This window comes from Lethenteron reissneri, chromosome 35 (genome assembly GCF_015708825.2).
Source record: "Lethenteron reissneri isolate LAM-NWPU_2019-01 chromosome 35, ASM1570882v1, whole genome shotgun sequence".
Taxonomy (NCBI): domain Eukaryota; kingdom Metazoa; phylum Chordata; class Hyperoartia; order Petromyzontiformes; family Petromyzontidae; genus Lethenteron; species Lethenteron reissneri.
Window position 1 is genome coordinate 11,519,512 of NC_083813.1, and position 72,089 is coordinate 11,591,600.

Genomic DNA, 72,089 nt, shown 5'->3' on the forward strand with positions numbered 1-72,089 from the left:
AACACCACGCCCGGCCGCCTTTGTCTCCCTAGTGGTGATGTTTACACGCCACACCAAGTACTCATTTGAGGCTGAGCCGACCTTAGTAGAGGCCCAACACTCGTTCAGATAATCGTCACTGGTATTGGCCATGAGCGGGATTCGAACTCGGGTCGCCAGGTTCGTAGCGCAGCGCACTAACCGCTACGTTACCGCTCCCCCGACAAGCACACCCAGATATACAAACACTCTCTCCAGAGTCTCCACCGCCTCCCAGCGTGCTGCATCATAGAGTCCTGCATGCATCGATCGAACGATTGAATGATTTCATGTATCGATCATCCCCACCAACACCACCCTGTTAGCGGCACCACGTCTCGCGAGTAGCGCCTTCGATCAACACCGCTCCTGATCTCTACGTTTATATATTTAAGTCTTACGTGCATTTAGTCAGGAGATTGAGCTCACGGGGTCCCACGTGGTGGCGCTTTGTCTGTAATGCGGCAAGCAGGGAGACCTCGCGGCAAGGATCGCCTGAGGTAGTTCGTGAGATGTCAACTACCTCGCCTGGTGCGCAGGTAGTCATGTGTTCGATCCCGTCCCTGACGCCTGTATATTTGGATTTTGCGTGTCTCTCTCCGGGTCCTCCGGTTTTTCCCTCCGCATGTAGAATCCGCATGCCTATGTGACTGCTATAAATGTCCACGTGAAAAGGCACTTCGTTTAGCTATCATTTTTAAGAGCCAGGCCATTTTCGAACGAGAGCTTTATAGCTCGGTGGGCCTCACTTGGTAAAATAATAAATAGTTTTGTTTCGTTTATAGAGAGTGAGCGGATCCCAATCGGCAGTTAAAATATCCAAGATAGGTTGGGGGGTAATCTCAGCGGATCATCCTTCTGGGGGGGGGGCGATAAAGTGAGTACCTCTGTGGGGACATTCACCCATAGCTTGCCTTATAGAGAGACTCACACCCACATCCTTCCTCGCCGCCATACGAGTGCGGAGTTCTCGTCGCTGGCTCAGGGCTGTTACATGGGGATGTGAGGAGCCCAACAGCGCTGCTTTGAGTTCCAAATCGCCGTGACGTAATGCAGGATTGGGCTCACCGGGAAGGTGACATCGCCGTCAAAGTACGATGGAACGCAGCGGAACAAAGTGGTGAGTCCGCGGGGGAAAATCCGAGGATGTTTTTTTTAAAAGCCCTGGCTGATGTTGATGGTAAAAAAGCAACTGCTGACCATTTACCGCTCGTCGGATGAATAAAAAATTGTACGAAGAAGGTTAAATGGATTTAAGGTCAATTTCCCGTCGTTGCTTGAGTGGAGATCGGATTCAATTTTTGCTCGTAATTTTTCTTTTTTTTGGCAGAGACGTTTACGCGGCGGAAATTATTCCAATTGAGAAGTGGATTTGGAGATCTGTTTTCACTTCCATCCGGATATCCATGACATCGCTCGCTCTAGAAGACAATAATTATTTGTTCAGCCGGTGAGGTCTCAGCATTGAGCTTAGCAACTCTGTTACGAAGGCGGTCACAGCCCAGGACGGTCGCCAGCGGTGGCAGTTACTGGATATTGCAGTTACATAGAGTTTAATAGAGAGCCATAGAATAACATAGAGATCCATGGAGTTGCATAGAGAGCCACAGAGTTACACGGATATCCATAGAGTTACACAGATATGCGTAGAGTTACGTGTAAACACCACAGCGTTACACAGAGATTCATAGAGTTACACAGATATTCATAGATTTACACAGAGATTCATAGAGTTACACAGATATTCATAGAATTACACAGAGATTCATAGAGTTGCACAGAGATTCATAGAGTTACACAGACATTCATAGAGCTACACAGAGATTCATAGAGTTACACAGAGATTCATAGAGCTACACAGAGATTCATAGAGTTACACAGAGATTCATAGAGCTACACAGAGATTCATAGAGTTACACAGAGATTCATAGAGCTACACAGAGATTCATAGAGTTACACAGAGATTCATAGAGCTACACAGAGATTCATAGAGCTACACAGATATGTATAGAGTTACACAGAGATTCATAGAGCTACACAGACATTCATAGAGTTACACAGAGATTCATAGAGCTACACAGACATTCATAGAGTTACACGGGGAAACCGCCCCGGGCCCCGCACCCCGTCACGATGTCAGATAGTTTGAAGGTGTCGCGGTGTGGGGGCACACACAGTTAGATTTTCCCCAAGGTCCCCCCCCCCCCCCCCGACTATGGACAGCAGTGGATTGACCATCCAGCATGCAGATTGCTGCTGCTGATGGCGTTATATTCAATAAAGCCTCAAACACAACACACCGGTCGCGAGACTCGCGTGGCCTTGGCAATAACTCACGGAGCCTTGTTAACACGAGGCCGCGCGTGAGGACACGCGACCGCTCAAGTTCAAAGGGCGATGCGGCCATGCGACGGCCGCTCCATAATTCAACGCCTCGACATCATCAAAGTGCTCCTACGGTAGTTCCCCCTGCCCCCCCCTGCCCCCCCGTGATTAATATTCGGTCGCAAAGCGGTTCCCTCGCACCGTCAGTTTCGAATGTTGTTTTTTTCGCTGTCGCTTTGGCCAAACATTGGTGAAGATCCATCATTGATGAGAATGCGTGTGTGCGCACTTGTGCGTGCGCGTGTTGAACTTCTGTAGCTAACCGTGCTCTATAGGTAACTTTTTCGCACCGTACGTAGCCGAACGTAATCATCGGAAGTGCCGGGGAAGGACAATAAACTAAACAGATAAACATCGACACTATGGGGACCTCATTTGCCAGTAAAAATATGATAATTGGTTCTTTACCCTTCTATCTGGCAACAAAACTGACACCTTTTTGCAAGGAGTCATGTTTGCATAGACCGCAATACCTGCAGTCATAAATACAAACAAAAGACATAACTCTGATAATGTGCACTGTCCTTGAAGTATGGGTACCCATATGGGTACCCATATGGGTACCCATATGGGTACCCATATGAGACTAGGCTCGAAGGAAAGCTGTCTCGGGTGTGGACCAATGGGTACCCATATGAGACTAGGCTCGAAGGAAAGCTGTCTCGGGTGTGGACCAATCAACTTCAAGGACAGTGCACATTATCAGAGTTATGTCTTTTGTTTGTATTTATGACTGCAGGTATTGCGGTCTATGCAAACATGACTCCTTGCAAAAAGGTGTCAGTTTTGTTGCCAGATAGAAGGGTAAAGAACCAATTATCAGATAAACATCGGTTCTAAAAATATGAGTTTTCAATTTCGATGATGTAAAAGTGCACAGTTTCAGTGGCTTCCTAATATCGGAAGGAAAGAGCGTTCCAGACGGCCTCAGGAGCGCATCTGAAAGCGCGGATAGCCAAGAGCCGTTGCGAGTGGCCCGGTTACCGAAACCGGCACTGGAGTTGTCTCCACGAAGAGAAGACCTACGACCAGATGGTGGGATCTTTTGAGAGGACACATCTATGCGTTTCTGTGCGAGCCTATGGGTCTCTGGGTCTAGAGGTATCAGCGTGAGTCTCTGCGAGTCAAGATGTAAGTGAGATTCTGTGCGAGTCGGTGTGTCTCTGTGTGAGTCTATGGGTCTAGGGGTCTCAGTGTGAGTCTCTGCGAGGCAATATGTAAGTGAGATTCTGTGTGAGTACGTGTGTCTCTGTGTGAGTCTATGAGTCTCTATGCGAGCCTCTGCCTTTCTCTCTCTATCTGCGTGTACAGGTCCCCGTGAGTATGCAGGCCCCGTGAGTATACACACAGTACCGCATGTATCAATGTGAGTCTTTGTCTGAACCTAACCCTCTTTAGACATCGAGTAGCATCGGATGTTAGCTGTGGCCGGGAATCGAACTCGGGTGTGACTGGGTTTTTTTTTACAGACGACAGCGCATTGTGTGGCTCGCCAACCACTGCGCCATCCGCCGCGCGACCAATTCATGAAGTGAGTGAACGCAATTCGTTACACAGCGAAATGCAAGTTTACAACAACAACCACCACCAAAAAAAATATTCACCAAAAAAAAATATTTTCCTAAAAAAATCCTTCTGGGTGACTGACAATCGTCGAGTCAGCGAGCGGCCCAATTCACACAATCACCGGGGTTTTGCCTCCCTTCACCCCCAGCTACTCCATCCCCCCCCCCCCCCGTTACTCTCCCCCCCTCCCGGCCTATTAATTGTGTCGCTACTTCATCCTCTTGGCTCGCGCTGCCGCGCGCTGAAACCGGCAGAACGTTGGCGGAAGCACGACTCGAGTTGCCGTCGGAGCGGTGAGAGGAGCGCGTGGAGAGGGGATGGAGAGGAGTGGGAGGTAGTGGGGGGGGGGGTCATTGGGGGGGTGGGGGGTATAGCGAGAGGGGGAGGGGGGTCAGAAGGCGGATGAGAAACTTCCCAAGGGGGGGAGGGAAGGCCGGTCTCTACATTTCAAGCCTTTTAAATAATGGCCCCATTCTATAGATTTTCTTTATTTAATGCCAGTAAAATACCAATTTTCGGGATCTCAAGGAGGGGCGGGGGTGGGGGCAGGTTAGGGCCCCCGTCGCTGCACCCGCCCCCTACGTTTGGATGAAGAGTAGTAGTTGCAACTACGCCCGGCCGCCTTTGTATCTCCCAGTGATGGCGTTGATCATATCCGAGACAGAAAATATTGTTTTCTTAATGGGAGCCGATTCGGTGGTTGTTTCATCATCACGGCTACCATCAGCAGCATTGCTCAATCCACTGCTGGATGAAGGAGGGCCTCTCCACCCCCATCCCCCCGTGCCGTGGGGGGTGTTTCGAGCATTTTGCACCAAGACGCTCTGCCCAGTGAGTGTTGTTAAAGGCTGGGCACGCAGCAGACCACAACAAACTAATTTGTGTAGAGGCGTCACGATGGCGAGATGTTAACTCCGTCGCCTGGTATACAGGAGGTCGTGGGTTCGATCCCGACCCAGACGCCTGCTGCTGCATATTTCGAGTTTGCGTGTCTCGCTCTCTCCGCGGTCGAGTGGATTTTTTTCTACGGGGCCTCCGGTTTTTCCTCTCCACATTTAAAATCAACATCACGCGTTTAGGGTATTTGGGTTGCTATAGGTTTCCACGTGACGATGAGCCACTTGGTTGAGCTATCGTTTGTGAAAGCCAGATCGCTTCTGAAAATAGCTCAGTGAGCCTTACCTGGTCAATACAAAACAATTTTAAAGTAATAAAATTAAACCCGTTGCTTGCTGTGAACCTCGTCCGTAGCAGCGCACGTCTCTCATCACGACGCAGGCTCTACGCCTGCTGAGATTCCGAGATCTGCCGAACGAGATCGGGCGGAGCGGCGCGTGAATCGGTGCTCTATGGCATTGATTTTGGCCCCACAGTAAAATCGTAGAGAATCAGAAATCGTTCTCTTGGTTTTTTTTTTTTCTGGAAGAATCCATTGAGCTTTGAAGCTCGTTTTCGCGAATGTGCAGGACTGTTTAACACATGTTATATTTCAAAGCTCTTTCTCCGGCTGGCTGGGACCGAGAGATGGACATATCCAAAGCACGCGTGCGTTGCTAATAATTTATATCCATATATAAATTAAACATTTTCCATTAACACTTCACAAGCACATGACGAAGGACCATTACTCGCAACGTGCCATGTTACATATTTATTTCCTATTAAAGCCACGATGTTATTGACACGTATGTTGAATTTTGATGTTGTTATTTGTGCTTCTGAACCACTGCTGCCAACGCAGCAGCATCACCAAAACCATGAGTTGCATTGTAACAGACGCGGGACATCCCCACGCTTTACCTCGCCACCAACAGCAACAACACTCCCGTTCGACTTTTAAACTTCACTCGCCACAACAACAACAACAACAACTACAAAGTCGCCAAGGGTGGTTGATAAAGACATCGGTAGACCGATTGCCTCGCCCCGGGAGAGTGACGCAGACTCACGGCACAACAGCGGGCGATTGTAAGTCTGAGTATTTGGGGTATTTAAATTCTCTGTGCGTGTAATTCCTACAGCGCGTGGCCCGCTGCTTAGATTTGGCAAGCGTGGCTTACCCCCTGGGGCAATTTCGGTTGAATCCCCAACAACGGCCTGATCTCTCTTGACGGAATCTATTTCCCAGATTTGAAATGATTTACTTCCAAGGAAAGCACTCCACCCCTCCCCCCCTTCATCCTACTCTCCCCCCACCACTCAACCACGCACCCAGCCTTCATCCCCCTCCGCCCAATCCACGAACAAATATTTCCAATTATTTACTGACAAGAGATGGCCACCCCGTTCCGCCTACAATCTACGCCCACCTCACCAAATCACTGTCACCCCCCCCCCCTTCATCCTCCGTCTCCCTCCCCTTCATCCTCCGCCCCTCCCCCATCATCCCCCACACCCTCCCCATTATCCTCCACCCCCTTACCCATCATCCCGACTCCCTCCCCATCATCCCCCACCCTCTCCCCATCATCCCACGCCTCCCTCCCCTTCATACCCAAGCCCCCTTTCTTTTTAAAACCCAAGCCCCCCCCCTTCACTCCCCCCCCCCCCCATCCTCCCCCTACCGAGCCGCAGCTGTTTTTAAGGTAATGGGACGTCACTGTGGTAAATAATTAATTAAACACCACTCTTATTAATTACCTAACCGCGTTCCTCCATCGCGACGTCTCGACCGAACCTTGCGGTGACCCGGCAACTCTCCTCCGATTGCCTTCGTTGACGTTGAGGCTGCTCTGCAGAAGGCTCATTGCCCGAACCGTCACTCAACTATGCATTCATAGGCTAAGCAAATCATGTTGCTAAAGCTGCTGCTGGTGATACTGCTGCGTTGGCAGTGGTGGACTTACACACACCAAATCTTAACACATTCGTCAACAATACTGTGGCCTAATAAGAACAAAAAATGTATCATAGGCGACGGTTCATGTAATGCCCCTTCTTCATGGCACATAATAGAGGCATTTTGTTTACGTGCTGTTAAGAAGGGACATTGCCCGAAACGTCGCCTATATATTGTTCCTATTACAGCCATACACACGCAGTGTTATTGACGAGTTCGCCAAAAAAACACTTGCCCCCACATCATATGCAGGTTATACGGGGAACATTTACCTTTGTCTTTGAATATAAGTAACACACTCAATAAACAGACGATATATCTACTTTACTAAAATTAATAAAAGTAAAATTAAAATTAAAATCACGACGTTTCGGAGGCAACACAAGCTTCCGTCTTCAGGTGGAACCGTCACAGTACGGTGGAACCGTCAGAGCACGATTGCTGTATCAAGTTACTTGATACAGCAATCGTGCTGTGATGGTTCCACCTGAAGACGGAAGCTTGTGTTGCCTCCGAAACGTCGTCATTTTTTTATTTTTATTTTACTTTTGTAAATTTTAATTTTATTTTTTAACTACGTGACTTTACCGAAAAAACCTAAGAGTATCAACTAAGGCTGCTGAACTGTCATCAAAATTCTGGCCATTGCCTGCATTCCACCAATCAATTGCTGTTAAAAATTGCGCACTCCCAGAAGGCCTCGTGACTGACGGCACGCGTAGAAGAAAAAATATATTTAAAACGTTGCTTTTCATTATTATTTATATTTAATGTGGACGAACAGCCGTGCGAAGGGAGGGAGGGTGGGGGTGTCTATGGTCCGGCTCGTTATATTTTGCCTTCTCGCTTAATGGACTGGCTTGGAAGCTTATTGCGGAACGTGTGCGCACCTTATTCGACTGCCAAAGGCTCCAAAAGTCACCCCCGTTAATTGACAACGCGAAGTTCCCTCCCCGCGGGCTCGGAGTCTAACTGACTGAGAACGCCAAAGCCTTTGTTGAGTCCTTCCTTAACAAGCGCCGGCACCACGTGGATGCTCGGGGAAAAAACTAAATCGATAGCCCTCGCCAGACACGGTGGGGGGGGGGGGGGGGTGTGGAAACACAATGTATGGCTGTATGTCTGTTGAACTTCTGTCGCACCGTACGTAGCCAACTGTGTTAATCGGAGGTGCGGGTGAAGGACAACAAACAATGGGCCTCTGTGTGAGTCTATAGGTCTCCGTGCGAGTCGTATTCATGTTGAACTTCATTCGCACCGTACGTGCCCAACTGTGCTAAACGGAGGTGCGGTCGATGGACAACAAACTAAACACAAAAACGCCATTCTAAATAAATCAGTTTGTCAATGTAGATGATGTAAAAGTGCACAGCTCCAGTGGCTTCCGTATATCGGGAGGGAAGAACGTTCCAGACGGCCGCAGAAGCGCAACCGAAAGTGCCGCGTTACGCGGTGACCTCCGACTTTGTTGGACGGCCGAGCCAAAAGCCGCTAATGCTGCTGCTACTGCTGCGAGGATGACGACTTGACCTCGCGATCCAGTCTCGCAGATGAGTCCCGTTTGCGGGTATAGGGTAGAGAGCAAATGCAGTTCCCTTCCATTGCGGCGATAAGCGCTGTTAAGCGAGCATCTGTTCAAGGTCGGAAGGGCGCACGAGGTGACGGTGTGGCCAAGAAGACCGGGGCCTTTGCGTCGCCCGTGACGGGTGTTCAAAACAATGGACCGAGATTGTTTTGTTTGTTCAGGGCTGAGTCAACCTAAGGGTGACCCGTCCCCGGACCGGTTAAGCTATCACTGATGTCAGCTGTGGATGTGACAACGAACTCGGGTTCGTTGGGTTTGTAGCCCGCTGTGTTAAAAACAACTGTGTCACCGCTCCCCGCACACTTACACGCACCGTACGTAGCCAACCGTGCTAATTGGAGGTGCGGGGGAGAGATGAATGTAAGATGCACTGCCCGTGCTCCCCACTGCGCCAATGTTCTGTATTTTAGTTGTACAGCGTTCCGCTCGTAGTTGCGGGCGTCCCTCCTCCACCCTCCATTATTTCCAACTGCCCAGTAGCGTCCATCATGAGCCTCCTGATCATGACACCGCTGGCTCCAGTCATCGGTAAGTTAAATCAGCTCCGTCTCTTCTCTAGCCCGTGCCGCGCCCGTTAAGCCCCCCTCTATCCGGCCAAACAAAAGCGGCTTGGGCATGCGGTGGCTGGACATGCGGTGGCTGGGCTTGCGGTAGCTGGGCATGTGGTGGCTGGGCATGCGTGCTACATGACCCAGCCAACACTTCGTTGCGTGCCAGGGGAGCTCACTGATGGGATTTTGTCCAAATATTCCAATGATCTATGAGCTCTCCACACAATCCAATCTGGATAGACCGTTTAAAAAAATAAAATTTACCTAGGCCTATATGCATATGTAACACAAAGTCTAAAATATCCTCCGTATAGCCTGAACAGACCGTTGGGGCAAGTGCTGTTCGCGAGCACCTGTGAAGGGCGGCACGGCACACGAGGGGGGTGGGTAGCCAACACCACGCCCCACCGCCTTTGTCTCCCGAGTGGCGATGTTTACACATCGTACCAGCTACTCATTTCAGGCTGAGTCGACCTATGGGAAGCTCAGGACCGTTTTCAGATAATAGTCACTGGTGTTTGGCCATGAGCGGGAATCGAACTCGGGTCGCCGTGTTCGTAGCGCGGCGCGCTAACCACTACACTACCGCTCCCCACACCACAAGAGACACGCACACACACGAACCTCTCACCCCACCACTCGCACACACGTCCAATTGCCCCCCGGGCAACATTCGCTGTCTATGAATCCACCATGCCCCTCCCCCCACCTTGTTTAAAACACGAAGCAGGCATTGCCCGCCAGGCATCCCTGTAGATCGCCCCTCACGGAGATTTAATCCAGGATCAGAGGGTGCCGGAGGGGGTAGAGCAAGAGAGTTAGTTCTACCGCTGATGGGGGGTGTGGACACGGATTGGTCCAATGGGACCCCTACTCCCTGTCTTGCGATCATGTTTAAAATTACAGCGGCACGGGTGAGGGGGGTGGTGGTTCTGTGGGACACGCACGAGGGCCACGGGGGGAGGGGGGAGGATTTGCGGGGGGGGGGGGGTAGCGACGCTCACCACAACCAGCGGAGTGCCAAGCGAATAAAACGCAACTTGGCACAGCGGGGCGCATAGGAGGTGTATCTGCCAATCATCGCAGTCAGTCAACCTCTAACAACCTCTGTGTCTGTCGCGTGGCCTCCTGCAAACAATACTCCTTAAACTTGACGTACCTTCAAGGTGCACCTAGCCTGGCACCAGGGCTGTGGTTACGTTAAAATCCACTTCGTTGCGAATGACGGTTTTTGTTGTTGTTGTTGGTGAACCTGTCAAAAAATCACCGTGTTTCTTAATGGTAGTGGGCAGAGTAACTGCTTTCACTGCGGGCAAAGGTGAGTACGCATTATTATTAAACTAAACTATGTCTTCAATTTCGATTTAAAGCTTTCGTGACTGCAGGGATTCATCTTCTTGGTTCTTTCGGTAAAGTCACGTAGAATGGAAATAATAAAATTATAAAAATTAAACATTATAAAATAATTATGTTTTATTTTTATTATTTCCATTCTACGTGACTTTACCGAAAGAACCAAGAAGATAAAAAATTCTTATTTACCAGCTAAGGCCCATTGAGCTGTGTAGCTGTTTTTCAGCAGCAACCTGGCCACAGATGAGAGCTCAACAAAGCGGCTGATCACGTGCAAATCTAGAGCAGCCAAATACTCTAAACGCGTGTTGATTCTAAATTGTGGAGGGAATAACCGATCGACCTGGAGATAAAAAAAATTCCACGCAACCACAGAGAGAGAGACACGCAAACTCCAAATATACAGGCGTTAGTCGGGCTCGAACAGACGACCTTGCTTTCTAGATTTTAAGTTTTCGTGACTGCAAGGATCCATACTCTTGGTTCTTTCGGTAAAGTCACGTAGGTTCATGAACCACCTCTACGGGGAGGGATTCCACGTATCTGTTATAGCTTTTAACAGACAACGGGACACACCTGATGATGATTGCTTGTGTTGCAATCGAAACGTCGTGATTTAATTAATTATTTGTCATCTTTTATTTATATTTTCTTTAACTACGTGAATTTACCGAAAGAACCAAGAGTATAGACGACCTTGCTGTTTCCTAGGCGAGGTAGTTAACATCTCACCACCGTGGAGCCACTTCGTTGAGCCATCTTTTGTGGCCAGGTCATGATTTAATGTTTAATAATTGTCGCGTTATTAATGGATGATAATATTTTACTTTTAGAAGGCGCGTTTCATCCGTGCGTGCCGTTTATGAAGTGCAAACAAAAAACGGAACCTGCAGGGTGAACTGCCAGAACCAGGTGGGGTGTGTGTGTGTGTAGGTCTTCTGGGCCACGGTCATTCCCTCCCTTCTCTACGCTTGCGAAACGTGGACCCCCCTAATGGAGCATCTTCGCCGGTTGGAAACATTTAGGCTGGCCTGCCTACGATCCATCCTGGGTTTAACCAGGCTGGATTGTGTGAGGAGCTCACAAGTCCTTGAAAGATCTGGGCAAAGTCCCATCAGTGAGTTCCTCCGGCAGGCAAGGCTGCGTTGGCTGGGTCATGTAGCCCGCATGCCTAAACAGCTTTTGTTCGGCCGGATCGAGGGGGCTAAACGGGCGCGGCACGGGCTAGAGAAGAGATGGAGTGATGTGGTACAGGAGGACGTGGAGCTGAGTGGACTTGACGATGACTGGTACCAGCGGTGTCAAGATCGGCCTCAGTGGAGGAGGCTCGTGAAGGACGCTACTGGGCAGTTGGAGGCAGTCGCCCTCCAACAACAACGGAGGGCGGAGGAGCGACGCTCACAACAACGAGCGGAGCGCCGGGTGGATAAAGCACAGCAAGTTGGTACAGTAGGGGGCACAGGTGGTGCATCAGCCAGTCATCTCGGTCATCTCGGTCAGTCGACCCGTGGCACCTGGGTCTGCCCCGTGACCTCCTGCCAGCGGGCGTTCGACACTTCACGTGGCCTCAAGGTGCACTTGGCCTGGCACAAGCGTCGTGGTGACGTCACCGCCACTTAGTGGCGAATGGCGGTTGTTGTTGTTGTATGTATGTGTGAGTCTATGTGTGTTGTGGGAGGTGCTCGCTAACAGCACTTGCCCCTATAGTCTGTTAAGGCTATACGGGGGATCTTTGTCTTTGTGTGGGGGGGGGGGGGGTAATATAGTGGTTAGCGCTATGCTGCGCTAAGAACCTGGCGACCCGGGTTAGATTCCCGCTCACGGCCAACAACACCAGCGACGATTATCTGAACCGGTCCTGGGCCTCCCCTAGGTCGACTCAGCCTTAAATGAGTACCTGGTGCGATGTGTAAACATCGCCACTGGGGAGACAAAGGCGGCAGGGGCGTGGTATTGGTCACCCACCCCCTCGTGTACCGTGCCGGCCTTCATAGATGCTCGTTAGCAGCACTTGCCTCAAAAGTTCTGTCACAGGCTATGCGGGGGATCTCTGTTATTTTGATATTTTGCATGCATGTTGAAATTCTAACCGTGCTCATCGAAGGTGCGGGCGGAAGGACGACCAACTCACCGCATGCATTGGGCAATGAAAGCTCATTTTCGATGGGGACTTGCGATGGGAGTCCGTGGGTCCCTTTCCAATTCGACGCGGCTGTATTCGTCCATTGATTGGCACGTGCCGTGCGCGCGCGTACCTTTGGCGACAATTCCTTTATTCGCCCTAATCCTTGCAACAACAAAAAAACCGGAGGCTCCCTTAACGGCCTGTCTTTGGCGGCTTGCGGCAGTTGTTATTGTTATGGATGCATACCTTGCAATGCGGTCTAACGCCCAGAGATAAATCACCGCGTGACCTGACCGACCCCTAACAACAACGACCGCCACCCCTCCCCCACTCACCCCACAATGCACACCTCCCCCACCCCTAGACCCACCCTCCACCCGCTCCCACAAACCCCACCCCCTGACACACACCCTCCAATAAAACCAATATCACCCCTGCCACACCGGGGGGTGGAGAGCAAGGAGAGGAGAGACACGTGTCCAGAGAGAGAGGGAGGGGGAGGGGAGGGGGAGGAGGGGTGGGGGCATATGCAAGGGAGGTGAGGGAGGGAGTGGAAGGGTAAGAACGGAGGATGGAGAGAGTATAGGTGAGGGAGGGCAGGTAAGAGAGGGGGGTGAAGGGTAGGGAATGGAGGGAGGTGAGAGAGAGAGAGGGAGGGGAGCACGGGAGGGAGTGGAGTCAAGTGGAGTCGAGGGAAGAAGACGAATGGGGTGGGGGGGGATCAGCGCATAGAGGGATGAGCGGTGTGGATTAGATTACAGCTGGCTATCCGTGTATCCATTGTGAATGTTTAACTTTGTCTGCGATGAAAGGGACGGTCCACTCGCAGAGATGGAGCGACGGAATGAGGTCGCGTGAATGCAACGGCTTGGGCGGGCCTTCATCCAGCAGCGGATTGACCATGACCTATGCTATATTCGCAAACTGTAGCAAGACTAGCGCAGAGAGCCGTAGATTAGCGTAGACTCACATAGAGACCCACAGACTCACACAAAGATTACAGGAGGTGACCCAGAGTGTGAGTGGCCGTGTGGTGACGAATTCTAGATTTGAAGTTTTCGTGACTGCAAGGATTCATACTCTTTGTTTTTTTCGGTAAAGTCACGTAGGAAAAAAATTGAAATAATTAAAATCACGACGTTTCGGGCGCAACACAAGCGTCCTTCTTCAGGTGGGGACAACTTAGCGAAAGCACAACCGCTTAAGTGTGTCTCAGAGGTGTCTGTGACGAGTAATTATATAGTCGCGGGGTGAGGGGGGAGGGGGAGGGGTGGACAAGGCCAAAAGGAATAAGAAAGAGAAAATAATCGATAATTGCTCGCCAGATTCCGTATGCAAATGTCGTGAGTCTAAAGAATCGATTTTAAATCGATGCGTCGTCTCTTGACACATGCTTTGTATGTGTGTACGTTCAACTTCCTTCGCGCCGTACGAAGTCAACCACGCTCATCGGAGATGCCGGATGAACAAACTAAAACACACAAAAATCAGTTCTAAAGAAATTAGTTTCAAATCTAGACAATTTAAAAGTTCATAGCTCAAGTGGCTTCCTAATATCGGAAGGAATAGCGCGTTATTGTCACGAATCTTAATCAGCCTCGAGCGAGCGACGCGAGGACACGTGGTGATGAGGCCAGGGAAGGAATGGGGTAGTGGGGTGGAGTGGGGTTATGAGAGTAGAGGGAGGTGGTGGGGAGGGGGTGGGTTGGCTTGGGAGATGGTGAGTGGGGGGGGGGAAGTTGTGGCTGGGTGCAGTGCAGGGAAGTGTGAGCAATACGAGATGGAGCCAGGAGTGCAAATCGTAAGGCCAAACTGCACAATGATCAAGGCCAGGGCCATGTAATGAGGCGATGGCTATACAGGCACGGAGTGTCCCCGTGTCTCCGAGTTCCCTGCATCTCAATAGCACTGCCCCCCCCACCCCCGTTCCATTAATGTCCCGATGTCCATGTGATCCGTCTCCTTACGTCATCGGGTCTTTCTGTGTCCCCATGTCCCTGTGTCCTTGTGTCTCCCTTGTCTCAGTGTCACCAATGTCGCAATGAACGTCGCCTCGTGTACCCATCCCCCCCTCCCACCCCCAGCGTCCCTGTGTCTCCAAATCCATTGAGGGTGGACAAATGAGTTACGCTCTCGAACTCGCCTCTAGTGGCGTCGGCGAGAAATCGCAGAGCCGCAACCTGTACGGCTTGCACGGTATCATGCAAAGAGTATGCTGATACGAAAGGCAGAGAGGGTGATTGTGAATGCCCGCATGAATATTAATAAGCGTGGCTTTGTGACGTCACAAGCGCGTGGAGTCGGCGGCGTTGGGAGGGGAAATCGATTAATCGGTCCACCAAGAGAGGTTTAAAAAATAACGAGGCGGTTACGTCAGTTTGCGCGATTGAAACAAAACGGTAATTTTTAAAAATAATAATTCGTGCATGCCTCTGTTAATAAATTGCCACTAATTACATTTTCTGGCTGAGCTATAGAAACCTCGTGCTGGGCTATTTTTTGTTAATCACGAATGACACTTAATGATTTGCTTTCACCGATCTCCCCCAATCTTACGCCCCCCCCCCCCCCCGTTTCTATTAGGATCAACCCGATTCGCGGTACAGGACAACATTTAGTCGCTTCACATATCGCTGTAATTGTAACAGCCTTCTCCGGATTATAAGGCTATCCAGAAAGTAATACGCACCCCCCCCCACCCCAGCCCCCCATAAATACATAAATAGATAAATATATAAACCCGCGTGTCCGGCGTTAATAAACTTATACAAGTCTGGTCTGTCACACAAACACAGCTGCACAGATATCGGATTATAATACGCCCCCCCCCCCACCCCACATATTTTGCTTTCAAAATACATGGGAGGAGGAGCGTGGTTATTCTGACGTTAAGCGTGGGCCAATAGCGCCTTCAAAACAATACAAACGAGACGAGATCGACATTGACAAACGATACAACGCGAGACAGAAACATCGATCGCAACTCTAGATTTGAAGCTTTCGTGACTGCAAGGATTCATATTCTTAGATTTTTTAGGTAAAGTCACGTAGGTAAAAAATTAAAATTAATAAAAGTAAAATAAAAATAAAATTAAAAATAAAAATCACGACGTTTCGGAGGCAACACAAGCTTCCGTCTTCAGGTGGAACCATCACAGCACGATATTTACTTTTATTAATTTTAATTTTTTACCTACGTGACTTTACCGAAAAAACCTAAGAATATTGATCGCAACCCCACACCAATTGTCGAACACCAATGGACACCCGCATCGGCAAGTCGCCAGATCTCGTCAAATCTCGCAAGCCAAGCAGACCGGACTCTGGTTAGTGCGCGGATGCGTGCCCATCAGCGCCGTGCAGCTGTGGCGAACATGCTGCTGTCACATGGCCAGGTGATGACGACCGAGGATGACCCCCCCTCGTTCGATGCACGATAGGTTTTCTCTGGGCTCATGAATATATCGCGTGCTGCGTATCATCAAGCGTTTGCGTCCAACTGCTACTCATATTTCACATGCGGGACGAGGGGGGTTGGGGCTCGCCTATTAGCATCCAGCAGTTCACAAGCAATGCTTCAAGCGAGCCAGTCGGATCTGCTGCTGAGCTATCAACAAACTACTCTGGACTTCCCGGGACACTAAATGTCGAAACCGCGTCCAGAGGTTTTTTTTTTCTGTTGTTGCACCAAACGCTGCTGAAATTGCGCACTCCACAGAAAGTCGGCCGTTGCGGCTGACGGGATGTGTCATGTTTGTGTACGTTGAGTTACAGACACGCGAACGAATCCAATGGTGTGCTTCGTGATGTGTGTCGCTCGTGTCCTCTGCACTGAGCCGCTAACGACTACTTCGTGTCCAGTGCAGCAGTAGCTTCTGCATCGCCCCACCCGCCGTCGTCCCATCGCACAAGGTGGTGCGCTCGTCGCTGCGAACGCAAATCCCTTCGTCTTAATGAGACAACGGCAAACACCGTCAACAACTGCACGAAATAACAGCAGCAACAACAACAATAACACGACGACGACGACGAAGCCTCCGCGCAGCAGTAGCAGCAGCAGAGGCGCAATGGGAATACAATTAGGGCGAGATGGACACAACACACTCACACAGCCAGAGCCACGAGTGTGCCATGTGTCAGCCGCTGTGACACCGCCCGTCTCACTTGGCCCATAGTCGACTCGTGATTAATGCAACCATTAGTGCCTTCTCAGCTCCCCAGGGATAGCGGGCCCGGAGGGGTGGGGAGGGGGGGCGAGAAGGGGGCAAGCGAGGGGAGGGTCTGGGGGTGTGTGGAAAGCTGTTGAGGAAAGTGGAGTTGGGGGAGGTAGAACGCATCACCCCCCCCCACTCCCCCCCATAATCACCCCCCCCCCCACATCATAATCCCTCCCCCCACCCCCATCGGAAGCAACGTCTCTCTGTCGCGTCTTAATTGGACGCGCAGAAGCGAACAACTCAGACAATCCAATTAACGCGGCGAGGTCGTTAATTAATTAATTGCTCCACCGTCGCTGTCGTGTTTTTGCTGCTGTCGTTAAAGTCACCTCGCCGTGCTGCGAAGAGGAGACGGCTGACGGCGCCACGGGTTCGCGTGGCCCCATGCCCGCGGTGCGAGCGTCAACATCGCGGAACGGATCTTGTGTTGGACCAACGGGTACAATGCTACGACCGAAACGGCGCTAGGGAGGCCCTCGTCGCGCGGTGGAGAGATCGTGGTTGATTTTACGATGATGACGATGGTGGTGGGTTCAAGAGCTTATGCGATGATGCCAGCGTGTAGCAAGTAAGCGGGTGGCACAATACGAATGCAGGTCGATTCGGTGGTCGTCCATGGGGTTCGAGAGTCACGCGCGCGTCGAATGAGCAGCGTTGGCAGCTGGTTATGTTGACGATGCTGTTGCTGCAATCAGGGCCGGATCAAGGCGTGGGGGCTTTAGGGGCTGCAGCCAGGAAGCCTCCGCCAGCTGGAGGGCCTCCAGAGATGAAGTGAAAAGTTATTTCGGTTGTGAATGTTGAATTGTATTTGTTGTCAGCCTCGTAAAAATAAATGAAAATTTTCTTTAACTTTCTTTTCCTTTTGAAAATATTCCTGGGGGCCTCACAGGACCTGTAGTCCAGGGGCCTGCACAATCTTAATCCGGCCCTGGCTGCAGTCAACAACAACAACTCAACACGTTCCGCGTCAATGTATGTTGTCTACAACAACACGGTGTGCGTGGCCTTACAAGGCAAGATGTAATAGGCGACGTTTCGGGCAATGATCCCCACCCCCATCCCAACCCCCGCCTTCTTCCCGGCACACAAACAGAGGCTTGAGAGATAGGGTGAATAAGGGTGGAGACTTCACTCAACACCAAGTAGGGATCGAACCTAGGCCCTTCTTTGCTGTGAGACTCAAGCGTTGCCACTGGGCCACCCTGCCGCCCACTATCACCAGACAATACATCTCCCGTCCGTCAACATACAAACGAAACAAACATTATTTTCACACATCCCATCAGTCGCGCGGCATGAGTGCGCAATTTCAGCAGCATTGGTTCAGTACAAGACAACCAGTGTCTCATCATGAGGGTCGAGATTGCTGGAGCCGCGTGAAGAATAGAGCATATTCACGATGAGTTTTTTTTTTGGGGGGGGGGGGGTTAGAGATCGCGTAAATGCATTTGTGTCGTGCACCCACCTCCACCCGACACAGCCAATTAGTAAGGGTTATCACGTGAACAAAACGGGCCAATGCGTGACTACTTAAGCACTCCCGTTACGTTTGAGAGCAAGCGACTGCTTGGGGAGGCCTTCATCCAGCAGTGGATTGATCATGGCTGCTGCTCATGATGGTGATGATGAGGCCACTGCGAATTCGATGTTGAACCGGTGTGCTGTTCATTAGAGGCGCAAAGCAATGTATATCGCTGTGTGTCGGGTTAGGGGAAGGGAGTTGTTGAAAGGTGTGCGGGGAGGTGGTGATGGTGGTGGTTGGTTGTGGTAGTAGTGGTGCAGAGATAGTTGTGATGGTGGTGATGGTAATGGTAGTTGGTGGTGGTGGTGCTGATGGAAATGGTAGTTGGTGGTGGTGGTGATGATGGAAATGGTGCTTGGTGGTGGTGGTTGTGGTGGAGACAGTTATAATGCTTGTCGTGGGGGTGATGCTGATTGTGGTTCAGATAGATATATTGGACATCAATACAGTCCCCACACGCGCATGATGCATCTCACAGACAAAGTAAAAAACCCCCCGTATAGCCTTAACAGACTGTTGGGGCAAGTGCTGTTAGCGAGCACCTATGAAGGCCGAAACGGTGCACGAGGGGGGTGGGTGGCCAGCACCACGCCCGGCCGCATTTGTCTCCCCAGTGGCGATGTTTACACACCGCACCAGGCATTCATTCGAGGCCGAGTCGACCTACGTGTAATGCCCAGGACCGGTTCAGATAATCGTCACTGGCGTTCGCCACGAGTGGGAAACGAACTCTGGTCGGCGGGTTCGTAGCAGAGCGCGCTCACCGCTGCACCACCGCACCCCGATGGGCCTCACACTCGCAACACCACACACACACATACTCTCTGGCCAAACGATGAGATATTCACTAATTACCCAGGGTATTAGTGGCAACACGAATAACACCACCACCAACAACAACATCCCGAAGGGAATTCCTCGAGTCGCGCATGGTTTTAGTTACACGATGACTTTATTTGATTCGCACCTTCTTCTCTCTCTCTCTCTCTCTGAGTCTCACACACACACGCATCGCGGCATCGTCATCTTCGTCATCATCTCGAATTACGCCGTGAGAACACTGCAGACCACAACTTTTGCTTCGCGGTTCATCACGCCGCGCGAGTTTCCATGCATTTCTGCACCCTTCCCGTGGCAAGGGGGGGGGGGGGGTAGAGGGTAGGGGTTACGACAATTACCGCATTCTCCGGATATAATATAAGACTCTTCGGGGACACACAAAAAAAAAACGAGTCGCGTAAATTAATTTTGTAACGATCCCCCGCGAACAATGAGGGCACGTGGTGCGTATCTCCTGTTCACAAGCCCTGCAGAGCCAGTGGTGGAAATTCCACATTCCTATGGCTGGGCGAGAATAGCGGTGATGGGTCAGTCACTCAATAACACAACCGCTGTTTGGCTTCCCCCATATTAGTGGTACTTTATTTTATCCACCCAACCATCCAGGGTAATGATGGGCCGAGTCAACCCACAACCACTCTCTCAACCTTTATCGATTGCAAGCCGTTCGCTCGAGCAGCAGGTCCCACGTTGCCTGCCGGGAAGTAAGACGCACCCCAACAACTTGTGTCCGGTGTCAATAAAGTTATACAACTGTGATCTCACACACACACACACACGTGCCGGATTACGAGACGCACCAGCAGATTCTCCTTGAACAAAATAAGGAGAGGGGGTAACACCGCGTCTTATATTCCGGAGAACACGGCAGATGTATTTAATTACGTTTAATTGTAATTATGTCGAAGGGAGAGCCCGTTTCTCTGCAAGGGACAATGAAACAGCTGTCATCATGACCATGCTCTCTTCTCAAAATGCTCCTTGTGCTCGGAGCAGTACACCTGATCTGCTCTATACGTTTATAATATATATAGTGATGGTTTTATTTACATAGTTTTTTCTAGGATTTATATAATAGCATGGCGAAATAATGACATTAACAGGAGCACAACTCGGAACCTCCTGGTTACACCAGCCCACAGGGGATTATTGTGTCCGTCCGTCGTGCAGGGAGGGGCTGGGTGGGGAGGGAGGGGCTTGGTGGGGAGGGAGGGGCTGGGTGGGGAGGGGCTGGGTGGGGAGGGTGGGGCTGGGTGGAGAGGGGAGGGTGGGGAGGGGCTGGGTGGGGAGTGTGGGGCTGGGTGGGGAGGGGAGGGTGGGGAGGGGCTGGGTGGGGAGGGGCTGGGTGGGGAGGGGCTGGGTTGGGAGGGTGGGGCTGGGTGGGAGGTGGGAGGGGTTGGGCTGGGTGGAGAGGGGAGGGGCTGGTCACCCCGTTGTGCCCTTATAAAACTCAACGTTTCACCTACTCACGCCGGCTTGTGCCCGCCCTCACAGTCGGGCATATTTGCGGAATACACCACGCTGCCGTTGACCCTGGCCATTGACCGAGCAACCCAACGTTCCTATCAGCTCCCTCCGCAGCAGGAATGTGTTACATGAGCAGCGGTCAGCCTCCTGTATTCGTCAAACCCACTTCTTCTGTATCGCCATCTATCATCTTCATTATTATTACTACAGTATTATGAATAGACGTCTTCCGAACGTCTCCTTCAGCCGTTTCACTTCAACTCAATGTTCATTTGTGACACGGGGAATTCCGCGTAGCCAGTTACCCAGCGACTCACTACGACAATGAAGTTACCGATGGGGTGGGTGGTGGACAGGAGCCACAGCCGGGAAACTCGAGGCGTAGATTTTTTTTTCCGCAATTATTATTTAAATCGTAATTATTATTTAAATCACGTAGATTATTTAAACGGTAGTTATGTCCCCATTTGCCAGGGGACGCGAGGCACGGATTATTTATCGGTCATTTTTTTTATCATTATCATTACTTAAATAAGTATGTATCAGACGATGCTTTACTTTGTGATTATTTTACAATTCCGCTCTCGGCGTGATGTCCCCATGTGCGTGTGCAGCCTCGTGTATCAATCCACTGCTGGATGAGTGCCTCCCACTCACCCCCTTTCAATGCCGTGCGAGGAGGGGGGAGGTTATTTTTACCATACTTCACCAAGCTGGACAGTGGCCGGGTAATGGGAGTCTGGGAGCAATTGCCGTGGCAGCATAGAAGTAGCGTACAACAGCAGCACTTGCCCTCTGACTGTCCACACATAGCCGGGCACCAAAATCGCGAGTTATCATCGAGTGTCACACCCACGGCAAACACCACGCGTAATGATTTTTCCGAAATGCTGCCTCGTCAAGACCCTCTACCACCCGACCCGGCCGCTTCAAATTGAATCGATGCTCGCGACACAAATGTGGCGAGACCATCACGTGGCGTTTACTCGCAAATCACAAATGAGCCGCCTTAATATTGGCTACGCAAACTTAGCACGCGGCTTAAGTGAATCACCACCACTCCCGTTGCTGCATTCAACTGTGATCCACTTTCACCACTACCCCCAGAGCCCCTCCCCCCCGAATTCGCATTCACCCCCCCCCCTCACCCAGCCCTCGAGGGTAACAGTTTACCTTGGTGTAAATAACCGCGGCATGGAATGAATAAAGCGAGCGTACTTATTGAAATGATTCTGCCCGCACAGGGAGAAGCGAGAGAGCGAGAGAGAGAGCACGCTTTATACAGAGATGCTGCAGCCACATGGTCGATATCCACCCCCTCTCTCTACCCCCCCCGCCCACCCCTAGAAGTCCACCCCACCGCCCCCCTCCCCACACGGGGTCTGCACACGAGCGATTAAGTTGCGCGCGACGAAATCGCAAACCGCTTTGTCCACCTCTGAGCGCGCGGTTGCGCAACCCGAATCGCCGTTCGAAATCGCGCCGCGACTGAATTGCGCCCGCGACCCGCCCTGATCGCACCCCGTGTGCGAGAAGTTCCCTCGAGATCATAAACTCAAAACAGCGCCGTTTAAGCAGGAGTCTAACAACCGAAGCATAGTTAGCGCAAATGTTGCACGTGACAAAACGCGTCGCTACAAATCGTTGAACATACCGCCGGTTGCAGGTCTCCGCCGACCGCGAGCAACCGGTTGCGCAACTGGCCGCAACTGGAAACATCCACGTACATATGAAGCGATTCAGTTGCTTGCAACCGAGTTGAATGCGAGCGATCGCTCAGGTGTGAACAAGGCCTACACTCTTTGGACGACGTCGAACCCTAACCCTTGCCCGTACGATTTATGAACAGAAGATCCACGTCGGGTAAGCAACCGGTTGCGCAACTGCTCGCACCGAGTTGCAGAAGAACGTCCACTGGATTATGTCACCGAGTTGAAAGAAATGTCCATTGGCTGAGATGTGCACCACGCCGTAGCAGTGGCACACACTCGCACACAACAACACTCAGCTGTTGCCTGTTCATCCCTTGTCGCGTTTTGTGTTGTGTATCCGTGTATAGCGGTGTGGGGAGCGGTGGTGCGGCGGTTAGCGCACTGCGCTACGAACCCGTGTTCGATTGCCGCTCACGGTTCATATGAGTGGTGACGATTTGAACCAGTCCTGGACCCTCCCACTAGGGAGACTCAGCCTTAAATGTGTACCTGGTGCGTAAACATCAGCTGTGGTGAGACAAATGAAGCCGGTCTCTCGGAGCTCGCTAATAACACTTGCACAACCAATCTGTTGAAGGTTATAGGGGGGGGGGATCCTTTGTATTTGTTACACAGCTGTTCGATGTGTTCATATGTTAATTAATCCACATGCACCCCCTCCAAAGAAAAGAAAAACACGACTATAAGAGACTATTGTTGTACTTACGAACGAAGGAGTCGCTACAAATTAGCCGAGCAGATCGATGCTTGAGTGTGTCTCCTTGAAGTGTCAAAGAACACGCCTACGCGCAGCATGCGGATACAAATATTCACCACTAACAGATGCTGAAGAACTGCATAGCGGTCCGTCTTGTCTTGAGTTAGGAGGTCACCGACAAATTAAAGTGAAGCACGTGTGACCGACTCAAAGCAGCAGGGATGAATACGCAGACTTCCGTGGCCCGGTTCCGTTCTTCTTGGAAGTCATCGGCACGGTCACAGATGCTCGCTGCTGCACAGTCGGCTACTTGGAACTGCGCGGACGGAGTTTCCTCTTCCATGCTAGTGGGACCCATTGTCGTATTTTGTTTCGGATACCCAACAAGTTCCGCAGACGGTGACTCTACTGGTGACACAAGCAGTCGCTCAGGTGCAGAAGGGAGGAGGCGGCGGTCACTTACAACTAGGACACAACTTTAGAGTCTTTATTTTTGTTTTGCGTGCGTAAATTAACCATTTAGGAAGCTTGAAAACTCATCCAGCAGTGGAGTTGGCAAACCGCGCTGAACATGTTTTACAAAAAACGAAAAAAACTCCGAGGACTGGCTGGGACGGACAGCCCACATTAGTTATGCGATTGCCTTTGTTTTTAATTTGTTCATTTAAAATGCGAATTTCGCGCTCGTGGTTGGTTCTGCGATGCTGGGACATCTTGAACAACACGACACTTTGAATGGCTCATCATCGGCGTTTCATTCGGGGAGGATAAACCGTGTACTCCCCGTGCAGCGAGTACACCTATCGAGATCAAAGCAAACAACATTCCCTTCAATAATCGATTACATATTCGGTATTCATGTTTTTTTTAACGCATAGGCTGTCGCTGATGATGCTGGATGTATCTGCCAGCGAAACGTCGGACTAACAGATTGTTAAGCATTGGCCAAGTTTGTTCACCACGTGACAACTTGATGAATTGGCTGTGTCGGGTGGTAGAGGGTTTACGACACAACCATAATTTAACTTGCACGATGCGACCCCAAAAATTCTCAATTTTAATTGAACAATTAGTAATCGATTCCTTTTCAACGTTTTGGCGAATGCAGCGGCGTTTGGCCGCTGCGGGGATCACGAAACAACAGCAACAACAACAACAACAACGGTCATGGTCGGAATCATCCCCATGCGCCACGATCGGTCCACTGCTGGATGAAGACTTTCGCGAGTCGCAGATGAATTTAAAGTTATTAATTATTACGCACGCGCGCACGACGAGCTAAATACGTCGATATTATTCGATTATTTCGATGCGTTTTGTTGCACCCCCCCCCCCCCCCCTTGGGTTTCATCGTCAGCAGGGCTGAATATCACCTCCAGTGTTAAGCACTGCACAGATCACTGAGCGATGAGCATAATAGATTGCACGTGTGTCTGTGTGTCTGTGTCCTCAAATGAGTACCTGGTGCGATGTGCAAACATCGCCACTGGAGAGACAAAGGCGGCCGGGCGTGGTGTTGGCCACCTCAACCCCTCGTGTGCCGTGCCGGTCTTCTTAGGTGCTCGCTAATAGCACTTGCACCCAACGTCTCTTAAGGGCTATACGGGGGATCTTTGTCTTTTTGTATTGGTGTATATATAAACTGCATGACGTTGTAAGGTAGCGGTGGTGCCGTGTTAGGCGCACCACGCTACAAACGCGGAAAATCCGAGTCACACCTCTAGGGTCGACTCAGCCGTAAATTAGTTACCGGTTGCTCCGCGTGATTAACATGAGCAGTAGGGGAGAGACAAAGGCGGTTGGGACGTGGTTCCGTCCACACCCGCCCCCCCCCCCCATTCGTGTGTGTGTGTCTCTCGTGCCTGCATACATAGCTGCTATTCGCGAGCAGTATTTGCCCCAACAGCCTGTTGGAGGGCCGCCGCACGGGGGGTCAGGGCCGTCGATCGGGGTGGAGTGCGTAGCCGAGGGCAACTCCCACACCGTGTGCCCCCCCCTCCCCCAAAGCGCAGGGCCTGGGGCGATCGCCCAGATTCGCCGACGTACCCTTTGGGACGGCTCCGCGAGGTACCTTTGTTTCATCGTGTGAATATGCGTGAGAACCCTTGCGGGTAGGAAGGTACAACGAGGAGACGAAGCTTTCACGACACGTGCGCGCGCGGGGAATGGGGGCTGATTAAGGAGACGCAAGCATCAGTGTACAGATACGGCATAGCATCCTATTGACATAGCCTCACTACAATGGGACGCCTATGGTTAGTTATTCATAGCTACTCACATTATGGAAATACTTATGTTCCATAACGCGCTTGCGTTCAGCTTGTATGTGTGTCTGTGTGTGTCTGTCTGTGCGTGTGTTTTCGGCCGTGGTGCTGGCCACCCACCCCCTCGTTTGCCGTTCCGGCCTTCATACGTGCTCCCTAACAGCACTTGCCCCAAAAGTAAATTGAGGCTGTACGGGGGATCTTTGTCTTTGTGTTTTGTGTGTGTGTGTGGAGTGGTAGCGTAGTGATTAGCCTCACTGCTCTACGAACCTGGAGACCTCGGGTTCAGTTCCCAGCACACGACCAACAACAGGAGCGAATGTTTGAACCGGTTCCGAGGCCTCTGCAGGGTCGACTTAAAACGAGCACCTGGTGTGGTGTATAAACATCAGCACTGGTGTGGGAGGGGGGGGGGGTCGGGGAGACAAAGGCGACCAGGCGTGGTGCTGTCCACCCACACCCCCACTCATATGCTGCAATTCGCTAACAGCACTTGCCCCCAAAGCATATATGAGGCTATACAGTTGGGGGTGTCTTTATCTGGTCGTGTGTGTGTGTGCCATGTATATGTGCTTTTTAAAATGTATTTAATCCACGTGCATACGAGTACCAGCGCGCGCGTGTGTGTGTATATATATTCCCAATTTGTGTTTCAGTCTCTTGCACACACACACACAAGCGCGTGTGTGTGCGCGCGCGCGCAAACACGTCTGTCGCCACGTCTTCGCCGTGCGCGCCTTCAAGACAACTTGGTCCGAAATTTTCGTCTTCGAACAGAGTTCCCGCTCAGAAAGAGAGCAGCGATGAATCATCAACAGTCTTCTCGTCGGCGGAGGAACAACCCAAAACAAAAAACACATTCGCGACGATAATCGTAATTAATTACATCCAAAAACGACAGCAATTGCTTTTTCTTCGCTCGCAATCACCCACCCCTCCTGTTTATAATTTAAGAAAAAATGCAATGTAATCATAGCAAAAATAATTAAATACATATATCTCGCCGTTCGCGCGTGCAGGGAGAGGATTGGAGGCAACTGATGGGCATGGAGTTGATTTGAAAATACTGTGGCATGCGTGTGAGTGTGCGTGTGTGCGCGTGTGCGTGTGTGGGTAAGTGTGCGTGAGTGCGTGTGTGAGTAAGTGTGCGTGTGAGTGCGTGTGTGCGTACGTGCGGTGCTGGCCACCCACCCCGTCGTGTGCCACAGTCCCCGCTTCATAGGTGCTCGGTGACAGCACTTGCCCCAACAGTCCGTTAAGGCTAAACAGGCGGATCTTTGTCTTGTGTCCCTTTTGTTCAAATTGTCCAAATGTGAAAATAAATTACTCGCAAATTACTCAATGTTGAAACACACAGCAAACCCCCCTGTTGTGAAGCTACAGCTGACTATACCCACGCCATAGCCTTGTGCCATATAAGAAGGACGCAAGCATCCAAATATAATGAGTTGTTTCAAACTCAACGATGCAGGTGATTGCGTCTAACTATACAATGCCACAGTGTCACTTTCCGTCGAAGCCCCATACCGTAAAGCGACAGCGCGTGCTTGCCAATAAACGTCTGGCAGGTCACCAGCATCGATTTAAGCAAGCGAGTCTGACCGCTGCTACTGCTGCTGATGAGACACCGCGTGTTGAAACCGGTCCAGAGTTTTGATTTTGTAATCTCGTCTTGAAATGAATGCTGCTGAAATGACGCACTCCCAACAAGGCCATGTGGCTGGCTGATGGGATGGGTAAGAGACACTTTGATATTTGGCGCTGCGTCGAGAGGCAGGACCGGTGAGATGGCGATAATAGTGTCTGCTTATGTAATGTGTTATTTATAAACCCCTTACTACGACGCGAATGATTAATTTGAGCCGAAGTCGGAATTTGCCGTGCGGTGGAAACGAGGAATTACCTTCCCTCCGTGGGTGAGTGTGATGAGGACACGTCCTCTGTGTGTGTGCACGTAGTGTGAATGTAGCGGTGAGCGCGCTGCCCTACGAACCCAGCTACGCCGAGTTCGATTCCAGCTAACGGCCAACAACACCGGTGACGATTATCTGACCCGGTCATGGGCATCCCCTAAGTCGACTCAGCCTCAAATGAGTACCTGGTGTGGCGTGTAAACGTCACCACTGGGGAGACAAAGGCGGCCTGGCGTGGTGTTGGCCACCCACCCCCTCGTGTGCCATGCCGGCGTTCATAAGTGCTACTCGCTATCAGCACTTGCCCGAACAGTCTATTCAGGCTTTACGGGGATCTTTGTCTTTTGTACATCGTGTAAATATATTCTCTACTGTATATGCATTTGCATGCAAGCATATTCTTACGAATCAATGTATACCCATGTGTGTATGTGTTGGAACATACACACACGTGTCCGTGCGTGTGTGTCTACGACAGTTTATTTTGTGTGACTGTATATGTAGTGTTTTAGTAAACACGTATGAGAATATGTGCATCATTGTATACGCGTGTCTGTGTATGGGAGTACGCACACACACACACGCACGCACGTAGATCTGTGTACATTCATGAGCGTGTACTCACGCGGCTGCCACTTCACGTGGTCCGCAAGCGCACCTAGCCTGGCACGGGCGGCGCGATGATGACATCCCCCACCACTCAGTGACGAACGGGCGGCTGTTGTTGTTGTTGCTGCTGCTGTTGTCGTCGTTGTCATTCTTGTTGTGCGTACTTACGCACGTGTCTGTACGTGTGTGTGTACGTGTGTGTGTGCGTGCGCGTGTGTGTACGTGTGTGTACGTGTGTGTGTGCGTGCGCGTGTTGAAACCATTCACAAATCTGCGAACACAATGCGACTCGACTCAGTCCCACAGCCATCGCCAATCCTCATCGCAACGCCGCTGGATCCACCCTTGCCCCCCCACCACCGTCCTCCAATAGAGACCCCCCCCCCCCACAACTTTCCTTGCCCCCTCCCCCGTCTCCCCCACCCCTCCACCACCCCCTCTGCCTTCGGAGCTCCCACGCGCAGGGCTCGGGTCAGGTGGGGTTTGAGGTGTGTTGGGTAAAGAAGAGGAGGCGGTAGGAGGGTGGCGGTCGTAACTAGCAGATGATGGTGAAGTATGGTGAAAGACGAGAAGGACGAGGAGGCGACGAGTGGGGTAATGGTGGGGGTGGGCAGTGGTGGTGTTGAGGGTAGAAGGGGCGATCGAGTGGTGAGCGACCTCTCCAGGGGCGGGGTCGAGTAGTGAAGCGACCTCCTGTCGATTAGAAGGGGAACACCATGAATCCCGAGAAGGTGGAGTACTTCCACCCGCCCATGAGGTTCCCACGCTCCAGCTTGAGGTTCACGCGGTCCCCCTTCTCCATGAGCAGCAGCACCCCGTTGCTGGCCGCTTCTCGCGTCACGTCCTGGTCGCCCGCGAAGGCGGAGATCACGGCCCAGCTGTTGAGCATCAGGCTCACCTGCGGCCGAAGGGCGCCACGGTGGCGATGAGATGTTAACTACCTCGCCTGGTGTACGGGAGGTTCGTGGGTTCGATTCTCGACCCTGTACGCCTGCGGTGTGTTTGGAGTTTTCCCCCTCCGGGTTTTCCCTGCACATTTAGAAACTTGCGTTTGGAGTATTTGGCTGCGAGACATTTCCACGTGATAAGCCACTTAGTTGCGCTATCATTTGTGGCGAGGTCGCTTCCGAAAAAGAGCTAAATAGCTCAGTGGGCCTTACCTGATAAAATTTAAAATATATATTGAGTTTAGAAAGCCACTAGGAGTTTCACATTTTTGATTAGTTACGTCAACTACGGGAGGCTCATACACCCGATTCTCAAGACTCGAAGTTTTTTTATTGGTACTAATTTTATCGACCTCGGAAAGATGATAGGCTGAGTCATCCGCTGCCCCAGAATATTTTAACTGCCGATTGCGAGCGTCTCGCTCGACCGCTGAGCCACCTGGCCGGTGATTGAGAGGGCAGACGTTAAAATATATGCGTATCCAAAACCCCAACATTGATGCACATTTGTGCTGAGAATAGAATCAGTGGCAGAGTGAGCGGGCCCACAACTTTGTCAAAAGGGTGCGAGTTCAAATCCTGGTTGGAGATGTTGCTTCAGCTCATCATCTTTTCAGGGGGTAGAGGGGGGGTTGTTGGTAAAATTGGTACCACTTCGTAGAAAAGTCCAAAACAGCGGTTGCTCTGCGGATTCACTCGTCTCCCGCCATAGGAACGTGGAATTTCCACGTACTGACTCAGGGAATGATCGCCACCTCAATGCTAATTTGCACAGGAAAATAATTCTGTGACTAAGTGGTGGGGAGGAGGGGGGTTAACCTCCCCCCCCCCGCCCCTCCTGGACTCCCAAGCCAGGACTCAGTACCTGCCGAGCCTCCACGATGCGACGAGATGGGGGAGGGTGATGCGATATGAGCCCAACGTGCATAGCTATGGGGAAGACGTACATCGTAATGTCGACTGGATCAGCGGTTAAGCATCTGAGCGTCGCTCCGGGGCGCAATTTGTTCTATCGATTGCTCGTAAATATAATTCACAATCGCTTGCCAGTGATTCAGTAACCTCCTCCTCCTCGTCGTAAATGACACGTGCATGTGTAGATTACATGGCACTTACGTAAGGATTATGCAATGACAACACAGTAATGTACGGCGCTCTAGTTTCGCTTGTCACAGGCTCACACGAAGACCGATAGAGCCTGACAGAGACCCACAGAGACCAATGTATAATAACCACACGGAGACCCCTACACCTATATTGTTGGACCCAAATGCTTTCAAAGATCCGGAGTCTCATGCACATGGAGACCCACAGTCGCATCGAGGGCGATACACTTCAATAGGGATCATAATCATCTCACACAGTGGTCCATGGTCACACAGAGACCGATGAACTCAGAGACCAATATAGTGACATGCAGACCCATAACCTCACGCTGTAACCGATAGTTAGATGGAAACAAAACAGACACAAATACATACCCATAGGCACACATAAGAAACCAATAGACTCATATAAGAGACCCATAAACTCACATAAGACACCCATAGACTCACACAGAGACCTAAATCAAATAATAGACCCATAGACTCACACAGAGACCCAGAATCAAATAATAGACCCATAGACTAACATAGAGACTCATAGACTCAAATCATAGACCCATAGACTAACACAAAGACACATCATCAAATAATAGACCCATAGACTCACATAGAGACTCATAAACTCAAACAATAGACATATTGACTCACATAATAGACACAGACTCCCATAGAGACCCATAGACTCACATAATAGACCCATAGACTCACATAGAGACCCATGGACTCAAATAATAGACCCATATACTCACACAGAGACCCATCGACTCACATAATAGACCCATAGACTCACATAGAGACCCAGAGACTCACATAGAGACCCATAGACCCACATAGAAACCCATAAACTAACATAGAGACCCATAGACCCACACAGAGAACCGCAGTTTATCAATTCAATGGGGGTGCCCACCAATAAAATAACTCTGTTTTGTTCCCCCACCCCCAATGACCCAGCCCCCCGTACCCCCCCCCCTCACCTGAATGGTCTGTCTGTTGTACACCTTGACCACGTGGAAACTGAAGCTGTAGACGCCCTTGCGAGGAGCGATGAAGGTGCTCGATTCCACGTCGAAGTTGTTTCCCACGTTCACCAGCGTCTGTGCATAGCGGAGGGCACGAAGTGCAGACCAACATCGTCATCAATATCAACATCGTCATCATCATCATCGTCGTCATGAACATCATCATTGTCACGGTCGACGTCACGGTAATCAACGTCGCATCATCATCATCATCACCACCATCGTGGTCGTCGTCATTTACGTTGACATCATTAAAATCGTCACCTTCATCATCAGGTACTAATTTTGAGGTCGAGTCGACCTAGGGGAGGGAACCACTGTGTAGGTATGCTGAACTTCTTTCGCACCGTACGTAGCCACTGAGTAATTTAGCATTAGCCGGGAGTTGAACACAAATCGCTGGGTTAAAGATAACGATCCCACCCCCCACCCCCCCCCCCCCCATAGCCTGAACAGTGTTGGAGCAAGTGCTGTTATCGAGCACCTATGAAGGCCGGCACGGCACACGTGGGTGGGTGGCCAGCACCACGATGTTTACACACAACACTAGGTACTCATTCGAGGCTGAGTTGACCTACGGGAGGCCCAAGAACAATTCAGATATTCGTCACTGCTGTCTGTGGCCGTGGAGTCGAACTCGGGTGGCCGAGTTCGACTCCACGGCACACGCGCTTACCCTCAAAACCACATCTATAAATATCCTGTCCATCACGACAATGTCAAATATAAACCACAGCGTTGGGAGGTTTATGCGTAATTCATACAGCTGTCAAGTCCACGGCATTACTCGCAAAAAACACAACTCGGAACATTGCACGTGGCTTAGCTTCGTCTGATTCGCGCGTTTGTACAACAACATGATGAAAAAAATACTTTAGGCTGCATCGTTTATCGAGATGAACCACCGGATCTTCCGTTGCACGGTCAACGTCTCGACGCAACCAAATATCCGGGTCACGTTTGCAAAAAAATGGGAAGTGCTTCGTGTATCTTTTGTCATGTTTCTAGTTGCCACTTTGTGTTACTGCCCTTGCCGAGATGACACGCTCAAAGGGCAGAGACGTGAAGCGGCCAGCGACAAACAGCACGGTCAAAGTTTCAATCGATGAGAGTCATGGAGCGGAGATGACAATGATGCTGATGATGGGAGAGAGGGTTGCAGAGTTGAGCAGTGTGAGCGAAGAAGCAGGGAGAGCAGAGGTGACCTACAGCGTGTGGTGAGTGAGTTAGTGGGTGAGTGGGTGAGTGAGTTAGTGGGTGTTTGGGTGAGTAGGTGAGTGGTTGAGTGAGTGGGTGTGGGTGTGAGTGAGTTAGTGGGTGTTTGAGTAAGTAGGTGAGTGGTTCAGTGAGTTAGTAGGTGTTTTGGTGAGTGGGTGAGTGTATGAGTGAGTGAGTTAGTGGGTGTTTGGGTGAGTAGGTGAGTGAGTGTGTGAGTTAGTGGGTGTGTGAGTTAGTGGGTGTTTGAATAAGTAGGTGAGTGGTTGAGTGAGTTAGTGGGTGTTTGAGTGATTGGATGAGTGTGTGTGTGAGTGAGTTAGTGGGTGTTTGAGTGATTGGATGAGTGTGTGAGTGAGTTAGTGGGTGAGATATTGGGTGAGTGGTGCATCTGCCAGTCATCTCAACAAAACCATGGCACCGAAGTCTGTCCCGTGATCACTCGCACGCACACACACGCATACACGTACACACACACGCACGCACACACACGGCGACGATGTGGTTACACCTTCACCAATTAAGCGTGAACAATGAAACTCGGTACGCGCAGCCCACGCGACAACACGAGCGAGCGAGAGGAGGAGTAATAATTATATAATACAATTACATTAAACACAAAGGGGGCGGTGTGGCACAATCACACCGACACGCGCAATTATTTCTACCTAACAAGCACTAATTAGTGAAAATAAATGGCCTCGACATAGCATTAACTATATTAATGGCGTGTGTGTGGGGTGGGGGGTGCGGGAGGTGGGATGGGAGAGGAGAGGAGAGGAACGGGGTGTGTGGGGGGCGCTGTTATCCCCGTTCTTTATGACTCTCTTCTGCGTCGGTAATTAGCTGGGGACACAAACTAAGTTTGCTGATGGTGACGACGGTAGCGTGTGTCTGTGTGTGTCCCTGTGTGTCTGTGTGTGTCGTGGTTTGTGTCTGTGTGTGTATCGTGGTTTGTGTTTGTGTCTGTGTGTGTGCAGTGGTTTGTGCCTGTGTGTGTAGAGTGGTTTGTGTGTGTGTGTGTATAGTGGTTTGGGTTTGTCTGTGTGTATAGTGGTTTGTGTCTGTGTGTATAGTGGTTTGTGTCTGTGTCGTGTATAGTGGTTTGTGTCTGTAGTGTATATAGTGGTTTGTGTCTGTGTCTGTGTGGCTAGTGAGTAGAGTGGATGGGGAGCGGTAGCGTAGCGGTTAGTGCGCCGCGCTACAAACTTGGCGACCCAAGTTCGATTCCCGCTCACGGTCAACACCAGTAACAATTATCTGAAACGGTCCTGGACCTCCCCTAGGTCGACTCAGCCTCAAATGAGTACCTGGTGCGGTGTGTAAACATCGCTCTACTCGGGAGACAAAGGCGGCCGGGCGGGCGTAGTGGTGGCCACGCATCCCTCTCGTGTGCTGTGCCGACCCTTACGAGGTGCTCGCTAACAGCACTTTCCCCAGCAGCCTGTGAATCATCTACGGGGAACCTTTGTCTTATTTTGAAGGTGAATGATGCCCCTCCACCCACCACCCACCCACACAGTGCTCCACGGAGACTTGCACACTGCCAGGGACACGTTCTCGGTCCAACCGTGACCACCACGTCGCCTTTCATCAACCGTCATCTCGACTCGAGTCCCGATCTCCCCCCCCCCCCTCTCCTAGGTGGACTCAACCTCGAATGAGTATACCTGGCTTGGTGCGGTGTAAAATCATCATCATCGCCACTAGGGAGACACAAGCGGCCGCGAGTGATTTCTGGTCACCCACCCGCTCGTGTGATGTGCCGGCCCCTGAATAGGTGCGACTCGTTATCGGCGCTTGCTCCGAAAGGCTGTCAAAGGCTATACGGGAGATCTTCGTCTTGGGTGGCGGTGGTAGCGTAGCGGTTAGCGCATTGCGCTGTGCACTCGACTCAACTACTGATCCCGCTCATTGGGTCGCTCTGCTCCTGCTGCTGCGGCTGCTGTCGCCATCCTAGAATCTCACCCCCATTGGGAAGAACGCTGACTGCTGTTAGAGAAGCGTCTAACAACGTGGAACTCGCGAATGGACCCTTTCACTCGAGACGCAGAACAGCATCGCGCATTCTCCTGGCGTTCAAAGTTTCCCTTCTCCTCCCACTCGAAGATTCCGTTCCTGTGACCGCCAATCGCACTGCGACATCACCGGCCAGGCCGACGCGCACGACATCTCGTGCGTAAAGTGAGAAAATAAATACGCAAGTCACGGTCAGTCGTGCGAGTGTGGCCCCGTGCTTCCTCCGGAACTATGCACCGTAGAGGAAACCCACGGAAAGACACGGCGAGACAATATGCTCTGAGAGACACACAAACATCCACATCGACTCGCAGAGATACATAGACATCCACAGAGACACAGCGATGATGCATCAAATACAAAGCGCAGTGGCGCCATTGTGGCCATGCAAACGCTCGAACTTTCGACTGTAGAGTAAACCCACAGCGACACGCAGAGATAGTTGATAACCTTAGAGACGCACATAGATCCACATAGAGTCATAGGGACACGTATACATCCACAGAGACACAGTGAGATACATCACGAAAGTACCGATTGAGGGTCAATGCAACCCCAAACTAGGTTCCGTGTAGAAGGGAAGTAATAAAATAATAAAAATAAAACAATAAAATAGCCGTCCTCAGGTGAAGAAATAGACTGTCTTCTCGACAGACTTGTTTCTTCACCTGAGGACGGCTGCTTGCGTTGTGGCCGTAACGTCGTGATAATTATATTATTATGTTTTATTTTTATTAATGTATTACTTCCCTTCTACGTGACTTTACCGAAAGAACCAAGAAGATGAATCCCTGCAGTCACGAAAGCTTTAAATCAAAATTTAGGTTCCGTGTAGTAAACCCGCTGTGGTCTGCGCTCACTTCAACGGAGGAGCAGGAGGAGAAACAGCGACACTCCACGAACTCTCGCTGTTCTGAAGCCCTCTCGTCGTGGCGAGCAGCACCAAGACGTCGACATTGGCAAGGAACTCCTCAACCACATTGCTGCTGCTGCTGCTGTCATCACCATGCGCACCGATCGATGAGTCTCGTGCCCACTTACATATAGACGCGGGCATTCGGTTCCAGCTGGAATGAGCCGATGAAATGTGATGTGTCCATTTGAGTGGATTCAAGACAAAGCTGGGGTAGGCAGTGGCGGAAATGTACAGAGGAAGTTACCACGATTACGAGGATCTCTCTCGCTCTCTCTCTCTCTCTCTATTTCTGTGCGTCTCTGTTGAGTTTCATTTATTTTAATGTCGTGATTAAACCCACGATCTCCTGTATACCAGGCGACGTAGTTAACATCTCGCCACCGTGGCGCTTGTCCGCTCCAACACCGACGAACTTCTGTTAACATATCTTACATGATAGAGGTGTTTTGGGTTAAACTAAAGTAAAATATCTTAGTCCACCTCCGCTCGGTGTGGGAGGTCGCTCCTTTTCGGCTGAACCTCCACTAGTCCGCCTTGCTGAGACCCCTTCCCACCTTCAAATTAGGGTCGTTAACATCCTTTCATGTGCATCAACGGGGTAACCGCATGAAAAAGAAACAATCACGACCCCGTTACAAACCGGTTAGCACTTTGTCGTACAAATATAAATGTTTAAAAATAAACAACAATTCTATTCTTTACTTTTTAACAGGTTCCCCTATCGACAGAAGTGACACGAGCAAACCAATTGCAAGGTCTCTGCGCCTTAACATTTAACTGAGAAACGATGTAAAAACAAGTATAACCCGTAAAAACAAAGTTTTTTACTATAAATCCTTTATATGCGTGGCGGCTAGAGTCCTTTCGTCCTATGGCTTGAGATGGCTGCCACCTATGGGTCAGATGATTGCATTACACCATTAAGCAATTGGTAATTAAATATAATATTTTTGTCCTAAAAAGTGTAAAATTTTGGAAAAAATTTTCACGAACATTAATTGTCACGCACAACGAGTCTGTGTGGAAAATGTCAGCTCGATTGGATCACGCGAAGTGGGTTAAAAAACGACCGAAAGATTAGCACGGTCCTAAGCAAGCAAGCGAACTTAATATAAAAGATTTAATAAGTATAACCCGTAAAAACAAGGTTTTTCACTATAAATCCTTTATATGCGTGGCGGCTAGAGTCTTCTCGTCCTCTGGCTTGAGATGGCTGCCACCTATGGGTCAGATGATTGTCTGCCAGTATTAAGCAATTGGTAATTACATATTTAATTTGTTTTCCCTAAACAGTGTAACATTTTTGAAATTTGTTTTTCACGAAAATTAATTGTCACGCACAACGAGTCTGTGTGCAAAATGTCAGCTCGATTGGATCACGGGAAGTGGGTTAAAAAACGACCGAAAGATTTGCACGGTCGTAAGCAAGCAAGCACGCAAGCACGCAAGCAAGCAAGCGAACTTAATATAAAGGATTTAAAAAGTGTCACCACGCGGTGACCCTAGGCGGCCGTGCCGTTTGTGCGTTCGCGCGCGCGCCAAATCGGCGCATTCATTTACGAGAGACATTCGACCTGGAAAAGTCCCGTCCGTATTAACCTGTTATCATTTAAACAACCCAGGTTCGAATCGGCGCTGAGTATCGCCCCCCTCCTCCACTGACCGTGACTTGTCCGTGTCATACTCTTAGTTATTTCGGGTAAAGTCACGTAGGTAAAAATATGAAATTATAATTAATAAAAATAAAACAATATTAATTATTAATTATTTATTTTAATTTCATTTTTTACCTACGTGACTTTACCTTGCAGTCACGAACACTTCAAATCTAGAATTGTCCGTGTCACTTATCCCAGCGTTCAGCACATAGTAGACATCCCTATCCTGATGAACGCATCGTGCACGTACACAGCTCCGTTGTCAATCCACTGCTGGATAAATGCCTCGCGAGTTGCACACCACGAGCGATTCCGGTGGTAGTTTTCGGCCATACTCCAGCGCTGCTGGACTGTGGCTGCTTCGCGCAGGGCGGGGGGCATCGATTGCAGAGCGGCTGTTGCCTTTGACGTGCGCAGCGTAGCACAGCACAGCAGCAGCGGCAGCAGCAGCAGCCTGCACGAGCAACACTGTTGTACACGACGGGTGCCCGTCCAAGCTATCGTGCAGGCTCAAAGCCTGCAACCTGCTGAGCTCGCGAGAGCGGACGAGCTCACGTGAGATCGAGTTTTCGTGGGCGAATTTTTAATTGCATAGTAAATTCGTCCATTGGAATTACACGTAGCAGAAATTATGCCCTTCCCCCCCCCCCACACACCCCCCTACTAAAAATAACTTGGTATGACCCTCCTAAAGAAGAGCCATGAGACTCAGAAACCCTGTCCTGGCATAAACATGCGTAAAAAAGGAAAATGTAAACGTGTGTTAAACATGCGCAAAACATGAACATGTAAACGTGCATTGAAAAGGTTATTGATGCATCACTCTGTTCACCCTCCAACCATCTCCACGCTCACCTCCTCCTCTCCCTCTACGCTTCATCACCACCTCTAATCTTAGGCACCGCTCAAGGGAGAATGTGAGTGATTTTTGTTTAAATATAAAAAATATACAGTTGTGTTTTCCACAATCGCGTTTCAGGTTTACGATTAGCATTGTGTCACGTGCAGGGAAATTCGAGAGAGATGATGCGGGAGGCAGGGGAGGGTGTGGATGGCAGTAGAGTGAGATGAGAAGCAGGAGAGTGCGTGGAGGGGACGAGAGTGAAATGAGAGAGAAGAGGTAGGGAGTTCATATTCTTGGTTATTTCGGTAAAGTCACGTAGATAGAAATAAAAATACAATTAAACATACATTTTAAATGAAAGCAAAAAACCCACGACGTTTCGATCGCAACACAAGCGTTCTTCATCAGGCGGAGATAAAAGAATATGAATTCCTGCAGTCACGAAAGTTTTAAGTCAAGAGAGGTAGGAGATTGCGTGGAGGAGATTCGAAATGTTTGCGCGCGTTATTAAGTTCCTGGGGAGCAGTGGCGGAGTAGTTTTCCGCACTGCGCTCTAAACCCGGCGCCCTGATATTAGCATCCGGGCCCCAGCTGACATGAGTGGCAAGCGATGAGTGAACCGGCCGTGGAACCCAACATAACCCTGCCTCCCTGTCACCGCACTGCCTGGCGCGGCGCGGTGTGGTGAGCGAGGATTGTTATTCAGAGTTGATGACAGTTTGACAGGGCCGGCCACGTGCGAGCAAAGTGTCGTTACTCCGTTCATCGACACTCCCAGCATCTCTCGAGGACTGATGTTTGTGATGACGTGTTAATCATTGGTGGTGACCGACTGATGATAATGTTGATGAAGATGGCGTTGATGTTGATGATGATGACGGTGATGATGGTAATGGTTTTCATGTGGATGTTAATAATACAAATATTGATGTTGATAATTATAATTGTGATGATGATGATGGTGGTTATAATGTTGACGTGTGTTTTCACATTCGTCGAGGATGTCCTACAGTTAATTACTCACCACTTCAGTCATTACACCAAATAATTGGAAGAGACACAAACGTTATATTGGACCCCAAAGCTTTTTGTCGAAATCAGTTCAAGCCTCCCGTAAACCACATGACCTATATGCGTGGCCATCCCCACTCTGAACCCCTCCTCTTACCCCTCTACCCGCCCGCTGTGAAAACAGACGCCGTTCCTCCTCGCAGCAGCAGCAGCTTGTGGGCTCTGACGCAGCCTCTCTCTCCTCCCTCTCCTCGTGTCCCCTGATCCCCCGTGCTCCAGTTTCTCCCCTCCTTCTCTATCCTTCACGTCTCGACTCCCATTTCCCATTTTGCCTTCTTCTCTCTTCCCTCTCCCCTTCCCTTCTCTTTCCCTCCACGCATCGCATCCTCGACTCCCTCGACTCCCCTTACAGTGCTGTGTGTCCACGGGTAGACGGCGTTGGCAGTAGTTGTGCAAAACAAACACAAAGACAAATATCCCACGTATAGCTTTAACAGACTGTTGGAACAAGTGATGTTAACGCAGCCCATAGGATAATCAACACGGCACACAGGGGGTGGTATGCATGTACGTTGAACTTCCTTTGCACCGTACGTAACCAACCGTGCTAATCGGAGGTACGGGGGAAGGACAACAAACTAAACACAAAAAGCAGTTCTCAATAAATTAAATTTCAATCTGTATTTATACGTGCATAGCTCCATTGGCTTCCTAATCTCAGAAGAAAGAGCGTTTCAGACGGCCGCAGAAGTGCATGTGAAAGTGCGCGATGCGGTGAACGTCTTCCTTCGATGGTTAGCCAGAAGCCGCTGCGATGATGACCGGAATTGGCTTGAAGGTTTACGCTCCTTGACGAGATCGGCAGGTTATTGTGGTGAGCTGAGCACCTCGCGCGGCCGCCTTTGTCTTCCCGGTTGGTGATTTTGTTTTCTTCCCACATCACACCACAGGTACGCCTACTCGCTCAATGCTGAATCGACCCAGCAGAGGCACGAGACTTCGTCAAATATTCGCCGCTGATGTTGCACGCACCCGCGGGTGAGAAATATAACTCGGGTGGCCGGATTCAAGGGCATTGCCGTTCCGCATCGCGCCAATTAGTTTTAATTAACCTCGTAATTACATATATACATACACAAATAACCTTAAATGTCTATTTAAATAATGGTAATTGTTACTACGCGATTGTGGTCTCCAGGGTCGTCATTCTGTAATTAAAAACGGAGACACCACCGCGGCACAAAGGGATTGTTGCCACGCTCGAATTAAAGGGCGCCGTATACGAAACGGGTGAGTGGGGATGGAAGGGGTGGGGAGGGTGGGTCATGTGGGGGGCGGAAGGGGGGAGCGGGGGGGGGGCATTGTCCATTGGTGAGCAAAGGTCACGGCCAATTTCTCCTCGAGTACCAACGACTGAGGTCCACGCTGCACAATTCCGAATGTTCGCCAGTGGAACAACCACGTGCAGTACCCCCCCCCACTGCCATCTCACCTCCCCCCCCCCCAAAAAAAATATACAACCGCGATAAAAAAAAATCCAATTAAGGCCAAGGCACCCCGGAGTCAATCCACTTAGCACCGCGATGACGCGCGCGTCTGTGCCTCTCAGACTAAAAACGGAGAGGAGCGGTGGCGCAGCGGTTAGCGCACGCTGCGTTATGATGCCCGGGGGGGGGGGGGGGGGGGGGACACGTGTGAGGTCGATTCCACGCGCGGCTGATTGTCGGCGGCGGTTTGACCGATAAACCGATTCGGGATTTACGGCTTAGAATCACGCGGCTCGGGCTTTTAAATAAGTAATGTACCTCCCGCGGTGCGTACACATCAACGCCGGGGAGACAAAGGCGGCCGGGCGCGGTGTTAGCTCGCGGGAGGACGGATGCGGGTTATGGGAAAGTGTCAGAAACGTGGCCGTCGTTGAAATTGCCGCACCGTGAGATCGCAATGGTACAGGCGGCCTCTCTGTTGTCACTGCGTCTAACCATTCCACGTTCGGCCACAGCAGCAGCAGCAACATCCATGCGCTCGGACGACTTTGTCTCTCCGCGCTGCTGATGGACATCTGCGAACAAGAGCTTTCACAGCTCCTCGGTTTCCTCCAGCATAAATGCGTATTCTGATTGTGATGTGTTACACATCCACAAAGGCAAAGCTCCCCCGTAGAGGGATGCAGCCAGTCGGGGAAAAGTGCTGTCGGGGAGTTACAATTACCACGCGATAATGTGAACCGACAGTCCTACTTTTACATACACGAACAGAAAATTAAATGTTAGGAATTAATTTGCTTATTTTCGTGGGGCCCTCTGGAGTTTAGTTGTGGGCTCTGGATCAATGACCCCATTTGCGCAGCTCAATCTGCTCTCTCCCTCCCCTCGTCACCCCCCAGTTACCCCCCCCCCTACACCCGCCACGCTCCCTCCCCCCACTACATCCCGGCCTGGAAAGGAGCCGCGCGATAATAACGGATGTGCAGATGTAACTGGGAACGCGTCAAATGTTCATCGCGTTCCGCCGTTGTCGCGTCTTTGCCAAGCTATCCCCCCCCCCCCCCCCCCCACGAGGGTCTGCGGGAGTCCGCGTGCCAAACGACTCTCGGTGCCCTCCGCAGGTGTTGGTTTGTCTCGCGCGTGAGCCCTCGACGAGCCGGCCGAGCTGATCGTACGAGCGGCAACATCGTAGGCGCGGTGTCGCTGCCGTGGCGCGGACGTCCGCTCTCTCGCTCTCGTAGGCGGGCGGAGCGATGGGAGGACGACTCGGAGGCACCAGGGTGGAGGGACCACAGACGAGGAGAGGGAAGGCAGCAGCAGCTACTCTAACAGCAGCAGCAGCAGCTACTGTTGCAGCAGCAGCAGCTACTGTTGCAGCAGCAGCAGCTACTGTTGCAGCAGCAGCAGCTACTGTTGCAGCAGCAGCTACTGTTGCAGCAGCAGCTACTCTAACAGCAGCAGCAGCAGCTACTGTTGCAGCAGCAGCTACTGTTGCAGCAGCAGCAGCTACTGTTGCAGCAGCAGCTACTGTTGCAGCAGCAGCTACTCTAACAGCAGCAGCAGCAGCTACTGTTGCAGCAGCAGCTACTGTTGCAGCAGCAGCAGCTACTGTTGCAGCAGCAGCTACTGTTGCAGCAGCAGCTACTCTAACAGCAGCAGCAGCAGCTACTGTTGCAGCAGCAGCTACTGTTGCAGCAGCAGCAGCTACTGTTGCAGCAGCAGCTACTGTTGCAGCAGCAGCTACTCTAACAGCAGCAGCAGCAGCTACTGTTGCAGCAGCAGCTACTGTTGCAGCAGCAGCAGCTACTGTTGCAGCAGCAGCTACTGTTGCAGCAGCAGCTACTCTAACAGCAGCAGCAGCAGCTACTGTTGCAGCAGCAGCTACTGTTGCAGCAGCAGCAGCTACTGTTGCAGCAGCAGCAGCTACTGTTGCAGCAGCAGCTACTGTTGCAGCAGCAGCAGCTACTGTTGCTGCAGCAGCAGTCACTCGGCGATGAGGTGCCTTTGCTACCAACAACTGCTGCGGCTTTTTGCTCAGCATCGCGCGCTTTCAGACGCGCTTTTGCGGCCGTCTGGAACGCTCTTCCTTACGATATTGGGAGCTACGCACTTTTAAATCTAGATTGAAAACTAATTTCTTTAGAACTGCTTTTTGTGTTTAGTTTGCTGACTTTCTCCCGCGCCTGCTATACGCACGGTTGGCTACGTACGCTGCGGAAGAAGATCAACAAACGTACAATTTCCCGAGCTCTGCGGTCCTCTTAGTTTGAACGTGTTTTTTTTGGCCAATCAATGAAGAGTTGTGTTTATCATTCAACTGCGGAGGAAACCGTAGCACCCGGAGAAAACCCATGGCGTGTGCGAGGGAGAAACACTCGATCCCCGTGCAGACGGAACGGGTGGGGTTCACGTATGGTTGCTGTACTGATGTCTCCTGGCGAGCCAGGGAACGGCTCCGCCTCGACGCGCACCGGAAAAGGGAGTTTCACAACCGTCTGTGCGTGATCCACCACCCCCAGTGACAGGGTCTGCTGGGGAGTGCGTCATGTCAGCAGCATTGCTTTCAATGAGAGAAAACTCGAGACTGATGAGACACCGCATGTCGAAACCAGCCAGTTAGGGCTTTGCCTCAGAGCGAAGAACATTGAAGTGGGAACACAGAAGTGCAGTACAGTACAACAACAAAAATAACATGCTAGTTTTTTTTTACATCCCATCAGCCAAGATGGTCAATTAACTTCTCACAACCCACACTAATCGTTCTGTCGTTTGTTTTAATCAATTCGTGACCGCAGGCAGTCCTGGCTAGAACAAGAGCAAAGATCCCCCATATAGCCTTCACAGACTGTAGGGGCAAGTGCAGTTTGGAAGCACCTATGAAGGCCGGCACGACACACGAGGGGGTGGGTGGCCAACACCACGCCCGTCCGCCTTTGTCTCCCTAGTGGCGATGTTAAACATCGCACCAGGTACTAATTTGAGTCTGAGTCGACTTAGGGGAGGCCCAGGACCTGTTCAGATAATCGTCACTGGTGTTGGCCGTGAGCGGGAATCTAAATCGAGTCGCAGGGGTTTGTAGCGCAGTGTGCTAACCACTACACCACCGCTCCCCACTCTATCACCCCTCACCACCCTCACCACCTTCACCATCATTCCCCCTTCACAGCCTGGACTGCACTGACCAGCCAATGCTGAAATATGGTAAAGAGAAGAAAATAAAATGTCCAAGACTGACAAATGGCTGTCAATGATGACTACTTGGGCCCTGTAGATTATTATCATTGCACGATCCATCTCCTGGACGGATGAGTCTAATACTTTGCTCTAAATGATACATCTAAGCGTCTATTTCATCGCATGGTGATAACACGTCGATACGTGTGGACATGTAGAGTTAGGCGTGTATTTCTACGTTGCCAAAAACAAATAAAATACGAAGCTCCCCCGTGTAGCTTTTTAACGGACTGTTGGGGCAAGTGCTGTTAGCGAGCGCCTATTCAGACCGAAACGGCGCACGACGAGGTAGTGACCTAAACTTAGACTAAAATATATGTTTACATTTTACAAGATCAGGCAAATGACAGCTCAAAGAAGTGGATTATCACGTGTAAATGTACAGCAGCCAAACACTTTAAACTCGCCTTCCTAAATATGGAGGGGAAAAACCAGAGAACCCGGAGAAAATTGCAGGCGACCACGGGGAGAGAGGCATGCGAACTCCAAATATAGAGCAGTCGTCAGGCTCGGGATCGAACCCACGACTTCCTGTATACCAGGCGAGGTAGTTAACAATTCGTCACCGCACAAGCCAAGTAGGCTGTGTAAATCTTAAGCGTTTTTCCGTTATTATGTGGGTTTCTATATAAGTCTATACGTAAGTATGTGCGTCTCTACGTAAGTATATGCGTCTCCATGTAAGTCCATGCGTCTCTACGTGAGTCTATGCGTCTCTATGTAAGTCTATGCATCTCTATGCAAGTCTATGCGTCTCGATATAAGACTGAAAATCTCCAAAAAGCATCCCATCCATCCATCCATTCCCTCGCTTTCCTTCTCTCTCCTCCTTCATTCTATCTCTCAATCAATCTCTCTCCAATCATCTCTCATCAAAATCCCTCCATCCCCCCTCCCCCACCCGCCATCCTCTCACCTGATCAAAGTAGATGATCATGGAGCGGTTGCTCATCTCGGATGGCTCGTGGTTGGTGCTCCGCACCACGGAGAACGCCACTTTGGCGGTGCCCGAGCGCACCGTGAACCCCAGCGAGGAGGCGCCGCTTGCCGGGTCCGCCGTGGGGTTGGAGTCGCACACCACGAGGCACTTGCCCTCGAGCACGATCGGCTCCGTCTCGTTCTGGGCCCAGCCGGGGCCCGGCAGGGGCAGTGCCAGGGCCAGCACCAGGGGCAGCAGCATGGCAGCAGCGGGCACGGCTCCCCCGCCCCTGGACGAGCCTTGGTGAGCCTGAGCGCTACGTCCCAGGACGCCCATGGCTGCTGGCTCGCCGGCTCGCTCGCGCGCGCGCGCGGGGAGAGAGGACAGACGGGGGCTGTGGATGCGGTTGTGGGCTCCTTTCCTTGGGTGGTGGTGGCTGTTGTTGTTGTCTCTGCTGGTGGAGGTAGGTTGTGGTTGTTCAGTTGGTGGTGGTTGTGGTTCTTTCCTTGCTTATTCTTGCACTTGTAGTGCTGAGAATTTGTTTTGGTGGTGGCGGTGGTGGTGGTTGTTGCTTCGTTGATGGTGGTGGTGGTTGTTGCTTGTTTGCTTTCGTTGGTGTTGATTATTTTTGGTGGTAGTGGTGGTGATGGATATTCCGTAGGTGATGGTGGTTGTTGGTGGTGATGGTGGCTATTGTTGTTACTAGTGGTTGTGTGTTAATATTGTTGGTGATGGTGGCAGTTGTGGCCGTCTCCGTGTGACAGTGGTTGTTGTTGTCGGTCGTGGTGGTTGTTCCGTTGGTTGTTGTTGGTGGTGGTGCAACGTCTCCTTTCCGTTCCTCTGCTCCCGTTAACAGATGCCGAAGCGCTGCGGATGAAACAAGCATCAGACAACAGAAGATAGAGAATGGCGATGATGATGAATTCGGCGGTGGTGATGATAATGATGAGAGTTGGACTGATCCGCCCACATAGGTCAAACCACCGTTGAACTCCTTACAACCTGGTACCAATTTTATCTGCCCCGCGAAGATGATGGGTCGGCCGGTTTAACCTGGCGACCACTCGTTGATCCCACGGTCTCCTCCTTGGCAGTCGGGAGCACTGACCAATAAAGACAAAAACAAAGTTCCCCCCTATAGCCTCAACAGACTGTTGGGACAAGTGCCAACAGTCTGTTAAGGAGCAGCACACCTCTGAAGACCGAAACCGCACACGAGGGGGTGGGCGGTCGCCAGCACCACGCCCGGCCGCCTTTGTCTCCCCAGTGACGATGTTTACATATTTGAGGCAGAGTCGACCTAGGGGAGGCGCACGACCGATCCAGTTAATGGTCACTGGCCGTGGCCGTGAGCGTGGAATCGAACTCGAGCCACGGGGTTCATAGCGCAGCGCGCTAACCACTACGCCACCGCTCCCCAGCACTGACCAGGTGCAAGGTCGAGATGAAGATGTATGTTTTATGTATGTATGCGTGTCGAACTTTACTTTCTAAACCTTACGTAGCCAACCGTGTCGATCGGGAGGTGCGGGGGATGGACAACAAACTAAACACGAAAAGCCGTTCTAAAGAATCGTGGTCAAAAGCTGCTGATGGTACCTCCACGGCTCATTGCCAACGCGCTCTGCCTTCCGCCAGATCATGCAGCCGCTGCACAGTAGAGAGACGGTGAACTCTAAGATCAGGCCTGACGGTCTCCCATCACCTGCCCTTAGATACTCACCACGTATCCACCGACTCACACGGAGACCCACAGACTCACACTGAGACCCACAGACTCACACATGGACCCACAGACTCACACGGGGACCCACAGACTCACACGGAGACCCACGTACTCACACAGGAACCCACATACTCACGCAGGGACCCACATACTCACACAGGGACGCACAGAGTCACAGAGATCAACAGACTCACGCAAAAACGCAGACTTTCACGGACCCACACAGACACACCGACGGACACAGAGACTCGAAGGCTCACACAGATACCCAGTCTCACACACAGATACCCATTGTCGTAATGTGTTATCATCAGCTGGGTTCAATTTCGAACACCACCACCCCCAACAACAACAACAGCAATAAATAACAACAAAGAAAGAGAGATGAGCGTTTGAAGGAACTGGGTGGTACACCACCAACATCACTCATTGTCTTTTACGATGCAGGCTTTCCAGGCGCCTCCATGTCGACGCACAGGCGGTGTTCACAAAGCACCGGCTGAGCGGGAGCCGTAATTGGACGGCCTGGGATTTGCTTGGCAACGAGAGCCACGCGGCCCCGGAGAGGAATCGATCGGTATAGTCGTGCCTTCTATGAAGATGCTCGCTCGAGTCGTTCTTAGACTCCCTCATTCGTCCGTTCGTTCGTTCGTTTTTTTGGATGTGGCTCGGCCGTTCGCGCAGTGTTGTCGCATCGCTGCCCCGTTCTTCCTTCGCGTCATCGTCGTGATCATTAACAACGTCTGGAAATGTACCTTGCTTTTATATATGTTCGTGTAATTTATGTCGCACCGGACGTAGCCGACAGTGCGAATCGGGCAAAGGACATCAAACTAAAACACAAAGAGCAGTTCTAAATAAATGTGTTTTAATTCCAGATTTTAAAGTGCATCGCGCCCAGTAGTTTCCTGATATCGGAGGGAAGAGCGTTCCAGACGGCCGCAGAAGCGAACCTGAAAGCGCCGCGCGATGATGCGGTGGCCACCGCCTTGGTTCGATGGCCGAGCCAAGATCAAGCTGCTGCTGCTACGAGGATAACCGGGAGTTCGCGTGATGGTTTTACGATCAGCAAGCTAATCAACGACGAATCGTGTTTGTTATTATTGTCCACGTTGGAGGAGGAAACAGGGGCGCCCGGAGAAAACCGCACGCCTTGCGCGACGGTGCGACGCTCTATCCCCGTTCAGCTGGAAACAGATGACGATCACGCCCACTTGCTGTACTGCCTACTCATGGCGAGCCAGGGATGTGCCACCACCTCGAAGTCCACTCACGGGTGAAGGGAGAGTCACGCAGCATCTGCGTGCGTGGTGAACCACCAACCCCTCGCTCGCTGCTGCCTCCACGGCAGCGCTGGATCGCAGGCAGCCGCGTGCAGCAGCAGCAGCACCGTGGCCAACACTGCCCAGCCACGATCGATCCACTGTTGGATGAAGGACGCCACGAACCGTCGCCATCCCTCGCGGTCGCCCGATACTGCCGTTCATCAACCGCTCGCTCCATCATCTCCGCGGAGGACGTCCCCGCCAGCAAGGCCCTTCGGTGTGCCCGCACGTGCCACGTTTAAATTTCGATTTAAAGCTTTCGTGACTGCAGGGATTCATCTTCTTGGTTTTTTCGGTAAAGTCACGTAGAAGGGAAGTAATAAAATAATAAAAATAAAACATAATAAAATAATTCTCACGACGTTTCGGTGAACAAGAATTCTTCACCCGAGGACGGCTGCTTGCGTTGTGGCCGAAACGTCCGTGAGAATTATTTTATTATGTTTTATTTTTATTATTTCATTACTTCCCTTCCGCGTGACTTTACCGAAAGAACCAAGAAGACGTGCCACGTTTATTCTCGACCTTATTCGACCCTGCGGTACTTTTCCTCGTTTTTGTCGTCATGTTCAGTGACCTCGGGGTCACTGCTGCAAATGAGACTCGACTGCTGACCTCTTGAGCGTCTCACCCCGGTTAAACGCGGACGCTGGTGCCGTGTCAAGCGACGCCTCCGGCCCGCTCACTTTCTTTTGTGTCCCTAAAGGTCCACACGACGATGTCTCAAACCCGCCTCGTATGTTCTCTCACCCACGTGGTTCCTCACCCACCCACCCGGCACCTCAACCACGCCGCTCCTCCTCTCCCTGCCTCTCAGTGTAATTTCCAGCGCGCCCCTCTCAGTCCCTCTTTGCGCACTGCTCATCCATCCTCCGTTGTTCCACTCGACGAAACCCGACGGCAACTGCCCACGCTGTTAATGGGCAACATTTTTGCCCGACTTCAATCGGCCCGCCTGGACACCCCCCCCCCCCCCCGCCGATCTGCCAAGACTCTGCTCCGAGCGCGGTCGTTCACCACGCACCGCCGTTGGCCATGGTCAATCCACTGCTGGATGGCGGCCTGGCCCCCCGCCCCGAGGCCGGGGTTCCGCGGTGGCGCGTTCGCCGCTTGTCTACAGAAGTTATCCGGGTTCGAATCCAGCGGACGCCCCGATCAATTACTGCGGCGGTGTTGTTGCATTAGCCGTAAGTTATACCGCCTGTTTTTATTTTTGTTCGGCATTGTGTGCCGGGGGCTGCATTCACATTTGCCAAAATTCGAAAAAAATATGTATCGCACAATTGAGATGATATACAAAGACAAAGATCCCCCGTATAGCTGTTAGCGAGCACCTACGAAGGCCAGAACGACACACGAGGGGGTGGGTGGCCAGCACTACGCCCAGCCGCAATTATCTCCCTAGTGGCGATGTTTTGATGCACCGCACCAGGCACTGATTTGAGGCTGAGTTGACCTAGAGGAGGCCCAGGACCGGTTCAGATAATCGTCGCCGGGACGCCAGGTTCGTAGCGTAGCGCGCTAACCGCTACACCACAGTTCTCTCACACACACAGCAGCAATAATCGCCCCCTACTGGCAAAGGAACGCCCGCTTGGAGGCCACGTGCCAGACGACACGTGCCGCATCGCGACTGCTGCCACTCGTCTGCGCTATTAAGATGTTGAAGGGCAGTGAGACGGCCCGGCGAACAGGAGGGCGCTTTGTGATGATCCGAGTCATCATTGATCCCTCGCAATCTCTCGAGCGATGTAATAATATAATCCACATCTGGTATCCGCACGCGAGCTGGGCACTCACACGGACTGCGCGAATATTATATTGCAGTGTTGTTATTTTGCACGTACAAAGACAATGACAAGGATAAAACCCCGACCCAATGTAGCCTCCATAGACTGTTGGGGCAAGTGCTGTTAGCGAGCACCTATTAAGATCGTCACCAGCGCAAGAGGAAGTGTGGTGTGGTCAGTAACGCTGCGCCCGGCCGCTTCTGTCTCTCCCTCCCCCCTCCCCTTTGTTGACGATCACCACAGCACACGGAACTTATTTCAGGCTGATCCGACCTTCGGGAAGCGCGGGGACCCGTTCAGGCTTTCGTCACTGATGTTAGCCTTGAGCGGGAATCGGCCGTCGTTGGATTCGTAACGTCGTGCGCTAACCACCGCACCACCACTCACCACACACAAAGACAAAGACCCCCCGTATAACCTTAAAATACATTTCGGGCAAGTGCTGGTAACGAGTAGCCCAATGAAGGCTGGCAGGACATACGAGGCGGTGGGAGGCCAGCACCACGCCCGGCCGCCTTTGTCTCCCCAGTGGCGATGTTTACACACCGCACCAGGTACTCTTTTGAGGCTAAAGCAACCTACTGAAGGCCCAGAACCGCTCTTATTTTGGGCGTGAGCGGGAATCGAACTCGGCTCGCCCCGTTCGTACCGCAGTGCGCTAACCGCTGCGCCACCGCTCCCCAGACGCACACACACACAGACGTGCGTACCAACAAGTGTACCCGTGCGTGCTCTTGAGACCTTGAGCACCGAGCAGACAACCCTACCCGCTGTCCTCCTTGTTCGGAACTCCAAACTTGACATTTTTTTACGAGGACTTCTTTTTATCTTTTTCTACTGCGGCGAGCCGGAGGTTCAATTCGTGGATGCAACTCGAGTGCGCGATTCACAGTGACGGCGATGGAACGACGGCGTTGGAAAGGCACCTCCACCGCGGAGACGGAGCGACGAAACCGACTCGTGCGCTCCGTGCCAGGTGGATCGTTACATTGCAGGAGCCGGGTGTTGAGAGATGTCAGCGGCGGCGGCGACTCGTGGGGTAGTCGTTCATACAGCAGTGGTGCAGCCTCAACCAGACTGTTTGGGCAAGTGCTGTTCACGAGTGGCAGCTATGAAGGCCGGCACGGCGCACTGGGGGTGTGGGTGGCCAGCAACACGCCCGTCCGGCCGCCTTTGTCTCCCCAGTGGCCATGTTTACGAACCGCACCAAGTACTCATTTGAGGCTGAGTCGACCGAGATGTGGCCCACGAACAATTCAGGTAATCGTCACACTGGTGGTTACCATGAGCGGGAATCAAACTTGGGTCGCCGGGTTCGTAGCAGCAGCGTGATAACCGTTGCACTACCGCTCCCCATGTAACTCACCACCACTACCACCATCAGCAGCAGCAGCAGCATGTGCCGTGGTCTATCAACTGCTGGGTGAAGGCCTATCCCCGCCATCACCTTCTCTCACGGTCCTGCGATGCCACTATCCGTCCATCCGTTCATTTCGCTGCCGCGCATGAACTTGATCGGATCGCTCCGGTTTACGTTTGTCCGCAATCGACATCCTCGTCTGGCCGGGTGCTGTTCGTGGCGGTGACGGTGGTGGCGGTGGCTATGCACGTGGCCTGTTCGGGTCTATTAGTCTCATCCCCCCTCCAGGCCTCCAACTGGAACAAAGCGCAAAGAATCCCTGCGGAGAACCGCGCGCGTCAATAGTGGAACTCGACACGAGGTGGTGCTGGTGACATACGTGCCCCTCCCCCCCCTTTGTCGTGTCCCCTGCCCCCCCCCCCTTGTACCCTATCCCCCCCCGTGTCGAGTCCCCTCCCCCCCTTGAGCCCTATCCCCCCCGTGCCGTGTCCCCTGTTCCGACCCCGTGTCGCATGTTCTTGCTCAAACGAGCATTGATGTGTTGGTGCTCATGGCATGTTTACAGCCTTGATTGGACCAGTCGTGGAAATTCCACATTCCTACAGCTGGGTCGCATCGGACAACCAATGTTGACTTCTTCACAACGTGGTACTATTTGTACACACCCCGTCGAGATGATCGGCTGAGTCAACCCCCGCCCCCTCCCGCCCCACTCCTTCACCAACCAAGATTTGAACTTTACCAACTACCCTACACTAACCACTCTACACTCCCCACTCTACACCACCACCCTACACCAACCACTCTACACCAACCACTCTACACCACCACCCTATACTAACCACCCTACACTAACCACCCTACACCAATCACTCTACACCAACCACTCTACACCAACCACCCTACACTAACCACTCTACACCACCACCCTACACTCCCCACTCTACACCACCACCCTGCACCAACCACTCAACACCAACCACTCTACACCAACCACTCTACACCACCACCCTACACCAACCACTCAACACCAACCACTCTACACCACCACCCTACACTAACCACTCTACACCAACCACTCTACACCAACCACCCTACACTAACCACTCTACACCACCACCCTACACTAACCACTCTACACCAATCACTCTACACCAACCACTCTACACCAACCACTCTACACCGACCACTCTACACCAACCACTCTACACCAACCACTCTACACCTACCACTCCACACCGCTCGCTTATTTCACGTTCGCATTGACACCGGTCGCTCTATTTACCCATTTGTTGGGCTGTGTGTAACACAAAATAAATAAAACACGCGCGTATGTGTGTGTGGATAGGCACGAGGGTGGATCCCTGTCATTTTGTGATGCGGGAGGCACGGATTCGGGGCAGCGCATTCACTTCTCGTTAAATGATTGAGTGGCCGCGCCGAATCCGCGCGAAAATGAACGGCGAATCGATTAGTGGCGAGCGGGTGGTGGCGGTCAGCTGTGTGAAACCACGTGTCAGCTGTGTGACGTCACGTGTCAGCTGTGTGAGACGACTTGTCAGCTGTGTGAGTCCACGTGTCAGCTGTGTGAGACCGCGTGTCAGCTGTGTGACATTACGTGTCAGCTGTGTGACGTCACGTGTCAGCTGTGCGAGACCACGTGTCAGCTGTGTGACGTCACGTGTCAGCTGTGTGAGACCGCGTGTCGGCTGTGTGACGTCACGTGTCGGCTGTGCGAGACCGCGTGTCAGCTGTGTGACGTCACGTGTCAGCTGTGCGAGACCACGTGTCAGCTGTGTGACGTCACGTGTCAGCTGTGTGAGACCGCGTGTTGGCTGTGTGACGTCACGTGTCAGCTGTGTGAGACCACGTGTCAGCTGTGTGACGTCACGTGTCAGCTGTGTGAGACCACGTGTCAGCTGTGTGACGTCACGTGTCAGCTGTGTGAGACCGCGTGTCGGCTGTGTGACGTCACGTGTCAGCTGTGTGAGACCACGTGTCAGCTGTGTGACGTCACGTGTCAGCTGTGTGAGACCACGTGTCAGCTGTGTGACGTCACGTGTCAGCTGTGTGAGACCACGTGTCGGCTGTGTTGCGTGATTCCAGACCACGCCTTTACATTTCGTTGCGATCGATATCTGAACCAATGCTTGGTTACCCCTAGGTTGACTCAACCTCAAAGCAGTACCTGGTGCGGTGTGTAGTTGTGTCCATATCACCACTAGGAAGACAAAGGCGGCCTGGCGAGGTGATAGTCACGTGTTTCTCTTCATCGGCGTTCGCTAACAGCACTTACCCAGAACAGTATGTTCATTCTATGAGGCGGGCGGTTGTCTTTGTCCGTGTGCAACTGTGCGTGTGTGGGTGCGGTGGTGTCGCTACGAATCCGACGACCCGAGTTTGATTCCCGCTCACGGCCAAAGACCGGTGACGATTATCGGAACCGGTCCTGGGCGAATCGCCTTCAAATTATTACCTGGTACGATGTGGAAAAGATCCCCACGGGAGAGACAAAGGCGGCCGGGCGTGGTGCTGGCTAATCACCACCACGTGTGCCGTCCCGGCCATCATAGGCGCTCACTCACAGCACTTGCCCGAACAGTTTGTGAAGGCTATAAATAGGGGGATTCTTTGTCTCCGTGTGCGTCCGTGTGGTTGTGTGTTATCCATCAAATCGGCGCGTTACCGTGTGTTTCTGAGACAGACGGAGACACATCCCGGCCTCCTGTGTTTCTCCAATTATCATGTTCACACACCACACCAAGTACTCATTTGAGGCCGAGTCGAGCTAGGTGAGACCCAAGATCAGTTCAGATATTCGTCATCGACTTCGGGCTGTGAGCGGGAATCGAATTCGTTCGCTTGTGTCCGTTCCTCGCAATATGAGACGTAGGCAAAGATCCCCCGCATAGGCTTAACAGACTATTGGGTCAAGTGCTGTGAGCGAATGGCTATGAAGGCCGGCACGGCACACGAGGGGTTGAATGGCCAGCACCATGCCCGATCGCCTTTGTCTCCCCAGTGGCGATGTTTGCACAGCGCACCAGCTACTCATTTGAGGCTGAGTCAACCTACGAGAACACACACACACAAAGCGTAACTGCCAGATCACGAGATGTGCTGTTGCTCACAGATGCGTGCAATGCAGAGGCACCGCTACTGCCCGACTCGTGTTGGCTGTCACTCGGAAACCGCACGCATGTAGAACTTCATTCGCACCGTACGCGTCCAGCCGTCGTGATCGGAGGTGCAGGGGAAGGACAACGAACTAAACACAACGTCGTACTCGGATTGTTAATGTTGTGGCTTGGCTCTCCAACACACCGGTGTGCTGTACTAGTGACGAATTGGCCACGTTCTGTTTACGTGACAACCCTTACTAGTTGGCTGTGTCGCGTGGTGGCGGGTTTAACGACACATTTATATATTTACGCGATCTAACCCAAACAACCTCTATTACGAATGATATTGATCGCGAAAGCCTACGTGTTAAACTAAACACAAAAGGCCAGTTCCAACGAAATGAGTTTCCAATCTAGATGACGATTTAACGGTTGGACAGCTCCCAGTTTTTTCATAATACCGGAAGGAAAGAGCGTTCCAGACGGCCGCAGAAGCCCATCTGAAAGCGGTGGCCGTCTTTGTCCGATGGCTTCGCGTTGCTGCCACCGGCGCGGTGGCTTACGCTCCTTGAGCGAAATCAGCGAGGCACCGTAGTTCATTCGCGGCAAGCAACTTGATAACGAGTGCCACCTTCATAACGAGTGCGACCTTTACATATATAATAACAAAACACTGGAAGATGTTTGGACTCTAATCGGTTCGAGTCGTTTCTGACGACAACAACAACATCAATGTTTTGGGAGAATGGGGTAAAGACAACAACCCGCATGCATTTCTGGAACACGCTTTCCAACACGCGCGCATCCTCGGATGCCCGCATCTCATCAATGTGTAATTAATCAGCGCTCCTACCACCACTGCCGCTGCTATCCCCAGCCGCGCAACAGCTCAACAGCTCACACGGGCGAACCGATCCCACTGGGATTGGCAGGCGAACTGCGGATGAATTCGTACCCGTGGCACGGCCACGTTGGTTTGGGTCTTTGTAGTCTACGACCACCACCACTACCACCACTATCATCGTCGTCATAATTATAATAAGCACCACTATGACCACCACCACTATCACCATCATCACCACCACGATCTTCATCACAATTACCATCGTTACCACCACCACCGCTATCACCACCACCACCATCATCATGGTAAGCACTGCCGCCATCACTACCAGCATCATCACCACCACCACCACTATCACCATGATAACTACAATTATCGTGACTAATAACCACCACCATTATCACTACCACAACGACCATCACGATAATCGCGATCACAATCATCATCAGAAAGATGAACCACCACCACCACCATGGTAATGAGACTACTAGCATCACCAACAGCAGCATCGTCGTCAAGATGAAGACTGCGGACTAAAGCTCATCCGTGCGTGGTCGCAACGGCAGAAGTCGAGAACATGACAGCACACAGGATCACGTGCGTGGCAATGGACAATTACCAACGCGTGTGCCCTGGTCGAGTGCACGAGGGAGTGGGATTTGAGAGGAGCGGTTGAGTGGTGAGTAGTGGTGAGTGGTGAGTAGTGGTGAGTGGAGAGTAATGGTGAGTGGATAGTAGGGGAGAGTGGTGAGTAGTGGTGAGTGGTGAGTAGGAGTGAATGGTGGTAAGGATCAGTGGAGAGTAGTGGTGAGTGGAGCGTAGTGGTGAGTGGTGAGTAGTGGTGAGTGGAGAGTGGTAAGTAGTGGTGAGTGGAGAGTAGTGGTGAGTGGAGAGTAGTGGTGAGTGGATAGTAGGGGAGAGTGGTGAGAAGTGGTGAGTGGTGAGTAGTGGTTAGTGGTGAGTAGTGGTGAGTAGAGAGTAGTGTTGAGTGGAGCGTAGTGGTGAGTGGAGAGTAGTGGTGAGTAGTGAGTAGTGGTGAGTGGTGAGTGGTGAGTAGTGGTGAGTAGTGGTGAGTGGTGAGTAGTGGTAAGTGGAGAGTAGTGTTGAGTGGAGCGTAGTGGTGAGTGGAGGGTACTGGTGAGCGAGTGAATAGTGGTGAGCGAGTGAGTAGTGGTGAGCGAGTGAGTAGTGGTGAGTAGTGAGTAGTGGTGAGCGAGTGAGTAGTGGTGAGCGAGTGAGTAGTGGTGAGTAGTGAGTAGTGGTGAGCGAGTGAGTAGTGGTGAGCGAGTGAGTAGTGGTGAGCGAGTGAGTAGTGGTGAGTGGAGAGTAGTGGTGAGTGGAGAGTAGTGGTGAGTGAGTGAGTAGTGGTGAGCGAGTGAGTAGTGGTGAGCACATAGCCGTGACGACCGATGAACCTGATTGGTAAGATGCCGACTTTGGGTGAGCAGAGCAGCAGCGGTGAGTGGAGCGCGTTAGGTGGCTGGGCGGGTGATGACAGGGGGCAGCGAATCTGAGATGACATCGGTGAGATGAGTGTGGTGTGGGTGGTGAGTAGCGGACGGCAATCGCTGCTCACCGACAGGGGTGAGGAGGGTGAGGCGGGCCGATTCTGCTCGGACGGTGGCATCGTCAGGGAAGCCGGGCGGGTGTCGGTGACTTTCTGTACGACTCCGCGTCAGGCAGCTATCGCAGCGTCGTCGGCGGCAGCGGCATCGGCAACAGCAGGCGAGGAGGGCAGAGCCGAGAGAAGCGTCTGCACCTCTCCCGTGTCCGAGAGAGCGAGGGAGGGGGGGGGTGAGGAGGGGACAGGGATGGCGGAGGAGGAGGAAGGAGGAGGATGCAACGCGATTCGACCGTCATTCTGTGGAACGCCCTCTTGGGCTAACCCCAAAGATAAAGATCCCCCTCGTGGCTTTGACAGACTGCTGGGGCAAGTGCTGTTCGCGAGCACCTATCAAGGCCGGCACGGCACACGAGGGGGTGGGTGGCCAACACCACGCTCGGCCGCCTTTATCTCCCCAGTGACGATGTTTGCACACCGCGCCAGGTACGCATTTGATGCTGAGTCGACCTAGCGGAGGCTCATAAACGGTTCGAATAATCGTCCCTGGTGTTGGCCGTGAGCGGGAATCGAAACCCGGGTCGTTAGGTTTGTTCCACAGCGCGCTGTTCCCCATAACCCCATACATACCTCACCATCCACCCACCTCACCATCCACCCACCTCACCATCCACCCACCTCACCATCCTCCCAACTAATCACTCACCTATCAAGCCGCATAGCAAATGAACCACTCGCTCAACTAACCGCCCGCCGAGCTAAATTCCCACCCCACTAACTACACACCAAACTAACCACCCACCCAACTAACCACCCACCCAACTAACCACCCACCCAACTAAAAACCCACCCCACTAAACGCCCACCCAACTAACCAACCATTAACCACCTAACTAAACACCCACCCAACTAACCGCCCACCCAACTAACCACCCAACTCACTAGCCATATAGCCGACGAATCACCCATTCAACGAACCACCCATCGAGTAACTCAACCATCCGTCCAACTACAGGACCAACCCCCAACCCAATTAAACACCCCCCACCCCCATCCAACCACGAACACACCAACCCAACCTCCTAAACATCGACCAATCCGCACGACCATCCGCCTGTCAAACTCCCTCTGAATCAAACCGCACGCCGAAGCGACGAACAAACCCACCACACGCAGAGCCACTCACGCGCCCGAGCCACGCGAATCCATCCAAGTCACTCACCCAGCATTCACCTACCCATGCGTCCTCACCCCCCCCCCCCCCCATTGTCTGACCAGCCCCGCCACGTGCCCACCCCCCATCCCCCGCCCCCAACCCCTGTCTCCATTGTCTGCCCTGCCCCGCCCCTCACTTAATTAGTCCCCAAAGGGCCGTGTCCGTAGAGACGGAGCTATTAAATCAGCTCGCGTGCTGGCCGGATTGTTGATATCTCAGGATCGCGAGGAGTGGAAAACCGTCATCCAGCTGTGGATTGACCATGGCTGCTGCTACTGCTACTGCTGATGATGATGCAAATCTAATTTCCACACACGCACACAAAGACGAAGATCGCCTCCCACATCCTTCATCGGCTACCGGGGTCAGTGCTGTTAGCGAGCACCTATTAGACCAAAATCAGAATATGTGTTTACACTGGAGGAATCCGATGAGCTATAAAGCTATTTTTTCCGCAGACGTCCAGAAAAGACCGGCACTGCCTAACAAGGGTGATGGTGGCGGTGTAGCGTAGCCACCACCACTCCCTGCAGCATTTGTCTGTACACATTGAATTCGTCCAGCTGTGGATAGACAATGGCTGATGGTGATGTCCCTCCGTTGGGTGTAGTAGCGCGTACCACAAGAGGGGAGGGGTCGGGATGGGGCTGGTTCCAAGAGGCGGGAGGATGAGCGGGAGGGGAGGAGAGGGGGAGGAGGAGGGGAGGGGGAGATGGAGGGGGAGATTGGAGGAGGAGGTGGAGGGGTGGGGGGTGAATCTCCGGGGAGAGACCGCCGCTCATAGCGACACGGGATCGCCACCTGCTGTCCGTCAACGAAGCGTGCACACGCGCGCTCTGTATTATTGTTGCTGCTGTCAAAGGCATTCCAAGTCGACTTTGCGTGGCCAGATGCGATCTGCGAAAGGCCCCGGGTATAATCTAACTCGCAAGAGTCACCTGGGTGAGTGAGTGAGTGAGTCAGTGGGCGGGTCGGTGAATGGGTGAACGAGTTGAGTGGGTGAGGTTTCTCGAGTGAGTGAATGAGTGGGATGAGCGAGTGAGTGGCTGAGTGAGTTGGTGAATGGGTGGGTGGGTGTGTGAATGGGTGGGTGAATGGGCAAAAGACTGAGAGGGTGAATGGATGAACGAGTGAGAGGGTGAATGGGTAAATGAGGTGAGTGGGTGAGTGAGTTCTCTGAGTGAGTTAATGAGTGGCTGAGTGAGTTGGTGAATGAGCGATTGAGTGGCTGCGTGAGTTGGTGTGTGGGTGAATTCGGGTCTCAAGTATATTTTGAGGAAGCAGGTGAGAACGCGTGAGACAACGATGAGTATCATTCACAAGGTTGACCGGGGTGGGGGGGCTTTAATTTGCCAGTAGTAGGGGGCGATAATTGATGCATGCTCTATGCAGTTCCAACTGAGTAATTTTCGGTGCAATTTTCTAAATTGACAAATTTAGACCTTGCTATAGTGATATATTTAAGGGGTTTTTTTTCTCCTCACTGTAGTATAAATTTTTCTTATTTTATATTGAGTATTAATGTGGTGGTGATGATGATGATGGCACTTTGAGTGGCAGATTGTGTGTCAGAAAGGCGCCGGCATGTGTAAACCACACATTGGCGTTCTGATGAACGCACCGCGGTGTTAACCAGGGCGGCCGCGAGATCCGAACCGCGAACCTGTGCGACAACTACCGCCGGTGCCTCCAGTCAGCTGTGAGCCTTCGACGCGTGGCCTCAGGGCACACCTAGCCTGGCACGGGCGCTGTGGCGAACGGCGGTTGTTGTTGTGATACAAGGGGGTGGTCCCTACGTAGCGAACGACGTTTCACGATTGGGACTCTTTGTTGTGGTCGTACTATGCATGACCGTGATATGTTAGCCTCATCGAAACGATCTTATATGAGGGTCGCTACCGGGGTCCTGATGAAAACAATTTTAAGGTCCAACATAAATGTTTAATAAGGACCCACCCCCCAGTACTCACTGTCTATGTACAGAATATGAAGCAGAATTCAATTGCGGCATGCGCGTGTACGTACGTACGTGCACAGGAATGTCTGCATATGCTCGCAGTATATACGCATCGTTAGCTTTCATCGCTGTCTTTTTTTACAGCACTTACCCCAACAGGCTGTTAAAGGCTGTGTGTGGGATCGTTGTCTTTTGTTGTGATTATATGAACCGGTCCTGGGCCTCACCTAGGTCGACTCAGCCTAAAACGTGTGCCTGAATGCGGTGCGTAAACATCGCCACTCGGGAGACAAAGGAGGCCGGGCGTGATGCTGGGCACCCACCCCCTCGTGTGCCGTGCCGACCTTCACAGGTGCCAGTCACTAACAGCACTTGCCCCGAAAGTATTTAAGACTGTACGGGGAGTCTTTGTCTTCGTGTGTATGTGTGTCTCTCTATGACACACACATACACACACAGACCGCGCTATGAACACTATTACTCTGTATTGATCACACGCGCGGCTGACCTTTGCTGCTAAACGTATTTGCGCATTGTACTCGGCGTGGTGATATTAGGCAGAAAGTGTTCCATCGTTACAAACCCCCCACAGCCCCGCCTCCCTCATCTCCAGCGCCCCCCCCCCCTCCCCCCACACTTCTCCCCGTCATCTCGCTCCACCTACACAGATTGTCCTTTCGGGCGAAAAATAATTAAATTTACCAAATCGATTAATGATGAAGACTGCCGAGAATTTGTTTTTGAAACAGCGAGCAACTGCTGAGGCCGCCACTGCACACGAGGGGGTGGGTGGGTGGCTAGCACCACCCATGCCCGGCCGCCTTTGTCTCACCGGTGGCGTAGACTCGCACAAAGACCGTGCCAAGTGCTCATTTGAGGCTCAGTCAACCTAGGGGAAGCCCAGGACCGGTTCAGATAATCACCGTCACCGGTGTTGATGCCGTGAGAGGGAATCAAATTCGGGTCGTAGCGCAGCGCGCTGCGACACCAAAGACAAAGATCCCTCCCCCCGTATAGCCTTAACAGAGTGTTGGGGCAAGTGCTGTTCGCGAGTAGCACCTGTGAAGGCCGGCACGGCACACGAGGGGGTGGGTGGCCAGCACCACGCCCGGCCGCCGTTGTCTTGCTCGTGGCGATGTTTGGAGTATGAGACGCACCCTCAACTTCATTTCTTATTTTAAATTGTATACAGGAGGTTGGGTGGGAGATTAGGGTGCATCCTATAACACGGATTATCCGTGACAATTATTTATGGACGGGACAGCCTCACTGAGTCTCAAGAACCTTTGTCTAGAGGGGGTGCCGCTCCATTTGGGACGCTTGGCCAGTGAGTTCCACGTGGGAAGAAATCGGGAGAACCCGGAGAACACCCACCGCTCAAGCGAGAGGGGATACAACGCGCAGCAGTGATGACGACAGTTCGGGGACAACGTGCAGACGTGACGTTTTATTCAATCACGTGGGGTTACAACTTCTTGTACTTACAACAACGGCAAGCCCTGCATACGTTGAGAACAATACAGCACCAGTGTATCCATGAAGCTATCTCCCATTAATTAAATAAATACCGTGATCTCCGCGTTATAAAATGATTCGTGAAGACGCACCCCATAACTTGTGGCCAGGTGTAAATCTGGTTAAATCAATCTGGTCTCATACACACACCGATACCAACACAGCCGCCGTTCGCCGCAAAGTGACCGTGACGTCACCACGGCGACTGTGCCAGGCTAGGTGCACTTTGACGCCACGTGAAGTGTCGATGGCTCGCTGACAGGAGGTCTCGGGACAGACCCAGCACGGTTGGCTGCTTGAGATGACTGACAGATGCACCAGCTGTACCCCCTACTACTTTAGTCGCCCGGCGCTCCGCTCGTTGTTGTGAGCGTCGCTGCTCTGCTCTCCGTTGTTGCTGGAGGGCGACTGCCTCCAACTGCCCACACACGACTGCCTACCGGTCTAAAAGACCCACCTGCCCACCACCATTCGCTTTTGAAAATAGGGTATGGAAAATGTACTGCCTAACAATCTGTAGAGAACGGTTTAATCACCAACTAAGTTGTCAGTCTGAACTGCGTGGTCGGAGCGTCGGCCTATCGGTGCTACCATTTACAGCGAGCGGGTTTCGATCCATTAATTCAAAGTCATACAATGGATAGGCATGCGGCGTTGAGGTGGGGAGTTTTGTGTGTGGATGGGCCTGGTGGCTAAAACACAGCGAGTTGGCACAGGCGGTGCATCGGACAGTCCTCAGTCAGTCGACCGATTGCACCTGCTGGGTCTGTCCCGTGACCTCCTGCCAGCGGGCGTTCGACACTTCACGTTGCCCTTAACGTGCACGTATTCTGGCACAAGCGCCGTGGTGACGTCACCATAACTCAGTGGCTGTTGTATTAATGTCAATCACAATCTGACGTTGCATCTTCACAGCTATTAACACAAAGATGACCCCCCCTCACCGCCCTGGAGTCTTAGCAGACTGTTGGGGAAAGTGCTCTTCAGCGAGTAGCACCTGCAAAGACCGACACGGAACACGAGGGGGGTGGGTGGGTGACCGGCACTGTACCCGGCCGCCTTTGTCTCCCCGATGCTGATTTTCACGCACTGCACCATGCGCAAGTTTCAGGGCTGAATCGACCACGGGGAGGCCCGGATTCTGTTGTTGTTCGTGAGAAGGAATCGAACTCGGGTCGCAGGATTCGTCGAGCAGCGCGTTAACCGCCACACACACACACGGCGACAGTGAACACTCATTTCTTTGGGACTGCTTTTTGTGTTTAGTTTGTCGTCCTTCTCCCGCACCTCCTATTAACACGGTTAGGTGGGTGATGGGTGGGTGGTTGGGTGGGTGGGTGATTGGGTGGGCGGCTACGTACGGTGGACAAGAATAAGTTCAACATACACACCAAAAACATTATTGCTGCTCACACAAAAAACCTGAGTTCGGGAGACCTGACAGTAGCACACACAGCCCCCCCCCCATTTCCTGTACCAGCCCCTGCCCCCCATCACTCCACGCCCTGTTACTCCCCCCTAAAACAAACACCATTGAGTTCTGACCTCCCGCACACACACAAACACACCGAGTACGCGTCTCATCGCAGCGTCTCTCGACCAGCAGCAGCTTCTTGTCTGTTACCTCCTCCCCAGACATCCCCCATCTCCCCACCCACCCTCCGAGTCATTCGCTCGAAGTCGCGAATCTGAAAACGACAGCAACAACAACCAACAACAAAAAGCAACAGCGTTTGGAGCAATAAGAATAAGTTTTACCCTTAGCCTCCAACAGACTGCTGGGGCAAAGTGTTGTTAAGCGAAGGGCACCTGCAAAGGCCGGCGTGCTGACCTTAGCTAACCTTAGATGACCTGAGATGACCTTAGCTGACCTTAGATGACCTGAGATGACCTTAGCTGACCTTAGATGACCTTAGATGACCTTAGATGACCTGAGATGACCTTAGCTAACCTTAGATGACCTGAGATGACCTTAGCTGACCTTAGCTAACCTTAGATGACCTGAGATGACCTTAGCTGACCTTAGCACCGCCGTTGCAGCATCCCAAGTTGTTTTTACGCAATGCATTAATAATAATGGGGGGGGGGGGTATGAACAAGCAGACTATGTTTTACCCTGCCTGGCAATTCAACTGGGAGGTTTTGAGATGTGAAAACACCAAATTGATCAAATGTCCAAGGCATCAAGTACTGCATTAACCACACAAAGTACACGCAAATGACCATGCTCTGATCATGTATGCGTTGTCTTTGAAGCTGATTGGCCTCCACCAGAGCTACGTCATTGTCGCACCACCACATGTTCGACCAGAGAACAACGCCAAAAGGTGAATTTTACAACGACAAAGCAAGAGCATTTAAACATCTTAACACCTCCTGTTATATTGGCAGAAAGGATAAAACCTATTCTATTTGTCCAAGCCAACTTCCTATTCTAATTGTTCAAGCTTTGATAATGGCACTAACGATTCCCAAAGCAGCAACAGCTCAGTGCACAGTTTTAATTCAACTCCCCGCTCAACATGTCACGTGGCTCCACTGGACCGGTAGCCACGAACAAGATGAGAAGTGGCGGATACTCGATGTGGTGTGCAGGGTGCGGGGAGGGAGCATCCAAAAGGAAGTTGTCCAAGCCAACTTCCTTGACAGGCAGGATAAGTATTTTTTTTAGTTACATCTGTCTGGATTTGTAAATATATATTTGTCCTGTAACGTGGTTTGTTTTGTTGGTGATTTCGATTTGGTTCCTTTTGATCTCAATAGTATTCGCTTGATTAGTGATTGCGGTTGATTAAGAACCACAGACATAGCCAGGTGTTTACTGGATGTGGTGTTCCGGGTGCCTACATATACCCGGCCGATCATTATTTTTTGGATGAACTCAAAGTGATGGCTGGCGCTGCGGTTGTGCTCCTGTGGAGCCACTGGGTACGGTTGCTGGACACCCACCCCGACCTTCACAGGTGCTGCTCGCTAACAGCAGCACTGGCCCCCAACAATCTGTTGAGGCTACACCGGCGGGATCTTTGTCTTTGTCTGAGTGAAGAGGTCTCCTTTCGCCTTTCCCACGCCAATGAGACCGCTGGCGTTCACAATACGAGGCGGGGGGGGGAGGTGTAGTGTAGTTAGCACCACTCCAAGCCGCCTTTGTATCCCCCAGTCCATTAAATATTTCGCGTCTAATGTCTCGTTGTATCTCCCCCCCCCCGCCCCACCAAGCAAAGAGGTAAATATCGTTGGATGAGTGAAGAGATGGAGGTGGATGCGGGGGATGCCCCCCCCCCCCCGCTTAATTATCTGCATTAGTCACGTGCCACCAATTAACGCGCTCAGCTCCCACGTGAACCATGAACGATGATGAACGATGCAACCAAACGAGGAGAAGCGCCCAGCTGGGGATAGGTGGTAGTGGGGGGGGGGGGCACCGGGTGGGAGCGGTGGCACAGCGGTTAGCACACTGCACTACGAATCATCTGCCTAACTGAGTTCGATTCCCGGCCGCGGCTTTGCATCGGTGGTGAGCGATATAAAACTATCAACTAAACTATTTTTTTTATTTCATTAGGTAAGGCTCACTGGGATATATAGCTTTTTTTCAGAAGTGACCTGACCACAAATGAGAGTCCAATGAAGTGGCTTATCACGTGGACATTTATAGAAGCCAAATGCTCTGAACGCGTGTTCTCTAAACGTGGAGGGAAAACCCGGAGGATCTGGAGAAAAATCCACGCAACCATGCGGAGAGAGACACGCAAACTCCAAAAAAGCCGGACGTCAGGGTCGGGATGGGATCCACGACCTGCTGTATACTCGGCGAGGTAGTTAGCATCTCGCCACTGTGGTTCGCCGCCTGAACCGGTCCTGAGCCACTTCAATGCAATGCGCTGGCAGTGGCTTCATCAGGACTTTCCCACGTAGAAACTCATATGGCGCGCACAGAGACCCATAGACTCACGGAAACCCAACGTTTATCTTTCCTCAGTGGGAGGTCGCTCCTTCTACTCTGCTGCCCTCATTGGCTGGAATTCCCTTGCCCACACGGTGCAGGGTGGTGGGTGCAGGGTGCAGGGTCTAGGGTGCAGTGTGCATGGTGCAGGATGCAGGGTGCAGGGTCTGGGTGCAGGGTGCAGTGTGCAGGGTCTAGGTGCTGGGTGCTGGGTGCAGGGTCTAGGGTGCAGGGTGCAGGATGCAGGGTGCATATTGCAGATTGCAGGGTGCAGGGTGCAGGATGCAGGGTGCTTGATGCTTGGTGCAGGGTGCAGGGTGCAGGGTGCAGGGTGCTTGGTGCAGGGTGCAGGGTGCAGGGTGCAGGGTGCTTGGTGCAGGGTGCAGGGTGCAGGGTGCAGGGTGCAGGGTGCTTGGTGCAGGGTGCAGGGTGCAGGGTGCAGGGTGCTTGGTGCAGGATGCAGGGTGCAGGGTGCAGGGTGCAGGGTGCTTGGTGCAGGGTGCAGGGTGCAGGATGCAGGGTGCTTGATGCTTGGTGCAGGGTGCAGGGTGCTTGGTGCAGGGTGCAGGGTGCAGGGTGCAGGGTGCAGGGTGCAGGGTGCTTGGTGCAGATTGCAGATTGCAGGGTGCAGGGTGCAGGGTGCTTGATGCTTGGTGCAGGGTGCAGGGTGCTTGGTGCAGGGTGCAGGGTGCAGGGTGCAGGGTGCAGGGTGCTTGGTGCAGATTGCAGATTGCAGGGTGCTGGGTGCCCCTCACCTTGCCTCCCCCGGGAGCGTCTCGTGCCCCGCTCTCTCGAGGAGCTCCCCCACGCTCCTCTCGATCAGCCCCAGCTCCAAGTTGGCCGCTCCCAGTGCCACGGCGTTAAGGTCATCCGCATCATCACCATCAGCATCAGCAACATCATCATCACCATCAACATCAGCATCATCAACATCATCATCACCATCAGCATCATCAGCATCAGCATCATCATCACCATCCGCATCATCACCATCAACATCATCACCATCAATATCATCAACATCACCATCAACATCAGCATCATCATCATCAACAGCAGCATCAGCAGCATCACCAACAACAGCAATATGACCATTACCAGCAGCAGCAGGATCAATGGAAGATGTTCAGTGTAACCTCATTAGGGCAAGTGCTATTGACGAACTTGTTGAGTTTATATTTGCGGTTAATAAATACACCCACCAGTATTTGCCAGAGTGGCCGAGGCTTACGAACTGCAACCCTCTGCAACGATCAGGGGTGGTGACGTAGCCTGGTGGTAGCGACGTCCGTCGCCTCTTGTTGCGGAGATTCACGGTTTGAAACCAGCAGGCCGCCCTGATTAACACTGCGGGCGGGTGCATGAGTCATACTAACAACCAAGCAAGATAATACTAGGCACGGTTTGCTTCACTTGCCAGGACCATCCTGAAATTGAGTCATGATTAATTAAGGGCCATGAAACTCGGCGAGATTTCCCCCGTGTGGTCCAGCGTAATCAGAAGAAGAAGCCTCGGCATGGTCGAGTGAAGGATATGCCTCTCCATCGCTCGCTCCGACACCGCGTGGATTTTCTCCTGCAGCTGCTGCAGCTGGAGATTTGCCTGCACGCGCGCACCCGCACACAGGCGGAGCGTGCCGACGATGTAGTTTTAATCTTGATTTGAAGCTTTCGTGACTGCAGGAATCCTATACTCTTTGGTTCTTTCGGTAAAGTCACGTGGGTAGAAATAAAACATTTAATTAAACAAATCACGACGTTTCGATCGCAACACAAGAGGTCGTCATCATGATGACGACCTCTTGTGTTGTGATGGCGACCGCTTTTGTTGCGATCGAAACGTCGTGATATGTTTAATTTTATTTCTAACTACGTAACGTTACCCAAAGAACCAATTGAGGACGTAGTTTTAGTTGCGTCTAACCCAGGTGAGGATCTCAAGAGAGACCGAGATAAGAGGAGTCTCACCAGCGAGAAAAGCCATCTGGGTTGTCACCAACATGACGAAAGGATTTGAGACAAATGACATATGTACACAAATGTAGGATGTTTTTGTATCGGTTACCTGTGGATTTTTTCGCATGAAGAATGCGCCGATTGCCATAGCTTATCAGTTGTATGTAACGATGTTGAATTACTTTCGTGCCGTACGTGACACTATTATTTAGATTATTTTCCTGCGAAAAATGTCCAAATGATAAACCACTTCGTTGAGTGGCTATCATTTGTGGCCAGCTCGCTTCTGAAAAAATATTTAACGGCTCATTGGGCTTTGCCTGGTAGGATGGGGATGTTTTATTTGTATCTGTATATAGATATTTGTTTACTTTTCTTGTACATTGCACTCCTATCGTGGTTTTGTATTGTCTGTTGTTGTAACCTTCTTACAAGCTCCGACTGGAAATCTGTGAAAAAGAGCTTCAGAGCTCATCGGATTCCTCCTGCAGCGCAAAGAAATATTCGAATTCTGAGATCAAGGCGCAGCGCTGCAATATCTCGCTCGCGACAATACTGGCAGAAGGGTCCTTCACTCAAGGGGGCTCTTGAGAGTATTGGGTCTACGACTCCACGCTGATTAGACGTCTTGGAGGTGGTGGAAGCTACCCCATGGACTTATCACCTGTGGTGTAGCCCATTTATATTCTGCTGGGTGTACAGGGAGGTCAGGCGGGTGGGGGAGATTGAAACAGACGAAACGTTCCCGATCGTTTCAACTACCGGTAATGGCTTTGGCCAACCATTACAATGTATGTATGTTGAACTTCTTTCGCACCGTACGTAGCCACCCACTCAGCTAACCATCCACCCACCTTAACGTGTTCATCGGAGATGCGGGTGTAAGCACAACAAACTAAACACACGAAACAAACAGTTCTAAATAAATTCGTCTTCAATCTCGATTTAAATGCATACAGTTCCCAGCGGCTTCCTAACGTGTTGAGAAAACGCAACAGAAGCATGTTGAAAAAAAAATATGATGACTGAGATTATTGTGAGCGAGTGAGCGAGTCTTTCCTCGGTAAATAATTACCATTGTCACGAAACGCACGGTCAGTTTAACACGTAGGCTTTGGCGACCAATATCATCCATTACACGTGTTTTTTTTGGGTGTTATATCGCGTAAATATATGAACGTGTCGTTAAACCCGCCACCACCCGACACAGCCAACTAGTGTGGTTTGTCACGTAAACAGAACGTGCCAATTCGTTACCAGTACAGCACATCGGTGTGTTGGAGAGCAAAGCCACAACATTTTTAATCCTAGTACGACGTTTCGCCAATAAATTACAGCTAGCTTCATCAGGTGACAGCCACATTTGTGGAGTAATCCTCCCTATGCATTTGCATAATGCGCATGCATAATCAACATACCAACCGGTCACCCATTGCAATTTATAAGCATTCATTAATTCCCCCCCCCCCCCCACACACTTCGTCAAGAAGGGCCCACAAGTGATGTCAACACATTTACCCCTCTATTTAAGGAACGAAACAGAAGGATTTCTCCACAAATCTGGCTGTCGCCTGATGAAGCCGATTGTAATTACTGGCGAAACGTTGTACTCAGATTGTAAATGTTGTGAATTTGCTCTCCAACACACCGGTTAGTGCTGTACTCGTGACGAATTGGCACGTTCTGTTTACGTGACAACCCTTACTAGTTGGCTGTGTCGGGTGGTGGCGGGTTTAACGATACATTCATAGATTTACGCGATCTAACCCAAACCCCCCCCCCCCCCCCCCACATCATGGAAACCAAACGGTGACAATTCGCGTGTTTGTGGACGATACGCTTCTAGCGCTCCCTCTCTGTCCGTGCAACGTCCTTTCTCAGAGTATTTCGAGAATCGGACTATTTCAGAATCGGAGTATCAATTGAGACTGGAGGAATCCGATGAGCTATAAAGCTCTTAAATATTAGGGGGACACAGGTGGTGCATCTACCTGTGATCTCAGTCAGTCAACCCATGGCACCTGCTGGGTCTCTCCCGCAACCTTAGCCTGGGAACAGCACGTGGGTCTGTCTGTCCCGCGACCTCCTTTGTCCACTTCACCCGATAACCCGCAAGGTACACCTAGCCTGGCACAAGCGCCGTGGTGGTAACGACGTTTAGCGGCCGTTTGTTGTTGTAGTTGTTGACCAGACAAATGCACACTAGATGGCGATAGAGAAACGCAAATCTGCGCGTTGGAACGGGGCGATGCGGTGCCCATGGGAACGGCTGTTTGGGAGTCGCGATGACTCCGTCAGCCACGCTCCGGTGAGCGTGACCGGGCCTGGCAGTTGACTCTGTTAAGAGTACAAAGACAAAGATCCCCCGTATAGCCTCGAATGCTATCGCCAATAAACTGCAACTTGGATCACTACCTGTGAGATCTTCACTCAAAACTGCTCTAGAGGAGTTGTGCACCCCGAGCTGCCACTGCTATTCAGTGGCCTGAAATTAAATGTATCGCTCCGGATGACCGCTGCAAAGTATGATCTTGAGTTTTGATTATAGTGTGCTGATCTTTAAAGGTGTTTTGGAAAATTGTGATACTCCTGCTGATACTCCTGCTGTTATGGAGTGACTCATGCTGCCAGCTATCGCTGCAAAGTTTGATCGTACATGTTATGTATATCGTTTATTGTTTAAATTTGAATCACAGTTCCTATGATCACTGTTACATTGTTTTTATCGCTTTATTTTGGTGATTTCGAAAACGTTTTGGTTTAGCCATATTTGATAATGTTTTTTTTACCCTTTTATCTGGTAATAAAACTGACACCTTTTTTTACAAGGAGTCATATTTGTTTGTTGTAGTACAGAGTTAGATTGATAACTTTAATCTAAATCGTCTTATGGTTGTTATTGTTTGACTTGCATCCCACTGGGATTTTTGCACACAGCGTTGATATACTGTGCTTTTTCTGGAAAACTTAGCTGTTTTACCCTGGATTTTTCTGTTGCGCGTAGTTACTTTCAGATGTTTCTTGTTCATGTTTTTGTTTGTTGCGGTTGCACACGATTCAAGAGCCGCATGGCTCACAGGGCTCTACCTAATAAATGAAACTGAAACAAAAAAGTGCCGTTAGCTAGCACCTATGAAGGCCCGCTCAGCGCACGAGGGGGTGGGTGGCCAGCACCACGCGCGGCCGCCTTTGTCTCCCGAGTGGCGATGTTTTTACGCACCGCACCAGGTACTCATTTGAGGCTGAGTCGACCTAGCGGATGCCTATGACCGGTTCAGATAATCGTCACCGGTGTTAGTGGCCGCGAGCGGGATTCGAACTCGGGTCGCCGGGTTCGTAGTGCAGCGAAGCGCTAACCGTTACGCCACCGCTCTCTTTAAGAGTACACACACGATCGCATGCACACACAAAAGGTAAACATCACCCGTATAGCCTCGGCGGACTGTCGGGGCAAGCGCCGTTAGCAAACACCGAAGAAATGCTGCCACGTAAACGAGACAAACACCCGCCGACTTGCAGGCCGTCCGACAACGCAAATCACTCACTCACTTCATAGTCGATCGTACAAAAGATAAAGACACCCTTCCGTATAGTATAGCCTCAACAGACTGTTGGGTCAAGTGCTGTTATCGAGCATCTACGCACGCCGGCAAGCGGCGAACATGCAGTGGGCGGGAGAGGGGAGAGTGTGTCGAGCACCACTCCCGGCCGCCTTTGTTTTTCCCATTGCCGACGAGTGGAGTTGACCCCATTGCTAACAATACGCGTGAAGCTTTCCGGTCAGCCCCCGCCGAACTGTGAGCGAGGTCACTCTGGGACGTGGCAAGAGCAGCAAGTAGGTTGACAGGGCACTCTGTGCATGATGACCGCTGTGAGTTGGAGCGAACTGCGGTTTCCGTCCAATGGTGGGGCAGGAACCTCGTGTGAAACAAAGTCCGGAGACGCGTCAATGCCCTCTGCTCAACGCAACAAATACAAGGCCACGGTCAATGAATTCTCGTGCAAGTGGACGATTGCTAATAGGTGACATGGGTCGAAGGGCGCAGCCCAGGAACTGCCCGGCTCACACCGCTGCTGGCGGAAGGGAGACCACGAGAGGGAGCCAGAAATACCCGCTCGAGGCCAGATTGGCCTACTCTTCCACGCTGCTCAGACGTTTTGGAAGAGTATACGCAGAGCCATCATTGTGTGAGCAATCGTGGTGGAGCGATGCCGCAAGTGCTGTGAGCAGAATCGCCTGTGATTCTGTAGATTATAAGACGTTGACCGGAATATAAGACGCATCCTCCCCAAAGACAAAGGTGGCCCGTGTGGTCCACGGGGCAAGTGCTGCTGGCACGCGGATGCGTTGTGACACAGGATCACAACCGGCCGCATTTGTCTCTCGAGCGCTCGTGCTTTTTTTTACACACCCAACCACGTGACTCGCTTAAGGCTAAGTCGACCTAGCGTGATGGCCCAGGACCGGTTCAGACGCCGACCACGACACTACCGCTCGGCATTCTGTCGTACGGTATACACAAACATTCCCCAAGGTAGCCTTGTAGCCTTACGCGCTATGTTGGGGGACGAGTGCTGTGTATGGGATACGTAACATACTCACGGTCATAACCATCTCGGAGGCGTTCCTCGAGTTCATTTCCTCCTGCATGTCCACGTGTCCTTAATGTCACCGTCGGAGGCAAGATGAGGACTTCTTTATCCCAGCAGGCGATCAGCAGGCGGGTCTCCGCAGTTTGACGAAGCCACTGCTGATGTCTCGGGACATCCCCCCCCCACCTCCCTCGCGTAGAAGCTCACCGCCGTCACCTGTGGTAACGGGTAACGCCAACTCTTGGCCAATGGCATCGCCCGCGTGCGCGAGCCTTCGCTGTTAATACAACGAAGCCGTCAGCTACAACACAGACAGCGATCCCCCCACCCCCACCGTGTAGCCTGTAACGGACTGTTTGGGGGCAAGTGCTGTCAGGGACGTTGATATCATATACAGCAGCAGGGGGGGGGGGGGAAGTGCGTCCCATAACTCACAACAAGGCAGTGGCCATGGAGTCAACATTGGGGGGAACCAAATCTTCCAGGGGGTCTGGGGGTCCCACTTCCCAAAAAAAAAAATATTTGAAAACGAATTTCCTGCCATTTCCTGCCTAAAATTTTAAACAATTCACTAATACATAGGATGGACTTTTGATTGTTTTTTTTTCTACAATAATGTTTAATAGTGTATTGTATTACATTGCTCTGTTTTTTTTATTTTTTACCTTTTCTTGTGTCATTGTATGCCATGGCAGAGATGAGGGATTAAGAAAGTAGAACCATAACCACAATCATATAAACAGAAATTTATTTTATATAAATATATTGGGGGGGACATTTTCAGCATATTTGAATATTGGGGGGGATATGTGTCATACTCTTAGTTCTTTCGGTAAAGTCACGTAGGTAAAAAATGAAATTAAAATTAATAAAAATAAAACAATAAAAATCACGACGTTTCGGAGGCAACACAAGCTTCCGTCTTCAGGTGAAACCGTCACAGCAAATGAATTCAAATTGGGATGACACAATAGCAATACTGGACTCCTGTGAAAAATATATTCATCGCTCATCGGATTCCTCTCGTAACACATTCCTGCGGAGGGAGCTGGTAGAAACGTTGGGTTGCTCGGTCAATGGCCAGGGTCAAGAGTGGCGTGGTGTATTCCGCAAATATGCCCGACTGTGAAGGCGGGC

The 72,089-nt window shown here is 51.6% G+C and overlaps 1 protein-coding gene across 2 annotated transcripts; it reads right to left on the minus strand.

Annotated features, from left to right (window-relative positions):
* Positions 1–28,085: 28,085 nt before the first annotated feature.
* Positions 28,086–57,419, minus strand: LOC133350767 (cerebellin-1-like). 2 transcript variants are annotated; one of them, XM_061565489.1, is made up of 5 exons: positions 57,402–57,419; positions 55,785–55,961; positions 44,039–44,908; positions 30,694–30,813; positions 28,086–28,561 (listed from the first exon to the last, which is right to left on the minus strand). In XM_061565489.1, exons 3-5 carry the CDS (start codon positions 44,375–44,377, stop codon positions 28,364–28,366), a joined length of 657 nt encoding a protein of 218 aa, XP_061421473.1. In that variant the 5' UTR covers positions 44,378–44,908; positions 55,785–55,961; positions 57,402–57,419; the 3' UTR covers positions 28,086–28,363. The 2 variants fall into 2 exon arrangements, with proteins under 2 accessions (XP_061421473.1, XP_061421472.1); XM_061565488.1 differs by lacking the exon at positions 57,402–57,419 and having other exon boundaries at positions 55,785–56,249.
* Positions 57,420–72,089: the final 14,670 nt, after the last annotated feature.

Bases quoted from the DNA above. Each gene is read 5' to 3' on its own strand.
- LOC133350767 (XM_061565489.1), bottom strand. From the start codon at position 44,377: ATGGGCGTCCTGGGACGTAGCGCTCAGGCTCACCAAGGCTCGTCCAGG. The intron at 30,814-44,038 runs GTGAGAGGATGG...CGCTATGCACAG, and splicing joins TGATCATCTACTTTGATCAG to ACGCTGGTGAACGTGGGAAA. The intron at 28,562-30,693 runs GTGAGGGGGGGG...CTTCGGCCGCAG, and splicing joins ACAACAGACAGACCATTCAG to GTGAGCCTGATGCTCAACAG.